The 72,089-nt window shown below is 35.9% G+C and overlaps 1 protein-coding gene across 1 annotated transcript; it reads left to right on the top strand.

Moving 5' to 3' along the window:
* The first annotated feature begins 25,306 nt into the window (after nucleotides 1-25,306).
* Nucleotides 25,307-56,525, top strand: LOC127452253 (hemicentin-1-like). Its single transcript, XM_051717599.1, has 13 exons — nucleotides 25,307-25,615; nucleotides 26,426-26,701; nucleotides 26,811-27,140; nucleotides 28,837-29,079; nucleotides 30,285-30,458; nucleotides 34,552-34,866; nucleotides 36,799-37,041; nucleotides 37,220-37,438; nucleotides 37,496-37,567; nucleotides 46,094-46,342; nucleotides 46,440-46,763; nucleotides 51,148-51,384; nucleotides 54,834-56,525. Exons 1-13 carry the CDS (start codon nucleotides 25,483-25,485, stop codon nucleotides 54,947-54,949), a joined length of 2,931 nt encoding a protein of 976 aa, XP_051573559.1. The 5' UTR covers nucleotides 25,307-25,482; the 3' UTR covers nucleotides 54,950-56,525.
* Nucleotides 56,526-72,089: the final 15,564 nt, after the last annotated feature.

Raw genomic sequence — 72,089 nt, 5'->3', positions numbered from 1 at the left:
TTTAAATACATTACATTTCAGCTTTAAATACGGGACATTTCAGCTTTAAATACGGGACATTTCAGCTTTAAATACGGGACATTTCAGCTTTAAATACATTACATTTCAGCTTTAAATACATTACATTTCAGCTTTAAATACGGGACATTTCAGCTTTAAATACGGGACATTTCAGCTTTAAATACATTACATTTCAGCTTTAAATACGGGACATTTCAGCTTTAAATACAGTTACATTTCAGCTTTAAATACGGGACATTTCAGCTTTAAATACATTACATTTCAGCTTTAAATACGGGACATTTCAGCTTTAAATACGGGACATTTCAGCTTTAAATACATTACATTTCAGCTTTAAATACATTACATTTCAGCTTTAAATACGGGACATTTCAGCTTTAAATACATTACATTTCAGCTTTAAATACGGGACATTTCAGCTTTAAATACGGGACATTTCAGCTTTAAATACATTACATTTCAGCTTTAAATACGGGACATTTCAGCTTTAAATACATGTGGACATTTCAGCTTTAAATACGGGACATTTCAGCTTTAAATACGGGACATTTCAGCTTTAAATACGGGACATTTCAGCTTTAAATACATTACATTTCAGCTTTAAATACGGGACATTTCAGCTTTAAATACGGGACATTTCAGCTTTAAATACGGGACATTTCAGCTTTAAATACGGGACATTTCAGCTTTAAATACGGGATATTTCAGCTTTAAATACGGGACATTTCAGCTTTAAATACGGGACATTTCAGCTTTAAATACATTACATTTCAGCTTTAAATACGGGACATTTCAGCTTTAAATACGGGACATTTCAGCTTTAAATACGGGACATTTCAGCTTTAAATACATTACATTTCAGCTTTAAATACGGGACATTTCAGCTTTAAATACGGGACATTTCAGCTTTAAATACATTACATTTCAGCTTTAAATACGGGACATTTCAGCTTTAAATACAGGACATTTCAGCTTTAAATATGGGACATTTCAGCTTTAAATACGGGATATTTCAGCTTTAAATACGGGACATTTCAGCTTTAAATACGGGACATTTCAGCTTTAAATACATTACATTTCAGCTTTAAATACGGGATATTTCAGCTTTAAATACGGGACATTTCAGCTTTAAATACGGGACATTTCAGCTTTAAATACGGGACATTTCAGCTTTAAATACGGGACATTTCAGCTTTAAATACGGGACATTTCAGCTTTAAATACGGGACATTTCAGCTTTAAATACATTACATTTCAGCTTTAAATACGGGACATTTCAGCTTTAAATACGGGACATTTCAGCTTTAAATACATTACATTTCAGCTTTAAATACGGGACATTTCAGCTTTAAATACGGGACATTTCAGCTTTAAATACGGGACATTTCAGCTTTAAATACGGATTGATCATTTCAGCTTTAAATACGGGACATTTCAGCTTTAAATACATTACATTTCAGCTTTAAATACGGGACATTTCAGCTTTAAATACGGGACATTTCAGCTTTAAATACGGGACATTTCAGCTTTAAATACGGGACATTTCAGCTTTAAATACGGGACATTTCAGCTTTAAATACGGGACATTTCAGCTTTAAATACATTACATTTCAGCTTTAAATACGGGACATTTCAGCTTTAAATACGGGACATTTCAGCTTTAAATACGGGACATTTCAGCTTTAAATACGGGACATTTCAGCTTTAAATACGGGACATTTCAGCTTTAAATACATTACATTTCAGCTTTAAATACGGGACATTTCAGCTTTAAATACGGGACATTTCAGCTTTAAATACATTACATTTCAGCTTTAAATACGGGACATTTCAGCTTTAAATACATTACATTTCAGCTTTAAATACGGGACATTTCAGCTTTAAATACGGGACATTTCAGCTTTAAATACGGGACATTTCAGCTTTAAATACATTACATTTCAGCTTTAAATACGGGACATTTCAGCTTTAAATACATTGACATTTCAGCTTTAAATACGGGACATTTCAGCTTTAAATACGGGACATTTCAGCTTTAAATACATTATATTTCAGCTTTAAATACGGGACATTTCAGCTTTAAATACATTACATTTCAGCTTTAAATACGGGACATTTCAGCTTTAAATACATTACATTTCAGCTTTAAATACGGGACATTTCAGCTTTAAATACATTACATTTCAGCTTTAAATACGGAGTTACATTTCAGCTTTAAATACGGGACATTTCAGCTTTAAATACGGGACATTTCAGCTTTAAATATGGGACATTTCAGCTTTAAATACGGGATATTTCAGCTTTAAATACGGGACATTTCAGCTTTAAATACATTACATTTCAGCTTTAAATACGGGACATTTCAGCTTTAAATACATTACATTTCAGCTTTAAATACGGGATATTTCAGCTTTAAATACATGTGACATTTCAGCTTTAAATACGGGACATTTCAGCTTTAAATACGGGACATTTCAGCTTTAAATACGGGATATTTCAGCTTTAAATACGGGACATTTCAGCTTTAAATACATTACATTTCAGCTTTAAATACGGGACATTTCAGCTTTAAATACGGGACATTTCAGCTTTAAATACGGGACATTTCAGCTTTAAATACGGGACATTTCAGCTTTAAATACATTACATTTCAGCTTTAAATACGGGACATTTCAGCTTTAAATACGGGACATTTCAGCTTTAAATACGGGACATTTCAGCTTTAAATACGGGACATTTCAGCTTTAAATACGGGACATTTCAGCTTTAAATACATTACATTTCAGCTTTAAATACATTACATTTCAGCTTTAAATACGGGACATTTCAGCTTTAAATACATTACATTTCAGCTTTAAATACGGGATATTTCAGCTTTAAATACGGGACATTTCAGCTTTAAATACGGGACATTTCAGCTTTAAATACGGGATATTTCAGCTTTAAATACGGGATATTTCAGCTTTAAATACGGGACATTTCAGCTTTAAATACATTACATTTCAGCTTTAAATACGGGACATTTCAGCTTTAAATACGATGTGACATTTCAGCTTTAAATACGGGACATTTCAGCTTTAAATACGGGACATTTCAGCTTTAAATACATTACATTTCAGCTTTAAATACGGGACATTTCAGCTTTAAATACGGGACATTTCAGCTTTAAATACATTACATTTCAGCTTTAAATACATTACATTTCAGCTTTAAATACGGGACATTTCAGCTTTAAATACATTACATTTCAGCTTTAAATACATTACATTTCAGCTTTAAATACGGGACATTTCAGCTTTAAATACAGGACATTTCAGCTTTAAATACGGGACATTTCAGCTTTAAATACGGGACATTTCAGCTTTAAATACATTACATTTCAGCTTTAAATACATTACATTTCAGCTTTAAATACGGGACATTTCAGCTTTAAATACGGGACATTTCAGCTTTAAATACATTACATTTCAGCTTTAAATACGGGATATTTCAGCTTTAAATACGGGACATTTCAGCTTTAAATACGGGACATTTCAGCTTTAAATACATTACATTTCAGCTTTAAATACATTACATTTCAGCTTTAAATACGGGACATTTCAGCTTTAAATACATTACATTTCAGCTTTAAATACATTACATTTCAGCTTTAAATACGGGACATTTCAGCTTTAAATACATTACATTTCAGCTTTAAATACGGGACATTTCAGCTTTAAATACAGTTGGACATTTCAGCTTTAAATACGGGACATTTCAGCTTTAAATACGGGACATTTCAGCTTTAAATACATTACATTTCAGCTTTAAATACGGGACATTTCAGCTTTAAATACGGGATATTTCAGCTTTAAATACATTACATTTCAGCTTTAAATACGGGACATTTCAGCTTTAAATACGGGACATTTCAGCTTTAAATACATTACATTTCAGCTTTAAATACATTACATTTCAGCTTTAAATACATTACATTTCAGCTTTAAATACGGGACATTTCAGCTTTAAATACGGGACATTTCAGCTTTAAATACGGGACATTTCAGCTTTAAATACATTACATTTCAGCTTTAAATACATTACATTTCAGCTTTAAATACGGGACATTTCAGCTTTAAATACATTACATTTCAGCTTTAAATACGGGATATTTCAGCTTTAAATACGGGATATTTCAGCTTTAAATACGGGACATTTCAGCTTTAAATACATTACATTTCAGCTTTAAATACGGGACATTTCAGCTTTAAATACATTACATTTCAGCTTTAAATACGGGACATTTCAGCTTTAAATACATTACATTTCAGCTTTAAATACGGGACATTTCAGCTTTAAATACAGGACATTTCAGCTTTAAATATGGGACATTTCAGCTTTAAATACGGGATATTTCAGCTTTAAATACGGGACATTTCAGCTTTAAATACGGGACATTTCAGCTTTAAATACGGGATATTTCAGCTTTAAATACGGGATATTTCAGCTTTAAATACGGGACATTTCAGCTTTAAATACATTACATTTCAGCTTTAAATACGGGACATTTCAGCTTTAAATATGGGACATTTCAGCTTTAAATACATTACATTTCAGCTTTAAATACGGGATATTTCAGCTTTAAATACGGATATTTCAGCTTTAAATACGGGACATTTCAGCTTTAAATACGGGACATTTCAGCTTTAAATACATTACATTTCAGCTTTAAATACGGGACATTTCAGCTTTAAATACGGGACATTTCAGCTTTAAATACATTACATTTCAGCTTTAAATACGGGACATTTCAGCTTTAAATACGGGACATTTCAGCTTTAAATACGGGATATTTCAGCTTTAAATACGGGACATTTCAGCTTTAAATACGGGACATTTCAGCTTTAAATACATTACATTTCAGCTTTAAATACGGGACATTTCAGCTTTAAATACAGGACATTTCAGCTTTAAATATGGGACATTTCAGCTTTAAATACGGGATATTTCAGCTTTAAATACGGGACATTTCAGCTTTAAATACGGGACATTTCAGCTTTAAATACATTACATTTCAGCTTTAAATACGGGACATTTCAGCTTTAAATACAGGACATTTCAGCTTTAAATATGGGACATTTCAGCTTTAAATACGGGATATTTCAGCTTTAAATACGGGACATTTCAGCTTTAAATACATTACATTTCAGCTTTAAATACGGGACATTTCAGCTTTAAATACGGGACATTTCAGCTTTAAATACATTACATTTCAGCTTTAAATACGGGATATTTCAGCTTTAAATACGGATATTTCAGCTTTAAATACGGGACATTTCAGCTTTAAATACGGGACATTTCAGCTTTATATACGGGACATTTCAGCTTTAAATACGGGACATTTCAGCTTTAAATACATTACATTTCAGCTTTAAATACGGGACATTTCAGCTTTAAATACATTACATTTCAGCTTTAAATACATTATATTTCAGCTTTAAATACGGGACATTTCAGCTTTAAATACATTATATTTCAGCTTTAAATACGGGACATTTCAGCTTTAAATACATTATATTTCAGCTTTAAATACGGGACATTTCAGCTTTAAATACATTACATTTCAGCTTTAAATACGGGACATTTCAGCTTTAAATACGGGACATTTCAGCTTTAAATACGGGACATTTCAGCTTTAAATACGGGACATTTCAGCTTTAAATACATTACATTTCAGCTTTAAATACGGGACATTTCAGCTTTAAATACATTACATTTCAGCTTTAAATACGGGATATTTCAGCTTTAAATACGGATATTTCAGCTTTAAATACATTACATTTCAGCTTTAAATACGGGACATTTCAGCTTTAAATACGGGACATTTCAGCTTTAAATACGGGACATTTCAGCTTTAAATACGGGACATTTCAGCTTTAAATACGGGACATTTCAGCTTTAAATACGGGACATTTCAGCTTTAAATACGGGATATTTCAGCTTTAAATACGGGACATTTCAGCTTTAAATACGGGACATTTCAGCTTTAAATACGGGATATTTCAGCTTTAAATACATTACATTTCAGCTTTAAATACGGGACATTTCAGCTTTAAATACGGGACATTTCAGCTTTAAATACATTACATTTCAGCTTTAAATACATTACATTTCAGCTTTAAATACATTACATTTCAGCTTTAAATACGGGACATTTCAGCTTTAAATACATTACATTTCAGCTTTAAATACGGGACATTTCAGCTTTAAATACGGGACATTTCAGCTTTAAATACATTACATTTCAGCTTTAAATACGGGACATTTCAGCTTTAAATACGGGACATTTCAGCTTTAAATACATTACATTTCAGCTTTAAATACGGGACATTTCAGCTTTAAATACGGGACATTTCAGCTTTAAATACATTACATTTCAGCTTTAAATACGGGACATTTCAGCTTTAAATACGGGACATTTCAGCTTTAAATACAGGACATTTCAGCTTTAAATACATTACATTTCAGCTTTAAATACGGGACATTTCAGCTTTAAATACATTACATTTCAGCTTTAAATACGGGACATTTCAGCTTTAAATACATGTGACATTTCAGCTTTAAATACATTACATTTCAGCTTTAAATACATTACATTTCAGCTTTAAATACGGGACATTTCAGCTTTAAATACATTACATTTCAGCTTTAAATACATTACATTTCAGCTTTAAATACGGGACATTTCAGCTTTAAATACATTACATTTCAGCTTTAAATACGGGACATTTCAGCTTTAAATACATTATATTTCAGCTTTAAATACGGGACATTTCAGCTTTAAATACATTATATTTCAGCTTTAAATACGGGACATTTCAGCTTTAAATACGGGACATTTCAGCTTTAAATACATTACATTTCAGCTTTAAATACGGGACATTTCAGCTTTAAATACATTATATTTCAGCTTTAAATACGGGACATTTCAGCTTTAAATACATTACATTTCAGCTTTAAATACGGGACATTTCAGCTTTAAATACGGGATATTTCAGCTTTAAATACGGGACATTTCAGCTTTAAATACGGGACATTTCAGCTTTAAATACGGGACATTTCAGCTTTAAATACATTACATTTCAGCTTTAAATACGATGTGACATTTCAGCTTTAAATACATTACATTTCAGCTTTAAATACGGGACATTTCAGCTTTAAATACATTACATTTCAGCTTTAAATACGGGATATTTCAGCTTTAAATACGGGACATTTCAGCTTTAAATACGGGACATTTCAGCTTTAAATACGGGATATTTCAGCTTTAAATACGGGACATTTCAGCTTTAAATACATTACATTTCAGCTTTAAATACGGGACATTTCAGCTTTAAATACGGGATATTTCAGCTTTAAATACATTACATTTCAGCTTTAAATACGGGACATTTCAGCTTTAAATACGGGACATTTCAGCTTTAAATACATTACATTTCAGCTTTAAATACATTACATTTCAGCTTTAAATACAGGACATTTCAGCTTTAAATACATTACATTTCAGCTTTAAATACGGGACATTTCAGCTTTAAATACATTACATTTCAGCTTTAAATACATTACATTTCAGCTTTAAATACGGGACATTTCAGCTTTAAATACGGGACATTTCAGCTTTAAATACATTACATTTCAGCTTTAAATACGGGACATTTCAGCTTTAAATACGGGACATTTCAGCTTTAAATACGGGACATTTCAGCTTTAAATACATTACATTTCAGCTTTAAATACATTACATTTCAGCTTTAAATACAGGACATTTCAGCTTTAAATACATTATATTTCAGCTTTAAATACGGGACATTTCAGCTTTAAATACATTACATTTCAGCTTTAAATACATTATATTTCAGCTTTAAATACGGGACATTTCAGCTTTAAATACATTACATTTCAGCTTTAAATACATTACATTTCAGCTTTAAATACGGGACATTTCAGCTTTAAATACATTACATTTCAGCTTTAAATACATTATATTTCAGCTTTAAATACGGGACATTTCAGCTTTAAATACATTATATTTCAGCTTTAAATACGGGACATTTCAGCTTTAAATACATTATATTTCAGCTTTAAATACGGGACATTTCAGCTTTAAATACATTACATTTCAGCTTTAAATACGGGACATTTCAGCTTTAAATACGGGATATTTCAGCTTTAAATACGGGATATTTCAGCTTTAAATACGGGACATTTCAGCTTTAAATACATTACATTTCAGCTTTAAATACGGGACATTTCAGCTTTAAATACGGGACATTTCAGCTTTAAATACGGGACATTTCAGCTTTAAATACGGGATATTTCAGCTTTAAATACGGGACATTTCAGCTTTAAATACATTACATTTCAGCTTTAAATACGGGACATTTCAGCTTTAAATACGGGATATTTCAGCTTTAAATACATTACATTTCAGCTTTAAATACGGGACATTTCAGCTTTAAATACGGGACATTTCAGCTTTAAATACATTACATTTCAGCTTTAAATACATTACATTTCAGCTTTAAATACAGGACATTTCAGCTTTAAATACATTACATTTCAGCTTTAAATACGGGACATTTCAGCTTTAAATACATTACATTTCAGCTTTAAATACATTACATTTCAGCTTTAAATACGGGACATTTCAGCTTTAAATACGGGACATTTCAGCTTTAAATACATTACATTTCAGCTTTAAATACGGGACATTTCAGCTTTAAATACGGGACATTTCAGCTTTAAATACGGGACATTTCAGCTTTAAATACATTACATTTCAGCTTTAAATACATTACATTTCAGCTTTAAATACAGGACATTTCAGCTTTAAATACATTATATTTCAGCTTTAAATACGGGACATTTCAGCTTTAAATACATTACATTTCAGCTTTAAATACATTATATTTCAGCTTTAAATACATTACATTTCAGCTTTAAATACGGGACATTTCAGCTTTAAATACATTACATTTCAGCTTTAAATACATTATATTTCAGCTTTAAATACGGGACATTTCAGCTTTAAATACATTATATTTCAGCTTTAAATACGGGACATTTCAGCTTTAAATACATTATATTTCAGCTTTAAATACGGGACATTTCAGCTTTAAATACAGGATATTTCAGCTTTAAATACGGGACATTTCAGCTTTAAATACAGGATATTTCAGCTTTAAATACATTACATTTCAGCTTTAAATACGGGACATGCAGCTTTAAATACATTACATTTCAGCTTTAAATACATTACATTTCAGCTTTAAATACGGGATATTTCAGCTTTAAATACGGGATATTTCAGCTTTAAATACGGGACATTTCAGCTTTAAATACATTACATTTCAGCTTTAAATACGGGACATTTCAGCTTTAAATACGGGACATTTCAGCTTTAAATACGGGATATTTCAGCTTTAAATACGGGACATTTCAGCTTTAAATACGGGACATTTCAGCTTTAAATACGGGATATTTCAGCTTTAAATACATTACATTTCAGCTTTAAATACATTACATTTCAGCTTTAAATACATTACATTTCAGCTTTAAATACGGGACATGCAGCTTTAAATACATTACATTTCAGCTTTAAATACGGGACATTTCAGCTTTAAATACGGGACATTTCAGCTTTAAATACGGGACATTTCAGCTTTAAATACGGGATATTTCAGCTTTAAATACGGGACATTTCAGCTTTAAATACATTACATTTCAGCTTTAAATACGGGACATTTCAGCTTTAAATACGGGATATTTCAGCTTTAAATACATTACATTTCAGCTTTAAATACAGGACATTTCAGCTTTAAATACATTACATTTCAGCTTTAAATACATTACATTTCAGCTTTAAATACGGGACATTTCAGCTTTAAATACATTACATTTCAGCTTTAAATACGGGACATTTCAGCTTTAAATACGGGACATTTCAGCTTTAAATACATTACATTTCAGCTTTAAATACGGGACATTTCAGCTTTAAATACATTACATTTCAGCTTTAAATACATTATATTTCAGCTTTAAATACGGGACATTTCAGCTTTAAATACATTATATTTCAGCTTTAAATACGGGACATTTCAGCTTTAAATACATTATATTTCAGCTTTAAATACGGGACATTTCAGCTTTAAATACATTATATTTCAGCTTTAAATACGGGACATTTCAGCTTTAAATACATTACATTTCAGCTTTAAATACATTATATTTCAGCTTTAAATACGGGACATTTCAGCTTTAAATACGGGACATTTCAGCTTTAAATACAGGACATTTCAGCTTTAAATACATTACATTTCAGCTTTAAATACGGGACATTTCAGCTTTAAATACATTACATTTCAGCTTTAAATACATTATATTTCAGCTTTAAATACATTACATTTCAGCTTTAAATACGGGACATTTCAGCTTTAAATACGGGACATTTCAGCTTTAAATACGGGACATTTCAGCTTTAAATACATTACATTTCAGCTTTAAATACATTACATTTCAGCTTTAAATACGGGACATTTCAGCTTTAAATACGGGACATTTCAGCTTTAAATACGGGACATTTCAGCTTTAAATACGGGACATTTCAGCTTTAAATACGGGATATTTCAGCTTTAAATACGGGACATTTCAGCTTTAAATACATTACATTTCAGCTTTAAATACGGGACATTTCAGCTTTAAATACGGGATATTTCAGCTTTAAATACATTACATTTCAGCTTTAAATACGGGACATTTCAGCTTTAAATACGGGACATTTCAGCTTTAAATACATTACATTTCAGCTTTAAATACGGATGTACATTTCAGCTTTAAATACGGGACATTTCAGCTTTAAATACATTACATTTCAGCTTTAAATACGGGACATTTCAGCTTTAAATACGGGACATTTCAGCTTTAAATACATTACATTTCAGCTTTAAATACGGGACATTTCAGCTTTAAATACATTACATTTCAGCTTTAAATACATTATATTTCAGCTTTAAATACGGGACATTTCAGCTTTAAATACGGGACATTTCAGCTTTAAATACATTATATTTCAGCTTTAAATACGGGACATTTCAGCTTTAAATACATTATATTTCAGCTTTAAATACGGGACATTTCAGCTTTAAATACATTATATTTCAGCTTTAAATACGGGACATTTCAGCTTTAAATACATTACATTTCAGCTTTAAATACATTATATTTCAGCTTTAAATACGGGACATTTCAGCTTTAAATACGGGACATTTCAGCTTTAAATACAGGACATTTCAGCTTTAAATACATTACATTTCAGCTTTAAATACGGGACATTTCAGCTTTAAATACATTACATTTCAGCTTTAAATACATTATATTTCAGCTTTAAATACATTACATTTCAGCTTTAAATACGGGACATTTCAGCTTTAAATACGGGACATTTCAGCTTTAAATACATTACATTTCAGCTTTAAATACGGGACATTTCAGCTTTAAATACATTACATTTCAGCTTTAAATACAGGACATTTCAGCTTTAAATACATTACATTTCAGCTTTAAATACGGGACATTTCAGCTTTAAATACATTACATTTCAGCTTTAAATACATTATATTTCAGCTTTAAATACATTACATTTCAGCTTTAAATACGGGACATTTCAGCTTTAAATACGGGACATTTCAGCTTTAAATACATTACATTTCAGCTTTAAATACGGGACATTTCAGCTTTAAATACATTACATTTCAGCTTTAAATACATTACATTTCAGCTTTAAATACGGGACATTTCAGCTTTAAATACGGGACATTTCAGCTTTAAATACATTACATTTCAGCTTTAAATACATTACATTTCAGCTTTAAATACGGGATATTTCAGCTTTAAATACATTACATTTCAGCTTTAAATACGGGACATTTCAGCTTTATATACGGGACATTTCAGCTTTAAATACGGGACATTTCAGCTTTAAATACAGGATATTTCAGCTTTAAATACGGGACATTTCAGCTTTAAATACGGGACATTTCAGCTTTAAATACATTACATTTCAGCTTTAAATACGGGATATTTCAGCTTTAAATACGGATATTTCAGCTTTAAATACGGGACATTTCAGCTTTAAATACGGGACATTTCAGCTTTAAATACATTACATTTCAGCTTTAAATACGGGACATTTCAGCTTTAAATACGGGATATTTCAGCTTTAAATACGGGATATTTCAGCTTTAAATACGGGACATTTCAGCTTTAAATACATTACATTTCAGCTTTAAATACGGGACATTTCAGCTTTAAATACATTACATTTCAGCTTTAAATACGGGATATTTCAGCTTTAAATACGGGATATTTCAGCTTTAAATACGGGATATTTCAGCTTTAAATACGGGACATTTCAGCTTTAAATACGGGATATTTCAGCTTTAAATACGGATATTTCAGCTTTAAATACATTACATTTCAGCTTTAAATACGGGACATTTCAGCTTTAAATACGGGACATTTCAGCTTTAAATACGGGACATTTCAGCTTTAAATACGGGACATTTCAGCTTTAAATACGGGATATTTCAGCTTTAAATACATTACATTTCAGCTTTAAATACATTACATTTCAGCTTTAAATACATTACATTTCAGCTTTAAATACGGGACATGCAGCTTTAAATACATTACATTTCAGCTTTAAATACGGGACATTTCAGCTTTAAATACGGGACATTTCAGCTTTAAATACGGGACATTTCAGCTTTAAATACGGGATATTTCAGCTTTAAATACGGGACATTTCAGCTTTAAATACATTACATTTCAGCTTTAAATACGGGACATTTCAGCTTTAAATACGGGATATTTCAGCTTTAAATACATTACATTTCAGCTTTAAATACGGGACATTTCAGCTTTAAATACGGGACATTTCAGCTTTAAATACATTACATTTCAGCTTTAAATACATTACATTTCAGCTTTAAATACAGGACATTTCAGCTTTAAATACATTACATTTCAGCTTTAAATACGGGACATTTCAGCTTTAAATACATTACATTTCAGCTTTAAATACATTACATTTCAGCTTTAAATACGGGACATTTCAGCTTTAAATACGGGACATTTCAGCTTTAAATACATTACATTTCAGCTTTAAATACGGGACATTTCAGCTTTAAATACGGGACATTTCAGCTTTAAATACATTACATTTCAGCTTTAAATACATTACATTTCAGCTTTAAATACGGGACATTTCAGCTTTAAATACGGGACATTTCAGCTTTAAATACAGGATATTTCAGCTTTAAATACGGGACATTTCAGCTTTAAATACATTACATTTCAGCTTTAAATACGGGATATTTCAGCTTTAAATACGGATATTTCAGCTTTAAATACGGGACATTTCAGCTTTAAATACGGGACATTTCAGCTTTAAATACATTACATTTCAGCTTTAAATACGGGACATTTCAGCTTTAAATACGGGATATTTCAGCTTTAAATACGGGATATTTCAGCTTTAAATACGGGACATTTCAGCTTTAAATACATTACATTTCAGCTTTAAATACGGGACATTTCAGCTTTAAATACGGGACATTTCAGCTTTAAATACATTACATTTCAGCTTTAAATACGGGACATTTCAGCTTTAAATACATTACATTTCAGCTTTAAATACGGGACATTTCAGCTTTAAATACGGGATATTTCAGCTTTAAATACGGGATATTTCAGCTTTAAATACGGGACATTTCAGCTTTAAATACATTACATTTCAGCTTTAAATACGGGACATTTCAGCTTTAAATACATTACATTTCAGCTTTAAATACGGGACATTTCAGCTTTAAATACGGGATATTTCAGCTTTAAATACGGGACATTTCAGCTTTAAATACATTACATTTCAGCTTTAAATACGGGACATTTCAGCTTTAAATACGGGACATTTCAGCTTTAAATACATTACATTTCAGCTTTAAATACGGGACATTTCAGCTTTAAATACATTACATTTCAGCTTTAAATACGGGACATTTCAGCTTTAAATACGGGACATTTCAGCTTTAAATACATTACATTTCAGCTTTAAATACGGGACATTTCAGCTTTAAATACATTACATTTCAGCTTTAAATACGGGACATTTCAGCTTTAAATACGGGATATTTCAGCTTTAAATACGGGACATTTCATGTTGCTCCGACATGAGACGCTGCACAACGTTTAAAGATGGCAGATTTTACCTCTAACTTTAAATATGTTCTTTGATCATGACCAGCCGTTTTGGAAATTTAATTATTTGATTCAAGTAGATAAGAGCTGTACATTTGTGCCGCTTGTTTACAAAGAAAAAGCTGCCCAGCCTGCCCAAGAACGTTCCATAGATGACCGCCAAGTGGACTGACTTGCCTTGAAAGAAACTTTTATATATTAACCAATCACGACCAAGTACGCTGATAAAAAAAGTGCAAGTGACTGCCTGCCTTTAGGAACCTAAAAGCGGCCAATGTGAAAGCCCAAACGCGACGCGTTGCTCACGTTTCACTCACGCCCTGCTCACTGAGTATGCCGTGAGAGCTGGCAACCCTAGGGCTGTTCGTTTCCAGAAATTTGGGAATCGACACCGATTCCTGGTTTTGGAGTCGATTCCAAACTCATATTTTCGATTCTTTTCATTTCTAAATTAAATTAGGGCCTATACACACATACCAAAGCGCGATGCTTCAATCCTATAAGACAAATTTGAGGGAAGTTTGAGTAGATGCTTCTGTATTTCCAAGAACTACCGCAAATAATCTTAAAAGCACCATTTAACCTACACTTAAATTGTTTCCACTCATGAGTTCTTGTTTAGAAAGAGGTTTAAATTATAATATAACACTACTCTTTGTACACTGAATAAAATGTCCAAACAATACACTTCAGTTTCATTTAAAAATCCAGGTTGCTGTACTGGTGTATTTCCAACACCTGAGCAAGCACCACTAAGTCCACATTACATGATTGTTTTTATTTTATTGTTACACTCTGAATGTTTAAGCCTAATTACACTGAGAATGCTAAAGCTAGTAAATTAATATTATTTTAAGAATTAGTTCTATAATTTACATATCCTTTACATATACTGGAGCGTTTCCAGTAAGATGGTCACTTCAGGCTAGCTTCCTACAGACTTCTGCTGTACAAAGTCTTCACTTGAGATAATGATAATGATAATGAATCAGGAATGTTAATGTTTAACTTGAACCACTAGGTGACTCCCTTCACTGCTGAATAAAAAGTCAAGGCTTTAGCTGTTTTGTTGTTGGTGGCGGTGCTGTTGTTGTTGTCCCCAGCAGGGTTGTAGCCTACTCCATATTTGTGTCATCGGCAGTAAACTGTAGGCTATTTGTTACCATTCACTTTCATTGTCCGGAAAACAAAAGCATCATCCACATTCTCTAAAAAATTCTCCTCTTATGTTCCACAGAAGAAAGAAAGTACTTACAGGTTTAAAGGTGATTAAATGGGTGAATCCCTTTCAGGATGCAATTTAAAGGTAAACCCATTTCAAAACCATTGTTCTCTTAATCAATAGTCCTACACTTGCCAAAAGGGGTGTGAGGAAAACACAATGCTGTAATATTATTATGTACGTCAAAGAATATCATGTTGTTTATTGACATGTGCCATGGACATACCATAGTATTCTTTGAAGTTCCCTGGAGAACCATATAAATTCCATAGTAGGCTAAATGATTTGAATATGGTAATCATACAGTATCAGGGTTTAGCACCATATTTTTTACAATCTGATATCTTTAACAATCAATGTTCCATGATACCATCACAGTATTTTTTGGTATGGGGAACGAGATAATGCTTTAATGCACAGAAGACTTAAGCTAAAGCACATTTGTTTCACTTTGTGTAAGAACATCTGCTAACTGACTTAAACATAAATGTATAAGTGATTTTGATCAGAAACATTTTTTTTTTTTTTTTTTAAACAGTCGCTAGAAAATTGGCCATTCTTATCGCTGTATGATAAATTAATGAATAAATAAATGGCCCACCCTATCGTGTCCAAATAATACAAAAATTTAGAATGGGAATCATATGTTCTGCAAAAATTAGTTACTACAGAATAAAACTATACTTCATTTTAATGTGATCTCATTCCACAGTGAAGTTTGGACACAGACCTTTGCCTGACTTTAAGTTAGCATTGTTCTTTCAATAGGGTGGTGAAAAGCTTTTCCTTTCATTTGAGGAAGTGAATTTCCTTACAGAACAGAAATGTGCTTATATGGCGGAAAGGAAAATATCATGACATTTTTTTTAATTTTTTAATTTTTTATTCACTAACAGAGTTTGAGTCACTGCATCAGAAGAGGTCAATAAATCACATTACTAATGGGGATTTTTGTCAGATGGGGGTGCTGCTCTTCATTGGAAGTTTCCCAACAGAGCTTGGGTTCATACCAGAAATCACATGACTTCTCTTTAGATGCTTTTTTGTGCATGGCCAAGCTTCTCCTTAACACTTTAAAAGAAGAAGTAGATAAGGGGATAGGGTAGAACCAAACGCCCCCTAAATCAAAACTATGCTCTTCAGAGCCTAAGGAATGAAAAAGAAAATTGCTTTTTAAACTACTGTAGTATTACACTTTGACATTCACTATGTGGAAACATGGAAACATCATATCTCCTTAGTTACAAAATAATCGCATCCGGTCCATCTTTCCAGCATGTTGGCTGCCTTCATCCTTTTCCCAACAGAATTTAATGAGTGTTGCACAACGCAAAAACTCAGTTTTTAAGCGATAATCTTTGAAGAAATAATTTTGTCTGAGCCTATCAATAAAGCAACTTGTCTCCATTCTCTAGCAGTAGTGTAGTTGTACATTAATTACTCTTAAAGGGATAGTTCACCCCAAAATGAAAATTGTACAGAAAAAAGAAACACATTGAAGTGAATCGTCATTGAGACTGTCAGTTCCTGACGTTCTGCCTAACATCACCTTTTGTGTTCCATGGAAGTCATAAAGTCAGACTGGTTTGGGATAACATGAGAGTGGGTAAATTATGACAAATTTGTACTTTACTCAACATTTCCAATGCCAAAAATATACTTTTAACTCCTTACATTCTCATTTATAGAGTACCTCTAAAATACAAAGTACACCTTTTCCAGGTCATCATTACCTAAATCATTCCTCTTTTGTCCATTGTTTTGAGCTTTAAAGCCAATTTTATGACACTCCCAGCTGAACCTTTATAGTATACAGTTTTTACAGTTAGTTTGACACAGCTATGATCATTCGTCCTTGTGATGAGATGCATTTTCATTTGCAACAACACAGTCTTTGACCTAAAGCAATGTGTTATTTGTAGCACCCGTTGCTAAAAATGGAAAAACTTGACTCAAGTGTGAACACGACTGACTCACAATTGAGTCAAGTTTGTACATATTAGTCTTTACTCAAGTGTCTGACAAATATAAAATTAACTGCTGCTGAATTTAAAGTTTAACCATTTCAAGGAACAGGTTTCAGAATTTATTTCAGTTTAACATCTGATGTGCCCTACAGCCTTAGTCAGGACATATTTACATTTAAATATTTAAGTACAATTAAATATTAAACAACTGGCTACATGTTTTGACTTTTAATTGATTAAAAGTTTGACACAGTATTCATACTTTCACTTTAGTATAATTTCATACTTCTTTTTACAGCTGTGACCAAAAGTGCTGCTCTGTTCAAGGCATAATGTAAAAAAAGCATTCCTGTTTAAGTAAATAAATCTGCTTACAGGAACTACATGGAGGCTGGACATTCCTAAGGACATGTTGGAGTGGGAAATAGGGCTTTTCCTGGAAGAGATCTACAATGCTGCACTGGCCAAATGAGCAATGCCTCAGTGTGAGTCTGGAGAGAACACAAAATATGTATTATAGCTTCTTGAAGGTATCTAGTAATCGCCCATCTCTCTATTTTACTCTACCCCCAGTACAAAACACATTGAACGACTTTGAGCAAATGTTATTTCTTACATGCATCAGTTATTAAAACTAGATTTTTACATTTTGTAAAGAACATATGAGAGGTGCTTTCCCATGTAAAAGTACAACATGTTTACAAATGTGTTCTATGTACATTGCGTGTTGATACATGGTTCCTAGGGTGTTCTGGGTGGTTACTATGGTGTTGCTAGGTGGTAGCTAATCTCTAACATATTTGTAAGTCTGATCACTTTGAAAAGTAACAAGTAGCACAGCTCTTCTCAAAAAAACTATTATAATATAATTTGTTAAGGGTAGGTCGAAAGTTCATCAGTTAAAATCAGTCTGTGCTTACCGAAATTCGAATCACTGCCCCCAGTGGCCAAAGCTAGAACTGTTTGTGAATGTATGGGCACATGTATGCTCCAGTTTCCGGGGGTGAAATGTTCACAGAGTGGTGCCAAAAGCGAGTGGATTTTAGTTGTAAATAATGTTATACAGTCAACAAGAATGCATATTTATATACCATATGCCCTATGTTACGTCCTGCTTGTGTTTTTGTGGTATTTGCGCTGTCTTGTGTTTTGCCTGTTCCTTTTCTTTTACTTTCTCTCTCCCTTTGCATGTGCGTTCCTGTTTGCCCACTACTAAGAATAGGATTGGCAGATCAGTCGGTGCATGCTTTTAAAAAGGCTGCTTCACAGGTTGATGGGGAGCTTGCTTCAGATTTGGGTTGCATTTCTGAGAGCTCCATGGATTCTCCCTCCAGTCAGCAGGCCAAATGTGTTTCTGTATCAAATCAATTTTTGATACTTTGATGCAGGGGCGAAACTACCCATTTTTGAGGATGTATGCAATACCTATAGTGGTGGTCCCCTTTTTTCGGTTACCCCTGTTTTTGCCTTCCCGGAGGGGAAGCGTGGTGGCTGAAATTTTCAGACAGTAGCTAAATGTGGACTTTTCACCCGGAAACTGGAGCTCACACATAGTTACATTAAAAAAACACTTCCCGCTTTGGCCACTGGGGGCAGTGCTTTGAATTTCGGTAAGCACAGACTGAGTTTAGCTCAAGAAAAATCAACCTACCGAATTCACTGTGAGATCAGTCTGAGGAAGTAGCAAATCACTATATGTCTTCCATATGTCCCGTCCACACTTCCTGTTTTAGTAGGAAATACATCAACACAGAAAAGAAAACTGCATTCCTCAAGCCATTTAATGGTGTCTTTAGCAGCATGAGAAATCTGATTTCAGTCAGATATCGAACAGATTGTGCAAGTTCCATTTATTTGTGTTCATTGAGAGGGCTCACAGGAGAGAGGAGACTGGAATGTGTTTAGATAAAAAGCACAGATCAAGAGTGGATTCTTTCTCAGTTTCTCATCACAACACTAAAGTTTTATGTGCCTGCCTAATGAAACACTAAAGTAGACTAATTATTTTGCCCCTTTAAGCTGTTTGAAGGACATTCTATGAGAACGTGGAACTGATAAAAATCACTGATACAATGTGCTCTCAGTCTCTAACAGCCACCATCAGTTTCAGCATTTTGTTTCCCACAGCTTTGTATGCCTCTGTTCTGTTCTGTTCCTACATTTATACATTTCAACTTTATAAACTGTTTAATTTGTTATGTTTAGGAATTAAAGATAACACCAAAAAAAATAAAAATAAAAAAACTGATTTTGGAACAACAAAAATATTTTTTGGGATTTCCAGTATATTTTTCTTCTTTGATGCCTTCTAATCCAAAATAATATATATTTTATCTCTGACCCCGTTTCCACTTGGTATTAAGATGCATTTCAGGTGATCCAATCACATGTGGTCAGCCCTACATACAGGTACAAACGGGGTCTAAAACGTTTTGTGATCGGATCACAATAACAGGAATGTGGTCAAAAACATCACATTTGACGTGTAAACGCTAAACCGTCCTGCAGCAATGAAGCACTGTCCCTCACCTGTCAATCAACTGCTGCACTAAAACAAGAGAAAACAAGAGAAAACAAAAACTTTGCTGGTTACGAGCAGCTTTAAAAAGAAAAAGAAAAACGTAAAAAAGCGGATACATACACAGTTACGGGAGATCTTCTTTATTGTGTCTGATATCAACACAGATGACAAGCACGAACACCTGAAGCTCCTTTAATACAGGTAATACACTAAAATAACGGATCATTCTGCTTGACATGTTGCGTTTGTGCTTAGATTAAATTACAACCGCACCTGGGAGAAACAGCGAGCCATTTTTTCCACGCTTTCTTTGTCTTTTCTGAATTTGTTGCGTTTTATTATCATGCAGTAACACACTGACATAGTGATTGATGTATGTTGTCATGAAACAGAGACCCTCCCCTTCAAATCCGAACACAAGTGGTCACAGGAGACACATTAAATGACCAGGTGTAAACAGCAATGTGTCTCACCTGACCACATGTGATCGGATCACGGGGTCTCTAGGTTGTTGGTTAAAAGTTAACATGAATGACGGATTCAAACACTGCAAATGGTGGCAAGCATAGCAAGATTTTATCATGGCTGTGAAGTTAAGGATCATTTCAAATCTTGTTATGAAATAAAATTGAATGACTGAAAAAAAAGTCTCTCTGTAATCGCTCATAATCAAGGTTAGGGAATTCAGCACACTGGGACATTCTCATTGCATTAGACATGGACTTAAAGACAGAAAACATTTTGATTTCATGGAGTCTTTAAAGGGGTTATGACATGAGGAATCAAAATGTTCTTGATCTTTTGACAAATAAGAGGTCATTGTACTATAAAAACATACTGTAAGTTTCAGAACTGAAAACTTCCTCCTTAATAGAAAAAGAGCATTTATTTAAACCAAGCTGCAAAATAGGCTCGTTTGGAAATTGTAGAACTTGTGACATCACAGGGATCAAATACACCTGCATATGCAATGCCTATTTTTCCATCCGCCCACTGGTGCTCAGTCAGTCCCACAGGTGAAGAGGAGAGAGATGGGCCTGTCATGGGAGATTCTACACCAAAGTGGACTGACACAGGACACCTTCTGGATTTAAATGTTTTTCTACATAAACATGCACAAGATGAACTGCTTTGACCGTTATCATGCATATCGTGCCACTTTTAAAAGACACAATGTCAAGTTATAACTCTAAAATGGAGACCCCATTCTGTTTCATTCTGCTGCGCTGTGTTGGATGTGCATTATATGTTAATCCATAAATTTACTTTTATATATGTTGTGGTCTTGTTGAGTTTGTTTATTTCTTCAGACTGAGTTTCATGGTTATATTGGAAGATTTTGAGATTAACAAAATTCTTTAAACATGGCAATCAAAACACAGAGAAGATGTAATGCAGTAAAAACCTTCATTTCAATCGACAGCTTGGACAGTGAAGCTTGTAAGGTTTCAAAGGTGCCCCACTCCACTGGATTTAGACAAAAAAAGCTCTGTTCTCCTTCCCTAAAATCTCAGATGGTATAGTGTTTCCTGAATTCCTCTTATCTGGATCCAGCCAACCTTTCTCCCTTTCGGATTCTTGAGTGACACAAATTTATTTTCATTATTAATCCACAGAATGTCTTTATAACTTGCTCGAACATGTTTGATAGTTCTTTCATCCCTTTATTACGTATTCTTAATAAGTTTTCTTTATCACAGGTACACAGTGGATCAGCTAACAATTCTGCAATTGCACGTCTGGCCAGCGTTGATTAGCCATTAACAAAGAACGAACATCGCACTTGGGGAAATATGTGTGTAGCTTGGGTAAACCATATAGTTGTAACACTTTTTTCTTTTTTCTATACTGCACAAATACTGACTACACTGTAAAAAACTGCTGTAAATTTACGGCCAAATTCCTACAGCAACCTACTGTGATTCTTAAATACAGTAGTTTGCTGTTAAAAATGTTGCATTCTGGGAGATCAAGAGCAGGCTCTCTGTTGAGTGACTAGTTTGACGGTAAATAGCTGTTCCGTGCAAGGCATTAGGGGAAAATGAACATTTAATATCATGATATCATCTTGGTGAAAGCTATAGTGACATTTTGAAATGTATATTTTACCCCACCCCCATGAAGATATTAGTTTGTGGCACATGGTTAGTGTTCATGATGTTTCTGACAAACACCTTTATTCTTTATCATCTCACATCAGCCTTCACTTGTCTGTCTAATGAGAAGTCAAATAAAAATAAACCTTAGAAGCAATGTACATATTAAATGTACAATTTTGCCAGGATTGAACAGTGTATTTTTTAATAAAAAAATAAAAAATAAAAAAAAGACAACAACAATCTGTACACAGTAAAATAACAGTATAGCACTGCATTGTGGGTTATAATAGTGAAATACCCATAAGCCTTTGTGCTTGAATAAGTATGTGTGCTTTGGCAATGCATTGGGGCTACAAAAAAAAAAAAAAAACACATAAAAAATATTTTATTCAGACTTAATAGAAGTCTTAGTTTAATTAGTGTTGTTGTTTTGTTATCAATAGTTTTGTTTTGATTGAAGTCACCATTATGGTGATTAGTGATCTCTTGATCTGGCACCTTGGACCTTCTTTATTATTATATTATGTTCTTCCAACCAGTCAGTTTGTTTAAGTAAAATGTTTAAGTAAAACACAAGTTGTTGCACTGTGTTACTTGGAAGACAAAACCTAAGGTCAGCCTGAATGTCTGTTCATACCTTGCAAATGGCACTATATGTGTCAATAGTGGTGCATTACACATAAAAGCAAAAACAGTAAAGGATATTTTAGCAAAATTATCACAAATTGAGTATTTGATGTTTTTGACAAACTTACAGCATAAATCAAGTTATTATCAAGACACACAGATATCAACTCTCGGCTTACAAAACGCAACAATGATGACAATTAACAAACATACTTTTACGTAAATAAGTAAGAGCTGAACATTAAAATCCAAGTAACAGACTACAACAAAAACAACGTCAAAATAAGTAATTTCTTAATGCCGCAGTGCATGCTGGGAACATAGCTGTTAATTTCAACAACAGCAGATAGTATGTAATTTGACAGCTATATACTGCTAAATTACAGTTGTATACTGTAGCTGTAAACAGGATCTAGCTGTTAATTTCAGCAACAGCAAGACACCGTTAATTTTACAGTAACATGCTGGCAACCCTGCTGTCAGTTCTTTACTGTTTTTTGATGAGAAAATCTTTAAGAGTAGAATAAACATGCAATTTTTTCACATGAAGTGCCTTAATCTTAATCTGTATACAAAATAATAATAATAATAATAATAATAATAATAAATTAAAAATAAATCATAAACCAGCACACATAGTTCCTGTTTTTCCCAATATGTGTGTGAAAACAAGGAGTGGATTTGTTACATGAAGTTGAAACACTTTTTTGTAAGTGTTTTCGTTTCACATTTTCGTTTGTAATGTGCATAAGGCATTATGCCTAAATTAAGTAAAATATACTGACACATTTTTATACTCTGTGATTTTGTTCATATGTTTCTAAAGCTTGCATATGTATCAGTTTGATCTATCTATCTATCTATCCACCCACCCATCTATCTATCTATCTATCTATCTATTCATCCACCCGCCCGTCTATCTATCTATCTATCTATCTATTCATTCACCCGCCCGTCTATCTATCTATCTATCTATCTATTCATTCACCCGCCCGTCTATCTATCTATCTATCTATCTATCTATCTATCTATCCACCCACCCACCCATCCATCCATCATCTATCTATCTATCTATCTATCTATCTATCTATCTATCTATCCACCCACCCATCTATCTATCTATCTATCTATCCACCCACCCATCTATCTATCTATCTATCTATCTATCTATCTATCTATCTATCCACCCACCCATCTATCTATCTATCTATCTATTCATCCACCCGCCCGTCTATCTATCTATCTATCTATCTATTCATTCACCCGCCCATCTATCTATCTATCTATCTATCTATCTATCTATCTATCTATCTATCCACCACCCACCTATCTATCTATCCATCCATCCATCCACCCACCCACCCATCTATCTATCTATCTATCTATCTATCTATCTATCTATCTATCCACCCGCCCATCTATCTATCTATCCGTCCATCCGTCCGTCCGACACAATAACCTAGTTATTGTGTCAGTAATTTGGCCAATGCCACCAAAATGAAAAGGTTTTTGTTTGGTCAAAATGTTTAGATGTTTTTCACCATGGCAGTCAACCCTGGAAATGTTTGTTATATACAAATTAAAAAAATTTTTTGACACTGATTGCTTACTGTACTATACAAGAATGTTTGTTTTGTCTAGCTGAATGCTATTGTGTATCACACTGAGCTTTTTAGATACCGATTTCAACAGTAGGTAAAAGTTTACTGGGAAAAGTTAATAATGTACAATACTGTTGTACACAGAAAAAGGATATGCACATTTGTATGTATACAGTACATTTATTTTTGGAGCAATGTGTTTCATGTAAACAGTAAATTCACATTTGCATGTCCATTTTTACACATTTCTTACATGTAAAGTCATATATAGTGAATAGAAAAATTGCCACAAAATGACATACATGTAAGAAAAAAAAAATGTAAAAAAGAAAAGAAAAAAAAGAAAGAAAAAAACGTAACAATGAAAAACCTTCCATGTCATAGATATTTATTGAATATACATGTATGTCTGACAGATTTTGATAAATGAATGGAAAATTTTGCATGTGATGGCTCACATGATGAAAGAATGTTTAGAAGTTGTGAAGAGTATGACAGTTTCACTGAGAATCAACTAATCAGCAAGCCATGTGCATTTAGTTATTGTGCAAACTGTAGACAACTGTACTTACTCTTTTGCACACATGTGCCAAAACACATGCAGTTTGCTTAAATGAATAAGAAATTCAAATCTGGTGTGAACAAGAAATTAACTGTTCAGAGATTTCAACTTAATGTTTTGAAAAAAAAAAAAAAACTAATAATAATTCTCATTCGAGAACTGAGCCAAAGCGACTGAGAAAAACTGTAATTTGTCTTGCTTAATTATCTAAACTTACTTTTTCTAAGCTTTCAGTCTGATAAAGAAAATGCCCACCTATTATTCGTTTGTGTAAATAACCAATACAAAAACTCAAGGTAAATTCCAGTATGACACAGTCAGTGCGTGTGCAACATAACTGAAAGTGAAGTAATGGCAAATGTGAAGGAGAGATATATAAGCGTCCTAAATTAAGCGGGACATTCCAGTGAGCTGCACATCAGGATTGGGAGGGGGTTCCGCTAAACAAACACTTTTGTTACTCTCACTTCACAATCTCCCACACAGCGAAACAAACATTAGGCAGACCAGGACACAGAGAGGAGACAACGTTTCTAGGGACCGCACCTGGCGCTTTAACATTGTTTTAAAATGCAGAAACGAGCACTGTTTCTCACCACAACATTTCGGATTTTCGAGAGAAGAAAGAAAACGTTTGAATCAAGGCTGTTTCGATGTTTTAGGAGTTTTCTGTGCTTCTCACTGCTATGGCTAGTCGCAGCTGGTAAGTATTTAATTGTTTTTCCCATATTTGTTTTTATTTTCTCTCTCTATTTGAGATTAGTTAACGAACAAGATTATGGAAATATAGCTTCTTTGTTCTCATCTAGTAATAACAAATCATAGTAACATATGGGCAAAACATGGGCACAGCAAACACAAAACGTTACCCTAACGTTAGTAAATTATTTCCATTCGGCTCTTTTTCTTCTTCTTTATTTTCTTTATTTATTTGTATTTGGCAACCTACTCCTAACTTGAAAACCAAAAATGGCTAGTTTTGAGTTCATATTAAAAGTATCGGGACAGTATCATGATAGAATGATGGGATCAGATTTGTTCTTTAATACACAATGGTAGCCTACTGAAATATTGCCATATTCGTACTATATTGTTTACATGCTACTCAAATAATACAATGGTAGTCCTAAAAAAACATGATAGTACTTTTTTTTTTTTTTTTTTTTTTTTGTGAAAAGATACCAAACCATTTTTAATCCTTAACAACTAATAGTAGGTGATTTCAGCTTGTCCAGGAACATAAAACCGTTGCTCTACTCTGTCTTGTCTTTACCATTAGCATTTAGTACCGTCCAGTTTGAAGTATAGGTCTCTGCAGAACAGTAATGGGTGTTTTCATATCTGTGGAGGATGGGCGTTTCTAAACTATCCAATGAAAGTAGGGAATCTCAATTGTTTGAAAACGTCCACTGATTGGGAAAAGCCCATTTTTGTCCTGGCAGTCTCTTGTAAATACGGGAAGGGTGCGCACTATCGTTTTAAATCACAGCCTACTCTTCAATGTATTTAACAGGTACAGACCTGAAGCCATGCCACTCTTCTGAACTCAGTCTCAACCCACCGAGAGTTGTCAGAAAGTACAACAGTTCTGTTTCAGTTAACTGTAGCACTACTGTCCCTCATGGTGAGATGGGATGGGAAGCCACTGAGGGAAGTGTACCCATGACCAATGACAGTCTGATCACCTGGAACATACAACACCTGAGACAATGGGACATAGAGCCAATCTGCTACATCAACTATAATAATGGATCACAATGTGAATCACGTCTCCCAATCACTATTTACAGTGAGTTTTTATGCATTATAGGTTTTCTGTCTTTCTTTTCTCTGAAATTATTAAAAGAATATACTTTCATTCATGTAGAGAATCAGGTTGTTTAAATCTTCCTTCACAGAGACTCCAGACAGTGTGTCCATCAGCACAGTGGATCACACAGGACCAGTGATTGAGGGCAAACAGTATAAGCTCCAGTGTGACATTCAGAATGTGGCTCCGGTTAATAATCTCACTGTGAAATGGTTCAAAGGAGAGACTCTGGTGGATCTCACCACCTTCAGTGACAAAACCAAGACTCCAGTGAGTGAATCTGCAACACTCTTGATCACTGCAAACAGAACTGATGATGGAGTTCAGTACAGGTGTGAAGCAGAACTGGAACTGGGACCAGACGGACCTCAACCTCCTCCTACAGTGACATCAGAACCTTTCAACATTACTGTGCACTGTAAGTCTATTTAAAGATTCAGCTTTAAAGATTTTTCTTTAAACATCTTTTGACATGCAGAGGACTAAATTGTTAGTGCAGACATATAATGCATTACAGTGACCATGAAACCGGGAATATATATAGTATAAAAATACATTTATCTTACTAGGGAACTAAATTATAAACCTGAATTTTGATTTAGGATTCACATTCAACATTCAACAAATGTTTACTTCTTTCAACAATGATATTGGATAAACATAACTTTTTTATGTTATTTTATTTATTTTTTAACTTTTTTTGTGTTATGCTTGCTTGTAATGGCCAGTGCTTTGTTGCGTTTTGTGGCCCCCACACTGTAGGACTCAAAACTATATTTATAGCATCTCTGTCATTAGTTGTTCATCATTTCTATCAGCCCCATTAATGCCACACTACATAACTTTGTGCTCTCTAGCAACATCTGTGGTTAAAACTTAAAATTGCAAGTAATTTGAGGAAGAACACATTACGTGAGTCGTGTTTTGGCACTGCTTTTCTGGCAGATGAATCTCATGACTTGAGCTTTCCTAGACTCCTAGATCGGTGTGTGTGATCGTGAATGGGAGATAATAAGAACCGGAGTAATAACGTGCTATTTTCATGTTGATATTATGTTATACAATTAAACATTTAAAACTGAAGGATCACTTGCTTTGATGAAGAGAAATAACATTCTTTATTTACATATTTTGAATGAATAAATTTTACACTTATAACACTTTTCTGACACTACACTCAAAACACTTTTACATAGAGAACAGAGGAGTCAATCACCTCAGTCATTAGTTACCAGTATATTTTAATAGGATTTTTCAAGTGTATCTACTATTAATGTTTGTATTGTACTACACTTATCAATTTACAAAGTGAAACTTATTTTTATATTATATTGTACAGCTTCAGTTGATAATGCAAGTGAACCATAATACTAAAATAGTATATCTATGCAATACACACAATAACACAATAAACTAATAACAAAAAACGAGGATTCAATAATGATGGGGATAAAATATGCTTATTTTATATTCTTAAATATGCAATATAACAATTGCAAGAAGTCAATTTCAGAAGTCATAAATATTAGCAAACGTCACAGTAACTTCCCCCGACAACGTAGATACATTGTGATCGGTCTAAGCACGAGTAATGTTCGATTCGTACAAGCATGCCAAGCAATATTAGCTTCAACAACCTACCAGACAACATATCCAAGCATTATAGCAGGTAAACAACTTCGCCAAACGGATAACAGATAAACATCCATCTAGACTGCAGCGATGCTGTTCTGAACTGTGTGAGTGTGACTTACTGAACTGAACTTAGTTTCTGCAGCTGGAACATGAGACAGCCAGTACTTCTTTCTTGTGTTTAAGGACATGACGTATTGACGCAAGGATGTACGTCATAAGCCAGCGATTTGGCGGCAAATCCGACCCGACAGCTTAAAATACAAATCATTTTTATCGGCTTACCATAGTGAAATGGGGTAAGGAAAGGACATTGTTGTGAACACCGATTGTTTATGTACTCAATAATGGCAATTTTAACCCAAAAATCTTACATAGTGCAGCTTTAATGTGACAACTGTTTTTTTCATGAAATAATTGGATGCATTTGTTTATCCAGATACAACACCTCTTAATGCTGTCTCTTTTCTTTCTTCCTGAAGTTAAACCGATCATCAATGATATCAAGTTGCCCTACCAAGTGTCTGTATTTCGAGGCTATCCAGTGGTGCTTGTTTGTGAAGCAGAGGGACACCCAAAACCAACAATCAGCTGGAAACACACCAACAGTTTTGGTGGAAATCTTACTATACCAGAAGCAACATATGAGACTAATGGTATTTACTACTGCACTGCTTCAAATTATGTTGGCACCATCGTCAGACCTGTAACAGTGGTTGTACGAGGTAACTATACATTTTTTAAATGATTTTCCTTCTGCAACATGATTTCCAACATATTTTAGTTTGCTTTAGTACTACTGAAAGACAGAAGTGCTTCAAATTCTGTGTAATTGCAAACATTCAGAATTAAATTGTGGTTGTTTCAAAACAGCACACGTTTGAATAGGACAAATATTGTTTACGTTAAACTAATGACACATTATATTTAACAGATTAAACTGCTGTAGTTTGAAGCATAGTTTGGTTAGATTAAATTAGCAAATATAATGAAAATGTCAGAAAACACAATTAAGCCTAAAATGCATTTGATTTTTCTCTTTGCTTCAGTGCAATGTGCCTTTGACAAATTTCACTTGTCCTTCTTCAAACAATTTGCAAACACCTTTCAGCTTCTTTGCGATCATAGTACTCTGGCCTTTCAAAAATTAGTTGCATTTTTGGATTGTGTTGTTTAGCTTATTTGTCTAGTAATGCTCCATTTGCAGACTTTATGTCAGAAGATGTGTAACAAGAAGAATATTTAAAGTGATAGTTCACCCAAAATTAAAAATTCTCTCATATTTTACTCACCCTCATGCCATCCCAGATGTGTATGACTTCTGCTGATGAACACAAAATTTTTTAGATGAATATCTCAGCTCTGTAGGTCCATACAATGCAAGTGAATGGTAATAAACACTTTGAAGCTCCAAAAAGCAGATAAATGCAGCATAAAAGTAATCTATAAGACTCAGTGATACATTGATTAAATCCATGTCTTCAGAAGCGATCCAATCGATTTTGGGTGAGAACAGGCCAAAATATAACCCCTTTTACACTGTACATCTTGCCATTGCAGTCTCTAGACACAATCATGATTTCAAGCTTGATTACACTTCCTAGTGCTTGACGTATGTGCAGAGGGCTTTTGGGTTGATCCAAATTGTTGCAACATGTTTGCATGGATTTGATCATTTTACCAGTTAGATTTCAACCATTTGCTCTTTTTGCTTGTGATGCAGTAAAGTGTAAAGCAGGATACAGCAGGATAAAGCAGATGCCTTTCTATGCAAAAGTAGTTCTTATGGTAGAGAAGGCAAACAAATAGAAAGCGTTTTGCTTGCTTGCTTGGATATGTAGCAACTGTTGCAATCAGGTTCCAAGTGTTCCTTAGAGTTGCTGAACCATTTTGACTGATTTACTTGTATGTTTTGTTTCTTTTGACACAGAGAATTACTGGCACATAATTGTAGCAGTTATTGTTACCATAGTGGCGGTCATCTCAGTCCTCCTCTGCATCTACTTCATCTACAATAAAAATGCTAAGAAGGGCTATTTTAGCCCAAGGAGTGCTCAGCCCAATGCACAAAATGGACACAGAGCACAGCCAGCTCAAATCCCCTGAAGGAACTCTCTCAGATAATTCAGTTTCTCGTCTTTGGTTATGATTTCCTGAGTTTGCTTTATCTACTGAGCTGCACAATTTCAGTCAGAGCATCTAGTGAGAGGATATATGCAGCAGTATTATTATTATCTCAGTCGCCAACTTGAATGTATCTGCATTATTTTATTTTATTTTTTATTAAAAAAAAATATTTTCTCCCCATTTGGAATACCCAATTCCCAATGTGCTTTAAGTCCTAATGGTGGCGTAGTGACTTGCTTCAATCTGGTGGCGGAGGATGAATCTCAGTTGCCTCCGCATCTGAGACCGTCAATCTGTGCATCTTATCACGTGGCTTGTTGAGTGCATTACCGCAGAGACGTAGCGTGTGTGGAGGCTTCACGCTATTCTCCGCGGCATCCACGCACAACTCACCATGCGCCCCACCAAGAGTGAGAACCACATTATAATGACCACGAGGAGGTTACTCCTTGTGACTCTACCCACCCTAGCAACCGGGCCAATTTGGTTGCTTAGGAGACCTGGCTGGAGTCACTCAGCATGCCCTGGATTCCAGCTCGTAACTCCAGGGGTGGTAGTCAGCGTTTTTACTCACTGAGCAACCCAGGCCCCTCTGAATCTGCATTATTGTTATCTTTTTCAAGATCTGCTGTTAATTGGGCTTGTTTCCTGGAGTGCACATATTCCTTTCATGAGGAATTTAGGCAGGAGCAGCTTGATCAACTACTGTAAATGCTTGAGTTGCACACTATTTAGGTTTGCTTTCTTGGATATTGTATTAAGAAAATATATTTGTATATGTATCAGGCACATTGATCATTCTGGATATTTATTAGTTTTGTCGAATGCTTTATGTTGAGAAAGACACTGAAGTTCAGTCTTATATGTCATTAAACACATTCTTGGTAAATTAATCTTTTCGATTGATGTTGGTTTATTTATTACTCTGGAGAATTGGCAGTACAGAGGCTATACTTTGATAACGTAATATATATATATATATATATTTTTTTTTTTTTAAACATAGGCTATGAAGGTTTAGGGATAAATTCTCTAACCTGAGGGATCACTTTTTGTGATCATTTAATGTAAATTGTTTTAGGCCTCCCTGTCTATAAAGAGAACAGGGTGAACATGAATTTAAAGGGATAGTTCACCCAAAAAAGATTTTTTTTTTTAATCATTCAGAAGACATTTATGTAAACCACTGGAATCATATGGATTACTTTTATGCTGCCTTTATGTGGTTTTTGGAGCTTAAAAGTTTCTGGTCACCATTCACTTGTATTGAATGGATCTACAGAGCTGAAACATTCTTCTAAAAATCTTCATTTGTGTTCAGCAGAAGAAAGTCATACACATCTGGGATGGCACGAGGGTGAGTAAATGATAAGAGAATTTACGTTAATGGGTGAACTATCCCTTTAATCTGCCAGTTGAATGACTCAAGTAGTGTGCTGTAAATCTAGTCATTGAATCTCAGTTTCTGCATTGAACTTAATCTTCCCCAGACTCCTCCATTCTATCTGTAGAATTCACATGATATGCATCATCATATGGAGCACTTCTTATTTTTTAACACGTGGAATTTTGTAAATGTATTATACTGACCAGTCTTGTCAAATATAAACTTACAGAATTTAAAATTTTGGTCAACTATTCCTATAAGAAAGTAAATATGGTCAGTTTCATGTTGACCCTCAAACTACTTAAAGAGACCTGATATTGTGTCTATAAGTGTGAGGCAACATTTAGATCCAATGTTTGAGATGGACCGGTAGAATCATGTTCCGTGTGGGAAGACACAGTAGCTACAATAATACTGTGTCTTTGCAACAGACCCTCCCATGTATGTGTCTTATCTACAGGATGTTTGGATGACAATGAGGGGGAAATGAGATGAAGTGAAACGTCCTGATAGAGTTGAGAACAGGGAATGGCTTCTCAAAGGTGATCCGTGGGGGAGGGTTGTTAAACTGCAACTGCCAGCTATGCGAGGGCAGACTGGGCAGTGCTTCCCTGTGATAAATGAACGGCCCGAAACGGTCGGTGTGTGTTACCTCTAGAGCTGGTCGACATAAGAATTAAACACGGTTAGCTTGTGGAAAAATAGTGTCGATAAAGCGCAGCTACCATTAAAATGACGGTGCGGCACGATCGGATACTCGTCACTTGTCTAATTTTGGATCTGCTGTCGCTGCGGTATGCGTTGGATGGTAGGACATTTATATGTTTTATTTCCCAGCAACGAAGCAAATGATTTCGTTTCAGAAGCGTTTTCGGATTTGAACTTGAAATGGAATGTTAAGGACGTTATAAAATGATCAAAAAGCACCAGCATTCCATTTCGTTGAGTAACATTGTATGTATCTAGCGATAGAATAACATTGTCAAATAAGATATACATTGTCTTTGTTAACATTCACCACCTGCCTTGAGCCATCATTGTTTTCTGTGATTTGTGGTTGAGACAGCAAAAACAGTTTTGTTTGATTTGTAATATAGAGGAAATGACCCCGTGACGTGCACATCTGCACAACACATTTACTGGACATTCCTCAACAACACAAATGAGAGGAAAGGCCTGTGTGCTGTGGCATATCATTTGGAATTGACATTAAAGGGTTGACAAATAATATCCATTAACATTTTTTAAATCAATATTTTAGGCATGGGGCACACGCAGGGTAAAAAGCACTTTTAATTTTATATTTTCCCAAAACATAGCAACAAAAACTACCACAGCACTTTAACCATGTGTTTGTCTCTATGCAGTGCAAAAAAAAAAAAAAAAAAATAAAAATAAAAACCTTCCAGATTCACAAGGTCATCACTACAATGTCTAAAGTCTGATTTCGTGGTAATTTGATCTAACATTTAATATTTTTTTAAATGGTGTGAATTTATGTAGCTAATGAGAATCCCTTAAATGACCAGATTTATTTGGAGACAAAATACTTATTTTTCATATTCAGTTTCATTCAGTGTTAGTAAATAAAGAAAAATTAAATAACTGTCCAATAAGTGAAATGATAGTAGGCTATTTGGGGTCAAAAGCCCCCTTGTTGCAGGCCCCCATAAAACACATGGTTATTTAAGTGGGGTGAATAGATTTGCTATAAAGATCAAAGTAGGCTCACATTGACTGATCCAATCACAATGGAGATTCATTTGTTTATAGAATACTTGAGATGTTATGAATTGCCAAATGTGATTAGAAATGGTGCACCCTTTCCAGACGTGGTTATTTTGAATAAGCATGAAGTATCTTAATTTGATACTCAAAAAAGCTTCTCAGACAGCATATATTGACATATTTTGCACTATAACTATTGCTCTACACTACATCACTATTACCCCTCGGGGCCTTTTACCCCAAGGCCCTCTCCCCAGCTTTAACAAAACAAAACAAAACGAAAAGATTTTAGGATAATTAAAAAAACCTTCTATTATTATTTCTTTTTACACAAATTGTGTTGCTCCATCAATATTCAATAGTCATCTTTTTTTTTTCGACCAAAAAAAGCTAATTTTACTTAAGGGGTGCCTTTAGCCCTGTTGTACCCTACATTTATATGATACGTATAATTGGAAAATGTTATATTTTAGGTGCTCTGACTGCATGGTCATAATTTCTCTCAAGTTTTGCACATTTTTTAATCACCTCCTTGCCTTCGCTAATTCATTTTAAATGGTCCTGTGGTATGACAAGTGGATTTCTGTTCAAATATTCCATGTATTCTCTCGATAAATAGTTTTAGATGAAGTATAGCACATCAGCACACTGCAGGACAAATGTTTTATGTAGTCTGTCTATGGCACATCACATTTTAACTAAATCTGCATGGGCAATCATCACTAAAATATCCACAGTATTAAAGTATCATTTGGCTTGTGCACACAACATATAAAAAAACAAATAAACAAAAATCAATTCACACATTGAATTTCAAATTCTGCTGAATATGATGAATGTGTCAGATAGTTTATGAGTTGTAAGTGGTTGTTCTGTAAATGCAATTAATTTAGGGTGCACTTTTGAGATGTGTTCCAGCATTTTGAACTATTACATTTATGCTTATGTCTTCCAGATATTTCCATCAAAATTGTAAATCACATAGGACCAATGATTGAGGGCAAACAGTATAAGCTCCAGTGTGACATTCAGGACATGGCTTCTGTTAAAAGTCTAATTGTGAAATGGTTCAAAGGAGAGACTCTGGTGAATCTCACCACCTTCAATGACAACACCAAGACTCCAGTGAGTGAATCTGCAACACTCTTGATCACTGCAAACAGAACTGATGATGGAGTTCAGTACAGGTGTGAAGCAGAAATGGAACTGGTAGCAGAAGGACCTCAACATTCTAGAGGGACATCAAAACCTCTTAACATTACAGTTCATGGTAAGTATATGGATTGGTCAGCTTTAAACTTTTGTTGTCAGGCAGAAGAGTACATTTAACAGGCATTATATTGGTTCTAGTTTTTGCCATATGAAATAAGGTATGTGATAAAGACATGTGTGGAGTCTTACACTGTGCCTACTACTTTAACATTTGGAAATGTGTAACTTTTGCGATGTTAAAATACTTTTTACAGTATTATGGTGTAAGTCGGCCATTTGTTGGCTGATTTCTCAAAAACTGTAAACTTTGTGTCTCGATGGCGCTATAAAATTTGCCGTTTGTTTGAGCAGCCCGTCCAGCCTCACACAGCATCATTGACTCAATCAATGGGAGGCTGTTGTTTGGGGGGCGGGACTATCTGTTTGTTCAATCAAGGTTTATTTTTGCAGTTCTGTTTGGTGACGCTAGCGCAGAAATGACAGATTTCAGATTTAAAGCCAGCTTGTGATGTTTCTGGTCTCAGGCATCTTTTGTTTTTAACCATTAACATCTGTTATTATAAACTAACTCATGTATAGTCAATTTTCGGAATGGTGGATTTGTGTTGAAAGGTCAGAAGTTATTTAAATGTATAAAAAAATAAAAATACACAAGCAATCAATTCACACATGATATTTGTAAATACAATAATTTTATTTCAGAAGAGCATAGTAGCTGTGCACTGGGACAAAAATGAAAAGTGGTATCTGTGAACTAAAGACACATCGTGACGAAACGTCCACTTCCAGTGTTGGCAGCTTTATTGATTATAATGGCAGAGATTAGTTTGAACACGTTGCAACAATGTAGACACAGTGTTAAAAAGTCTATTTGTGTGGTTATAAGTAAGGGTCTGATGAGGCTGTTAGGATATCTGTTTATTAACTGTTCCTCTTTTTGAAGTTATGGTTTCTAAATAAGACATTTCACTACACAACCACTGTAGAAAACTAACTGGGGAACAACTATCTATATCATTATCCTGGCTTTTGATTTAAGACTAATATTTAACATGCATTTGGAAAAAACTTACATTTTACTGCTTGTTTAAGAAAATGTGGCAGCTGTAGACAATCTCAGATTTTGCAACACACACATAGCACAATGCAATTTTTTAGCTCCATTAAAGGGATAGTTCACACAAAAATGAAAATTCTCTCATCATTTACTCACCCTCATGCCATCCCAGATGTGTTTGACTTTCTTCTGCTCAACACAAATGAAGATTTTTAGAAGAATATTTCAGCTCTGTAGGTCCATACAATGCAAGTGAATGGTGACCAGAACTTTGAAGGTCCAAAAAGCATATGAAGGCATCATAAAAGTAATCAATATGACTCCAGTAGTTTAATCCATGTTTTATGAAGTGATATGATAGTGTGGGTGACAAACAGATTAATATTTATGTCCTTGTTTTACTATAAATCTCCACTTTCACATTGTTCTTCTTTTGTTTTTGGTGATTCGAATCTTTGTGCATATCGCCACCTAGTGGACGGGGAGGAGAATTTCTAGTAAAAACTGACTTTAATATGGATCTTTTTCTCACCCACATCTATCATTTCGTTCTGAAGACACTGATTTAACCTCTGGAGTTGTTTGGATTACTTTTATGCTGCCTTTATGTGTTTTTGGATCTTCAAAGTTCTGGCCATCATTCACTTGTATTGTATGGACCTGCAGAGCTTCATTATTTCATTTGTGTTCAGCAGAAGAATGAAGTCATATACATCTGGGATGGCATGAGGGTGAGTAAATGTTGAGAGAATTTGCATGTTTGGATGAACTTTTCCTTTAATTCAAACCAAAAACACACTTATTAATGTGGCCACTGACTTTTTCATAGTTTTCTGTTTCAATTAACATGGTGTGATTAAGAAGCTGTAGTTTATGCTGATGCACCTCTTATGCTCTTTTCCCCTACCTGTGTTTTTCTACTTCTTCCTGAAGTTAAACCGATCATCAATGAGACAAAACTGGCTCCCAAAGTGCCTGTGTTTCGAGGCTATCTAACGGTGCTTGTATGTGAAGCAGAGGGATACCCAAAACCAACAATCAGCTGGGGCAGCATCACTAATGTTATAGCTGATGGTGGAAATCTTACTATAACAGAAGAAACACCTGAGAATATTTATTGCATTGCAAGCAATTCCGCCGGCACCACAACCAGAAATGTAACAGTGGTCTTAAAAGGTAACGGTTTCAGTTTGCTTTAGTAATACTAACAGTAGTACTTCCATTTCTGTGTAATTACATTGCAATTATTAATTGTATTGAATCCGGAACATTCCTTTAATAACTGTTTTAAATGTTTATTCGTTTTCTTTGATTGTGTCTGATTTTATGGTATCTTTTATTTCTTTTGACACAGAGGATCACCTGCCTTTAATAGCAGGTCTTGTTGCAATCACAGTGGCATTCATTTCAGTCATCTTCATCTTCATCTACTCAATCTACTACAAAAAAGCCAAGATGGGCCAATATAGCCTGAAGGATGCCAAACCTAGTGCACAAAATGGAAATATAGCACAGAATGGCAAAGACAACACTATCCCCATGAAGAAACTCTCTCAGAGCAAAATACCTATTTAGGTGATGAATCACTGCGTTTCTCTCTGCTGAGCCCCATTATCCACCATCTCCTCAGACAGATCATCTGGAGAGCAGCTTGTGAGAGGATCTGAGATCACACTGGAAGTCTCTGGACCACTGCTTAGTGGCTAGTTTCTTCAATTTGTACATTATTTTTATTTAAGGACCATTGTTCCATTCACTTCATTTTATATCAACTGCTAATTAAATTGCAATGCAATTTCTTTTAGTATCTTTAACAAGATCTGCTGTTCAAGTCAAGACAAGTCAAGTGAAGTCAATGGACCTGCAGAATATATTTGACAGAACAAATGTTGCATTGGTGACTAAGAAGTGCTGAATAAATGTGTAGCCACAGTTTATAACTATGGGCCTGTTTCCTGGAATGGACATTTTTCCATTTTTTCCAGCTTTTTTCAGGAATCTTGATGTAAGAGAATGTTCATCAACCACAACATAATATTACTTGGTTGAGTAATATTTGCTTTGCTCACAGATTTAAGGGAATGAAGTGCAACAGTGCCCACCTACTTTTTAAGCCATCTTAGTTACAGAGGTATTTTTCCCATTCATTTTTTTCCATAGGGGTTTCATGAAATCCTTAATCAAAGAGTTTTAAGCCATGAACCAAACCAACAGAGGTGAATCACAAAATTACAAACTTTGTTTTAAAGCAAAAAAGTTTCAAAAAATCAGACAAAAGACAAAGGTACAAGACTGTGTACTTACCGTCTTTCATGAGGGCACGGACTGTAATCCCATGAAGCATTGGGAATGATGTAATCAAATTAAAAACAATGGAAAAATATAAAACATTTGACCTAAAGTTGTTGATTGTAAGTATAGAATAAATATAAATCTTTGACTTCTATATATAATATAAATCTGACTCGACTTCATCTCTTGTTTGGTGCGCTCTGTTGGTCGCAATTTTCTGATTGGTGGAACATTTCTCATTAGGATCATGGGTAGTGTGGTTCTTCACCAGGAATTCTGCTATTAAACACGATTTCTAAAAAATTACATTGAAATAACATGGACTGATGGCTTAAACAGGAGCATATACCATCGATTAAACCTCGGAGATCACAGTAGTTCTGTCTTTAAAGATTTATTTTACCTTTAATAGTCAATTTCCCTAAGGAAAAATGTATGGGATTTTTACTTCTGGAACCAGAATGTTGAGCTCTATTGCATGCTTTTAAGCTTTTGTTAGATTCTTGTATATTGTGCAACAAAACTATTATTTTGTGTATGTCTCAGGCACATTATTTTTAATCATTTTTAATATTTATGTTTTTTCAAATGCTATATATATATATATTGAGAAAGACACTATGGTTGAGCCTGTTACATCTTTAAACAAATCAGTATTTTAAAGTTTTAATTAGAAGTCTGAATCCTCTGGAGAAATTGGCACTTCAGAGGATGGAAATATAGCACAGACAAAACTTGGAAATGAGGTCTCTGCTGAACCTGTGGGATCATATTGTGATGAGTTTCTGGAAGTTGTCTCAGGCCTCAGTGTCTGAGGAGGAGCTGGATGTAAAGTTTCTGTGCCAGTTTTATGGCTCAAGCTGTGTAATATTGTTAATTCTCTCATTGAATCTCTATTTTTTTTATGTAGAATGTAATCTTCCTCACTAACCTCGTGGGGATTAAAATGTATTCACCATCTGTCCTTATAAACACGTAACAGATGGGTTTTATATTTGTAAATGCATTTGCAAACATAAAAAAACATTAATATTTGAGAAAATTCTTGAATAAAAGTATTTTACGTCTTTACTGACCAAGCTTATCTTGCAAAATAAATGAAGAGTTTCTGTTGAATTTAAACTATTGTCTGCATTTGGTTAAGGCATTTCATCTGCAAACTACTAGAGAGATGCAGTGTGAATAATATAGTATATTTTTATATATTATAGTATATTTTATATATCAAACATAGAAAAAGTGTTATATAGAACAGTTTGAGCATTATATTAATCCAGGAAAATAAGGATGAGACTGTAAGGTCTTCGTGACCTTGCTGAGAGAAATCTGGGCACTAAGCCATGACAGAAAAATACTAGGGGGAGAATACTCTTCAAAGCACTGAATGGCACAGACAATGGTTAAAGTTATTGTACAGTGCATCCGGAAAGTATTCACAGCGCTTCTCTTTTTCCACGTTTTGTTATGTTACAGCCTTATTCCAAAATGGATTAAATTCATTATTTTCCTCAAAATTCTACAAACAATACCCCATAATGACAACGTGAAAGAAGTTTCTTTGAAATCTTTGCAAATTTATAAAACAATAAATAAATAAATAAATAAAATGATTTAAATCACATGTACATAAGTATTCACAGCCTTTGCTCAGTACTTTGTTGAAGCACCTTTGGTACCAATTACAGCCTCAAGTCTTTTTGAGTATGATGCTACAAGCTTGGCACACCTATTTTTGGGCAGTTTCTCCCATTCTTCTTTGCAGGACCTCTCAAGCTCCATCAGGTTGGATGGGGAGCGTCGGTGCACAGCATTTTCAGATCTCTCCAGAGATGTTCAATCGGGTTCAAGTCTGGGCTCTGGCTGGGTCACTCAAGGACATTCACAGAGTTGTCCCGGAGCAACTCCTTTGTTATCTTGGCTGTGTGCTTAGGGTCGTTGTCCTGTTGGAAGATGAACCTTCGCCCCAGTCTGAGGTCCAGAGTGCTCTGGAGCAGGTTTTCATCAAGGATGTCTCTGTACATTGCTGCATTCATCTTTCCCTCGATCCTGACTAGTCTCCCAGTTCCTGCCACTGAAAAACATCCCCACAGCATGATGCCGCCACAAACCATGCTTCACTGTAGGGATGGTATTGGCCAGGTGATGAGCGGTGCCTGGTTTCCTCCAGACATGACGCTTGCCATTCAGGCCAAAGAGTTCAATCTTTGTTTCTCATGGTCTGAGAGTCCTTCAGGCGGGCTGTCATGTGCCTTTTACTGAGGAGTGGCTTCCGTCTGGCCACTCTACCATACAGGCCTGATTGGTGGAGTGCTGCAGAGATGGTTGTTCTTCTGGAGTTTCTGTTGAATTTAAACTATTGTCTGCATTTGGTTAAGGCATTTCATCTGCAAACTACTAGAGAGATGCAGTGTGAATAATATAGTATATTTTTATATATTATAGTATATTTTATATATCAAACATAGAAAAAGTGTTATATAGAACAGTTTGAGCATTATATTAATCCAGGAAAATAAGGATGAGACTGTAAGGTCTTCGTGACCTTGCTGAGAGAAATCTGGGCACTAAGCCATGACAGAAAAATACTAGGGGGAGAATACTCTTCAAAGCACTGAAAAACATCCCCACAGCATGATGCTGCCACCACCATGCTTCACTGTAGGGATGGTACTGGCCAGGTGATGAGCGGTGCCTGGTTTCCTCCAGACATGACGCTTGCCATTCAGGCCAAAGAGTTCAATCTTTGTTTCTCATGGTCTGAGAGTCCTTCAGGTGCCTTTTGGCAAACTCCAGGCGGGCTGTCATGTGCCTTTTACTGAGGAGTGGCTTCCGTCTGGCCACTCTACCATACAGGCCTGATTGGTGGAGTGCTGCAGAGATGGTTGTTCTTCTGGAAGGTTCTCCTCTCTCCACAGAGAAATGCTGGAGCTTTGTCAGAGTGACCATCGGGTTCTTGGTCACCTCCCTGACTAAGGCCCTTCTCCCCCGATCGCTCAGTTTGGCTGGGTGGCCAGCTCTAGGAAGAGTCCTGGTGGTTCCAAACTTCTTCCATTTACAGATGATGGAGGCCACTGTGCTCATTGGGACCTTCAACGCTGCAGAAATTTTTCTGTACCCTTCCCCAGATCTGTGCCTTGATACAATCTTGTCTCGGAGGTCTACAGACAGTTCCTTGGACTTCATGGCTTGGTTTGTGCTCTGACATGCACTGTTAACTGTGGGACCTTATATAGACAGGTGTGTGCCTTTCCAAATCACGTCCAATCAACTGAATTTACCACAGGTGGACTCCAATCAAGTTGTAGAAACATCTCAAGGATGATCAGTTGAAACAGGATGCACCTGAGCTCAATTTTGAATGTCATGGCAAAGGCTGTGAATACTTATGTACATGTGATTTTTTTTTTCCGTTTTTTATTTTTAATAAATTTGCAAAGATTTCAAACAAACTTCTTTCATGTTGTCATTATGGGGTATTGTTTGTAGAATTTTGAGGAAAATAATGAATTTAATCCATTTTGTAATAAGGCTGTAACATAACAAAATGTGGAAAAAGTGAAGCGCTGTGAATACTTTCCGGATACACTGTGTACTTTCATAATAAATGAATTTAAAAGGTTATTTTTAAAAATAGACTAACTGCCAGAATTCCACCATTAAAAAGAAGTCAGAGAGTCTGTGAAATAATGGTGGCGAACAAGGAGGGTTGAGAAGCACGCTTATTGGTTAAGATAACAGGATGGGTGTACGTATGAGGTAATGTGTGATAAGAGAAGTGTATAAACAAGTAAGCTTTGAATGAGAGTATCAGACGATACAGCTGGCGTCTCGGCTTTGTTGTTTTTCTCAAAGACATCTGGAACCCCTGACTTCAAGAGTTTTCTTACTGAGAGAGAAAAAGAGTCTTCAATATTCCACGACAAAAACTAAACAATAATGCTACTTTAACTCACCTCAACTGTCTTCATTTTGGGCATTTTATTGTTTGCTACGTGTCACGGGTATATTTATTTTTCACAACATGTAAACAAATTTCATGTCAGGTTTTGCATAAACTTGTAAGGGATATATCAATACATTTCACTCAAGTTGTCATGCTTATAATTTGTAATTAAACATTTTGTATTTCATTAGCAAAGAAATGCCAAATTAAGTATATTCACTAGTGGTCTCAGACCTTTGGACCACACTGTAAGTAACAAAGTAACAAAACTAATTAAAAAATGGTCTTAGACATCATATTGCTACTAGTGCATTTCTGAAGTTGTAAATTCAGTACTGTAAAAGCAATTCAATGCAACCGCACTGAACACAAATAGGCCTTCTATTATTTGCCTTGTATTTTCAAGAGTGGAAATTTGTGACCTGTTCCATCATTTTGAGTCACTTTGTCTCGGAACATATTTGAAGTTTTATGGATTAAAATGTAAAGTAAAGCATTTGAATGATTATCAGCCAACATTTAATTGATTAGGCTATATATCGACAACAGTTTTGAGTAGAAACATAATAATTATGTTGTTAAAAGCTTAGACTTTCCTTTTTATTTAAATGCATAATTAGCATAATAATTAGTTACTGTATTCCAATTCATTTTGTTTTTGTAAAAAAAAAAAAAAAAAAAAAAAATATATATATATATATATATATATATATATATATATATAGTGTAATACATTACATTTTACATTCTTGTAATCAGATTACAGTTACTGAATTGCAATGAATTTAATTGTAAGTACATTATAGGGTTGTGCCTATTTCTAATATATTATTTATGTAGAATACATGAATTATGGCCCAATAATGAGTCATTGTGAAGGAGAAATGTGAGGTGCTGAGTGTACGTATGACTTGTGTGTAACTATTAACAAGAAAGAAATATAGACATTGTTTTGAATTTGTTGTGGAAAAGTGTTTTAGAAAGTAATTTAAAAGTATGTAATTAGTTATGTGATTACTTTTTCAATTAAGTAATTAGTAAAGTTATCTGATTACAATTCAAAGGTGCACTCAGTAACTTTTGTCTTTGTGTCATCTTAGACTTACACTGACACCTAGCGGCATCATTTAAAATAAACAGTTTTCAGTTTCAGATGCCATTGTAGAAATGTAATATTCACAGTCAGCCATTAATACTTTAATCAATGAGTGAAAGTGTCAAATAACAGGATGGTTACTGAGATTAAGCGAGTAGATGTTTGGCTGGTCATGTGATTCTAACATGGCAGCCCCCATGTGTGGACCCTCTCCATGTAGAATAAAACAGCTTTTATAAGGTTTCTGATATGACTGGAGTCTTCATTTTAATGTGTGTGATTTCCTTCAAACAGTATATTGCGAAATTACAATTAATGTATTTAGAAGTTAAACTTTTTTAATGAGGAAAAAAATTACTGAGTGAACCTTGAATAGAAATAATTAGTCATTATGACTATTTTTAAGAAACTTATCCAACACTGTTTAGAACTTCTCAAAATGATGGAGCAGGTCACATTTGAGAAAAACAAGTTGTTCAAAGTCTTTGCTCCGACACAAGTAGGCCTATTGATGAAAAGGTAACACTTTAAAATAAGGTTCCATTTGTTCACATTAGGTATCATGAACTAACAATATCATTAATATGAACAATATGGGCTTTATTTTTGTGAGTGCGCAAAGTGCAGCACAATGCGCTATGACCATGTGCAACATCTTATCCAAATTTCGTGAGAGCACAAAGCGCAAATGGGGGTGGGTGAGAGTGTTTGAGCTACTGTGGGTGTGTTGTATGTAAATTAATTGACGCAAAGCGCAATTCGCTATTTTCCAAAGAATTTGGTCGTTGTGCTAAGACATTTCACTACCAAACTCAGCGCAAAGTCTAAACTCAGTTCCAGCATTTGCAATTCGTAATTTCACCAGCAGGTGGTAATAAAGTTTTTGTCCAAATTCTGAAAGTATAGAACATCAAATAATGTCCCTGAAAATCGCTGTTTGTTGAATCAAAAACTTATGAGATTGGTGCTACATTGTCTAGAGGTCATGGTTTATTTTTTCAATTATTATTATTATTATTTTATTGTTATGTTTAAGTCACTGCAAAAGGGCCAGTGGAAGAAGGAGAGAGTAAAATGTTTGGATTTGGTATGTTTTTTTTGTTTTTTTTTAATTTATTTTTTTCTTGTTACCAATTCGTTATTTTGATTATATTTTCTTTTCGTTTGAAATGTAATTTGAATTTAGTTTAATTGGTTTAATTTTTTCGTTTTCAAAAATCGTTTTTCGTATCACAATCCCCTGTTACTGGGATGGTGAGGTTAATGTATATTGTGTATATAATATATACAATGTATGAAAATAGGTAAACAAATTAGTCAGGGTGACTTGGTTTCATTAGTTTGATTATTTATAAATGAATACTGCATTTAACATTTCTGGGAGTTTAATACGAGGTTCAATGAGACATAGTGAATTTTATTTGTATTTTTGCAACTGCGCTGGGAGTATATAAAGCTGAATAGTTTCTCGTGATACGGCGGGTGAGGACTCTCGTTTATGTTAATGAGACTGGAGCTGAAGAAGAAATCACACCAGGCGCTCTGCATGCGAGTATATAAACTCAAGAGACTACAGCCTGAGTAGCCGAATCAGTTGGGAAACGATGATAAATAATTTCTGTGTACATTATATTGTGACTCGTTGGAAAACAGGCCATACAGAAGAGGTAAGAAGCGTTATTCGAGGCAAAATGTATACTAAAGCCGTAGCGGAAGTAGATTTACCCTGCGTGCGGTGACGTAGTTTTCAAGTCGTGTGAAAAAGGCTGGTTGGTTTCGACTAAAAAGACGCTTGTCTCATGCATGGCTGTAGTTATGAGTCAGTCAACTAGTCTAGTTTTATTTTCAGTGAAATAACGACCTGATAGTGAATGTTGATTTAACATCGAAATTGACGACTCATTCATCATCTCGCTTATAAACATCTCGCTCCTTTAATTATGTTAGTAAAAACAATGTTAGATCCCCTTTTTATTGCCTCAGATTTTTGAAGTGAAACTCATAAAGGCGATTCATTCTTTGCCTGTCACTGTCTGGCTTCTCTCATTCAACACGTCCTGTGTTTGGGAGCCTCCCATTTGAAATGACAGTGGGATCTGCTTTAATTTGGGTGGGGTGTTTTACGATTCATTTGTTCGCGGAACCGCACACCGTTTCTTGTCCGGTCGACACTTTTTTTCTTTGAACCAACAATATGCTTCAGGGTTTTCTTGGACTTGTTTATCTCTCAGCAGTTGTACAGAGTCTCTCAGGTTTGTATGTTGACCTAATTCCCGTTTCCATTCGTCAGATACACGAAGCGCAAACATTCTGGTATGAGCCGAAATATGCTTTACACTTTAACTTTGTCAAATGATGTCATATGAATGAGAGTTGCTGTTGTTTTCTGGCCTGCATTTTGCTGTGAGCAGGATTTGAATAATTCATTACTGTATGAAGCATTAATGTACACTCAAGAGTCATCCTTATGGTTATGTGTTGTTATGATCATTAAGAATGTGGTCTTATATAAGTACACCATATTTTCTTTTAGGGTTGGTCCATTCAAGGCTTCAGCAGTGTGTGTAACATGCATTCACTTTCCCAAATGTCATCATTCTGTATCAGAAAAGCTTTTTAGTTTGATGCCGAGATAAGAAAATATAGGATTACAAACTGTCATAGACTGATGTTCTTTTACAACAACCAAAAAACAACCTTTTCTTGTGCGTTTTGTCTGCAGTTGGTCAAACTTTACAAGTTACTTCATTCTGACCAGGAATCCAGACTCATGTGTGCTTGTGATAGCTTGTTTTATCTGTTTGTTTTTTCGGTCAAGTAAATGGTACTAGAATGCCGATATTCAACATACTTGTTTTTAAGTCATGGTCCACTCTTCAATGTGTTTACACATGCAGAATGCCCTGTTCAGCTCAACCCACCGAGAGCTGTTGCGAGGTACGCCAGTTCTGTTTCAGTTAACTGTAGCACTAATGTCCCTCATGGTGAGATGGGATGGGAAGCCACTGAGGGAAGTGTACCCATGACCAATGACAGTCTGATCACCTGGAATGTACAAAACCTGAGACAATGGGACATAGAGCCAATCTGCTACATCAACTATAATGGAACACAATGTGAATCACGTCTCCCAGTCACTATTTACAGTGAGTTTTTTTTTATATTTTTACCTATCTGAAAAATCAACTGTTAATGTATACAGTAATTACTGTGGATTTCAGAGTCTTTATATCTCCCCCACAGAGACTCCAGACAGTGTGAAGATCAAGAGTCACATAGGACCATTTACTGAAGGCACAGAAATTTTACTCTTATGTGACATTCAGAATGTGGCTCCGGTTAATAATCTCACTGTGAAATGGTTCAAAGGAGAGACTCTGGTGGATCTCGCCACCTTCAGTGACAAAACCAAGACTCCAGTGAGTGAATCTGCAACACTCTTGATCACTGCAAACAGAACTGATGATGGAGTTCAGTACAGGTGTGAAGCAGAACTGAAACTGGGACCAGACGGACCTCAACCTCCTCCTAGAGTGACATCAGAACCTCTCAAAATGACAGTTCATTGTAAGTCTATTTATTGCTAAACTAGAAACATTTGCAAGAAAAGCTTGCTGTCTAGAGAGAGTCTGGAGAGTTTAAACTAATACTAAAGGCTGATTTATACTTCTGTGTCGAACCTACGGCATAGGTTCTGCGTAGTGGCCAGCGCGTTGGTTTGCATTTATAGTTTTGCGTCGTTCTGTGATTACACAGCCAAAATGCTAATTATACATTCATAAAGTATTTATTAAAAGTATTGTAGCATTAAAAATGAGTTTAAAGTATGTGAACATGTTGAAATATAGGCACATACATATTATTTATTATACATGTTATGTGCACTGCAGGGAGCAAATAAATGAGAAAAATACTCTATGCTTGCTCTTGAGTCGCTTAAATAATAATAAATAAGTATTTTGGCATACTTTTGACATTCCGTGCTGAAAGCGAAATCATCAAATTAATAAATAACTATTTGCTTGGTGAACACTAAAGACTTTACAATGAATATATAGTCAATATAACCAACTCATACCAGGTGCTTTTTAATTAGCTGACAAATGAGAACTTATCAAATATGATTATTTACTGTACACAATATTGTCAAACATACGGTCAAATCATCATGCAAATCGGAAAGTTGGCGAATAGAATACAACACGTGTTATTTCACTCACATATCAAATTAATATCAAGTAAAAGCCCTGAAAAAAAAAAGGCTTTTAGAGTTTATAAGCTGTAAACATATGTCTTTTGTTGCGTTTCGCTTGTAACTTCATGAAACACAAACAGAACATAAAAACAGAAGATGCTCCCAATTGAGACAATTACTTTAATGGTTCCGAGTCCAAATACAATGTGATATAATGCATAGATATTAAAATAATCTAGGTTAATTGCGATGCTACCTCAGATAACTTTATTATCCTGGGGGAAGTCTCTGGTTACAAAGCGGACCAATCACAGCTGTTGTGGTCTGCGTCGACATGACATGCAGTTACATTTTTGAAGAGGCGCACTTCAGGCTATGGCATAACCTACGCCGCAGCCTGACGCATTGTAGCTACTCCGTAGGTTCGACGCAGAAGTATAAATCGTCTTTAACATTACCACCAATTTTGAGCTAAAGTGATTTAAAAATGGGCAGCTGTCAAACTGCATACCACATGCAGTGGTTCACATATTGACTTCAGAAAGAAAATTCTGTCATCATTTAGTCAACCTCATGTTGTCTCAAACACATGTCACTTTTTTTCTTCAGTGGAACACAAAGGTAAATGCTAGGCAGAATGATAGCATCAGTCACCATTCACTTTCATTGTACAGAGAAAAAAATTGCAATGAAACAGAATTTTCTTTTTTGGGTAAACTATCCCTTTAAGAGTTGTATGTAACCACAACTTTTAAATGGATAGTTCACTCAAAACTGATACACTCTAATAGCAGCTGTTTTTAATACATATATATTAAAAACAGCTGCTAATAGAGCGAATCAGTCTAGTGCCGGAAGTAAAAATACCATTCATTTTCGCCTAATTGATTTTTAATGATAACTTAAAAACTTTATAGACAGACCGTGAGCTCAGAGGTTGTTAATCAATGGTATATGCATTTGTTGAAGCCATCAGTCCACGTTATTTCTTCTTCATTTAAAAAAAACCAAACATGTTTAATAGCAGAATTTCTGATTAAGAACTACATTACATGTCAGGGGTCGGCAACCTTTTTGACATGGAGTGCCATTATTTTATTTTCCTGGTCAATGGCTGTGCCAAGCCCCTAATTCTATTTAGCATTTTTCTAATTTAATTGTTTATTTTTAATTACAAATGATATTATCAGCAGAAATATTTGTGCAAAACCTGATTATTATGATATAATAATAATCCTGCAAGTGAATTTTTACAGAGCATCTTGTGAAAGTGCTTTAATGAAAGAAAACCTGTCTTTTTGTACAAAATGACAACATATGTCACAAATTTGCTTATTTGATTACTGATCACGAAATTGTGTGGAATCTTAAATATTTCTTATTATGTCATGCATTTGTCAAAATCACGCAGAGCTGCTCACTAGCACACAAGCAACAGCGAGAAAAGAGCAGACTATTTTATTTATGTGACGTTTTTCGCACCTGCAATACAATCTTGATGTAATTCTTCCTCATGAATGGGAAGCTAATCACTTTTAAAGTATGACGAGACTCACGCTGCGTGTGCAAGCCATTCGCGCATCACAAGCCGATCAACTATTTAGACCTATTTGGTGAAACGCACCTGCAAAATCCTAAAACTTTATTTCCAGGTTTAATTTATATTTTGAATAGACCACAATGTGGGTTTATGTTTTCTCTTATAATCGTTTAATGTAATTTTGAGTGTGTCCATGGTTTAAGGAGGGTGTACCTGCATGCGAAATCACAAGGATTAATAGTGGTGTTTTCCTTATGACATGACAAGTTGTTCTGAAAGCAAAAAGAAACAAATGAAAGACATAATGTAGGCTGTCATCAATGCAGCCTGACTGAAGCAAAGCGGGTGTGTTTACTCGCGCGATTAACTGAAAGTGAAGCGCTGCCGGCTCGTGATGCGCGAATGGTTTGCGTGCACTGTACGAGTCTGTTGGGTGTACTGCACTTCATCACATTTTATCCTTTTGTTTAGCCTCCCATTCAGCTCATGAAAACACGTTGCTGCATGATCATGAGGAAGAATTACATCAAGATGTAGATTGGAATGCAGGTGCGGAATTTATTTAAATAAAATAGCCTACTCCTCTCTCGCCGTTGCTGGTGTGCCAGTGATTACCCCTCTGCGTGCCAATGCTGGCACCCCTGCTACATGTGAATCCTGAAAAGAAAAGATCAACCAATAAAAGAATCACGGCAAACAAAAGACGTGAAAACACTCTATGACTGGCCAATCCCATGTCCCACTGTGAATGAAACAATAGAATTGGTCTCCCTACACTCTCAAACTACTTAAAAGTATACATCTAAATCCCGCTGTAGTAATAGCAATAATACATTTTATTTTTATAGCATCATTCAAACATAAAATGCAGCTCAAAGTGCTTTACAGTTGGAAGTATAAAAAACATAGAATTCAACATTTCAGTTAAAGTAAAAGGAATCATGGCTATTAAAATGAAACAGTACAAAGATAAATTATTAAAATTAAAAGAAATGTAGGGAAAACAAAAGTAAAAAGATACAAATGTACTCCCGATTTACAATTTCTCCCGATAAACTCACGATCAAGTCAGGTCAAGTCATTTTTATTTGTATAGCCCCTTTCACAACACACATCGTTTCAAAGCAGATTTACAGAAGATCATGCATTAACAGAAAATGATACCGTAATATCTATAAAGTCTTCGAGTCATCATTGTGTAGTTTGATTAAACTATGGATTTTGTTTTATTAAAAAACAGATGGTTCAATATAAATGTTCAATAAGTGTACACAATAAGTGTGTATTGTTACACAGATCCAACAATGTATGAATACTATCACTGAGTCAAAGTGCTGGTGAAGAAAAAAAGAATATATAAAGTAAATAAAAATAAATAAAAACAAAACCTTAAAAATACATAAACCTTAAAAATAAACCAACACAGATGTATACATAAATAAGATAAATAATCAAAGAAATAAAAACAATTATTTGTATTATAATAATAATAATAATAATAATAGTCATGGGTTAGGAAAGTTCTTAGCATATAATTAAGCATATATACTTTTTATTATTAATAACTCAAAAAGCATTTATTGATAAAACTGTGAAGGATGTGTTAAGGGACTATCTGAATACAGTTCTTGGTATTATTCAACTTCAGTGTAGTATTACTGACCGATACTGCTGCTCCCTATATGTATATTACACAGTCTGCGTTGTGCGCCTACTCCCTACGGGGGCACCATCCTACCTACATACGAACCCCCCCAAAATAAAAAATAAAATCTACCTATTTTTCACAATCTGATGTTGCCAGGTATGATCTGAATACTATGCAATAAGCTTAAGATGTATTGAAAATAAATAAACAATTTCAATCATTTTAATTTGTGTCATTCACAATGCTTCATGGGATTGTAGTTCATTTCTCCCATGAAAGATGGTAAGTACACAGTTTTTTTTACCTTTTGTCTTTTTGTCTGATGTTGAATGCTTTTTGCTTCAAATCAAAGTTTGTAATCTTGTTATTCACCTCAGAGATGGTTGGTTTGGTTCTTGGCTTTTAACTTTTTTTTTATGAAGAATTTTATGAAATCCCTATGGAAATTATGAATGGAAAAATACTTAGAGTTGGCTAAGATGGGTAAAAATGTTAAATAACATTAATAACATTATTAAATAACATGGCCATACTTTTGTTCTGAGAAGTGTGTCTCCTCTGCCTTCAGATAAACCAAAGCACTCCAGTTCATTGGAGATTATCAAAGAAAAAGATGGAACGTTCACTCTAAATTGTACAGTGGTGGCAAACCCGGCTCCTACGTACACTTGGCAGTCCACATATTTGCAAGAGAAGAAAACCTCCTCAGTGCTCTCATCCTCCACACTTACTCCAGGCAACTACACGTGCACTGCCACAAACTTTCTAGGAGAATCCAGCAAAGTGTTCATTATCGAACCTACAGGTAAATTACGTTAGAATAACAGACTAATCTGTGTTTACTTTCTTCTTAGGTAGTTAATTTGTATGTATTACATACTGTATACATACAGTTGAAGTCAGAAGTTTACATACACCTTAGCCAAATACATTTAAACTCAGTTTTTCACAATTCCTGACATTTAATCATAGAAAACATTCCCTGTCATAGGTCAGTTAGGATCACTACTTTATTTCAAGAATGTGAAATGTCAGAATAATAGTAGAGAGAATGATTATTTCAGCTTTTATTCCTTTCATCCCATTCCCAGTGGGTCAGAAGTTTACATACACTTTGTTAGTATTTGGTAGCATTGCCTTTAAATTGTTTAACTTGGGTCAAATGTTTTGGGTAGCCTTCCACAAGCTTCTTACAATAAGTTGCTGGAATTTTGGCCCATTCCTCCAGACAGAACTGGTGTAACAGAGTCAGATTTGTAGGCCTCCTTCCTCGCAGTTGCTTTTTCAGTTCTACCCACAAATTTTCTATCGGATTGAGGTCAGGGCTTTGTGATGGCCACTCAAATACCTTGACTTTGTTGTCCTTAAGCCATTTTGCCACAACTTTGGAGGTATGCTTGGGGTCATTGTCCATTTGGAAGACCCATTTGTGACCAAGCTTTAACTTCCTGGCTAATGTCTTGAGATGTTACTTCAATATATCCACATAATTTTCCTTCCTCATGATGCCAGCTATTTTGTGAAGTGCACCAGTCCCTCCTGCAGCAAAGCACCCCACAGCATGATGCTGCCACCCCAATGCTTCACGGTTGGGATGGTGTTCTTTGGATTGCAAGCCTCACCCTTTTTCCTCCAAACATAACAATGGTCATTATGGCCAAACAGTTCAATTTTTTTAATTAGACCAGAGGACATTTCTTTCAAAAAGTAAGATCTTTGTCCCCATGTGCACTTGCAAACTGTAGTCTGGCTTTTTTTATGGCGGTTTTGGAGCAGTGGCTTCTTCCTTGCTGAACAGCCTTTCAGGTTATGTTGATATAGGGCTCGCTTTACTGTGGATATAGATACTTGTCTACCTGTTTTCTCCAGCATCTTCACAAGGTCCTTTGCTGTGTGGTCCCATGGTGTTTATACTTGCGTACTATCGTTTGTACAGATGAACGTGGTACCTTCAGGCATTTGGAAATTGCTCCCAAGGATGAACCAGACTTGTGGAGGTTCACAATTTTTTTTCTGAGGTCTTGGCTGATTTATTTTGATTTTCCCATGGTGTCAAGCAAAGAGGCACTGAGTTTGAAGGTAGGACTTAAAATACATCCACAGGTACACCTCCAATTAAGTACACCTCCTATCATTTTCTGGAATTTTTCCAAGCTGCTTAAATGCACAGTTAACTTAGTGAATGTGAACTTCTGACCCAGTTGAATTGTGATATAGTCAATTAAAAGTGAATCTGTCTGTAAACAATTGTTGGAAAAATTAAGTAGATGTCCTAAATGACTTGCCAAAACTATAGGTTGCTAAAATGAAATCTGTGGAGTGGTTAAAAAATTAGTTTTAATGACTTCAACCTAAGTGTATGTAAACTTCTGACTTCAACTGTACATTGATCAACCACAACATTAAAACCACCTGCCTAATATTGTGAAGGTCCCCCTCGTGCCTCCAAAACAGCACCAACCCATATCTCAGAATAGCATTCTGAGATGATATTCTTCTTACCACAGTGGTACAGAGTGGTTATCTGAGTTAACATAGACTTTATCAGCTCGAAACAGTCTGGCCATTCTCTGTTGACCTCTCTCCTCAACAAGGCATTTATGTCCACAGAACTGCTGCTCACTGGATGTTTTTTGTTTTTGGCACCATTCAGAGTATTCTAGAGACTGTTGTGTTTGTGAAAATCCCAGGAGATCAGCAATTACAGAAATACTCAAACCAGCTTGTCTATTTAATCAGCCAATTGTGTGGCAGCAGTGCATAAAATCATGCAGATATGGGTCAGGAGCTTCAGTTATTGTTCACATCAACCATCAGAATGGGGAAAATGTGATCTTATTGATTTGGAGCGTGGCATGATTGTTGGTGTCAGATGGGCTGGTTTGAGTATTTCTGTAACTGCTGATCTCCTGGAATTTTCACACACAACAGTCTAGAGAATTTACTCTGACTGGTGCCAGAAACAAAAAACATCCAGTGAGCGACAGTTCTGTGGACGGAAATGCCTTGTTGATGAGTGAGATCACCGGAGAATGGCTGGACTGTTTCGAACTGACAAAGTCTACGGTAACTCAGATAACCACTCTGTACAATTGTGGTGAAAAGAATAGCATCTCAGAATGCTATTCTGAGATGCGGGTTGGCTCTGTTTTGGTGGCACGAGGGGATCCCACAGTCTACCTTGCGAGCATGGCGTACGACACCCAGAGGAATTAATTGAAAACACCTGCTCAGCTCCGTTCACCATGCGCCAGTGGATACATATTAGTGTTAAGGTTCGGGAATGCTCTTTCTGCATTCCAAGTTCTCTTGTGCATGGTCAAGTGCTCAGCCTTTTAAAGGATTCTCTTTTTACCATGAGCAAATAACTATGACTTTTTTCATAATGAAATTGGCGTCACGCAAACTGTGCGTGTTTCAAACAGTTACACGGACAAACTAAGTATACTTTGGCCATTAGTGGGTTGGCAAAATAGTGTGCGCAAAGCATAAATGGGTTTGGTCAAGTGCAATTTAATTCGGAGGTTCTTCTCTGGTTATTGCCTTGTCTGCATCCTAATATGTATTCCATTCCCTGTCAAGCAACATCAATATAAATGAAGACAGTACGTTCAAAAGAATTTGGTGGTGTAAATGGGCTGCATGCAAGACACAGAAGAAGAATAGAAATATGGACCATTTGTCTTACATTCTTTTGCGCTTTACTTTGTCCCTGTTGAATGTCAGAGAAGGATGTGGCTGCAAAAAAGGGCAGGTGCTCCAAACTGCCAGCAAAGATATACAGAGCCCCTAACCTAATTATTTCCCTAACCCTGTGTGGAAGTGCTGCCCCCTTTTTGAGTTGGCCCAACCCCCTTCTGGAGTTACCCCACCCCATTTTGAAGATCCCTGTGCTGCAGTTGTATCTACTTGGGATGTCAGACATATTTTTATGACAATGTGGTGTTCGTCAGGACTAATTGGATGTAGGCTGCATTAAATTTATAAAGAATGTAAGTTTGCTATTTTGCAAACAAGTTTGCATCAATCAAATTTGCATTTAATCATGAGGCAGCAACAATAGTCTTGTATTGAAGTTCCTACCAGGCAGTCCCAGGACTGCTGCTGGCATTCTAATAACAGTTCTGTGTTTTATTTTTGTGGTGTAAAAGCAGCTGAGTCACACTTGTGTAGCTGAGGCTTTAGAGACAGAAATTCAGCATTGAAGAACTCTTCCTTTTGTAAAATAATTAATGCCACTTTTTTCCCCCACAGGTCGCACCACATTCTGGGTTATTCTTTCAGTCGGCCTGGGGTTAGGTGCAGTATTAACATTATTGGTGTCTTATTCAATATATAAGAGTATGTCTTCCCAGAATTATGTCATTTGATTGACTTGCAAGAGGTGCATCTCAAAGAGGGACTTTCTACTCAGGGAGTCCATGAAAAACTTGATTATTACGGATTGTTCTTTAAATTCCTGGCTTGATATGCATGGCTTTAAATATCTGATCCAGGCGTGATACAGATGTGGAAAGAAGAGCTTTGGGGTACTAACACTTTGCTACAAGACACCACTGATTTCATTATCTTCGACATGATTGTATTAATTTTAAAGGTTAGCTTTTTAATTTTATATAGCTGCATGATATTTAGCTTCTTAAAGTTAGTATGAATGAATGGGGCCAGTCACTAGTAAATGCCATAATCTGAAACTTCAAACTTGATATTTGTGTGTGCGCATGTGTTTTCCTGATTACTTATAACACAAAATGATGCCTTGTTGTACTCTATATAAGAACTCTAATGGTACTTCCACATAAAAAAAATGGTTACAATAAGGCATAATTTTATATTATACACACACAGTGGATATAAAAAGTCTACACACCCCTGTTAAAACAACAGGTTTTTGTGATGTAAAAAATTAAAGATAAATCATATCAGATTTTTTTCTGACATCACTACAAGAGCCATGGGCCACAAAGAGCTTACAAAGCATCAGTGGGATCTCATAGTTGAAAGGTATCACTCAGGTGAGGGCTACAAAACAATTTCCAAGGCATTAAATATACCATGGAACACAGTGAAGACAGTCATCAACAAGTGGAGAAAGTATGGCACAACAGTGACATTATCAAGAACAGGATGTCCCTCCAAAATTGATGAGAAGACAAAGAGAAAACTGGTCAGGGAGGCTGTCAAGAGGCCTACAGCAATATTAAAGGAGCTGCAGCTCTTTCTGGCAAGTACTGGTTGCTTCCTACATGTGACAACTATCTCCCGTATTCTTCATCTGTCTGGGCTATGGGGCAGGGTGGCAAGATGCAAGCTTTTTCTGACGAAAAAAACAAAACACCCAAGTGAAGAGATCTTTCAGCATGACAGTGATCCAAAGCACACATCCAAATCAACAAAAGAATGGCTTCAGCAAAAAAAGATTAATGTTTTGGAATGGCCTAGCCAGAGCCAGACCTGAATCCTATAGAAAATCTGTGGGGGGACCTGAAGAGGGCCATACACAGGAGATGCACTCGCAATTTGACATATCTGGAACGTTTTTGCAGAGAAGAGTGGGAAAATATTCCCAAGTCAAAATGTGCCAAGCTAATAGACTCTTATCCAAACAGACTGAGTGCTGTAATAAAATCAAAGGGTGCTTCAACTAAGGGATCAGTGTGTTCAGGGAAGTGCACACTTATGCAGTTAGGTTATTCTAAGTTTTTTATTTTATTTTTCTCTGAAATGTGTCACTTTGGTTTTCAGTGGCATTGCATAGGTTGTAATTTTTGCATTAAAGGTGCAAAAAATTCTGATATGATTTCTTTAATTTTTTTTACGTCATAAAAACCTGCTGTTTTAATGGGTGTTTAGACTTTTTATATCGTGTGTGTGTGTGTGTGTGTGTGTGTGTGTGTGTGTGTGTGTGTGTGAGAGAGAGAGAGAGAGAGAGAGAGAGAGATAGATGCCACCATCTTTAAAAATTCCCAAAGTGAAAATGCATAAGTGAAATCCTATTGTAGCACTGAGCTGTCATATGGCAACATCAGGGACGTATTATGACTTGCAAAGGCCCCGGGGCCAATTATCTCCAAGGGCCCCCTCCACTCCCACCATTGTTGATGGGAATCGCCAAACTGGATGCGCAACCTTAAATCCCAGGGCCCCCCCGGGTAGTCAAGGGCCCCTGGGCACTGGCCCCATTGGCCCGGTAGGTAATCCATCCCTGGGCAACATAGCAATTTTTCCATTGTGGTACATCATTGCCATACGGCAACGCTCATTTTCTCAATATTGTGTAAAAAAAGTTTATCAGTTAACATAAACATCAAATTAGCTTATCAAAGGTGCAGCAAAGAATGCTGAAATGTGTTTAATGGAGCAAGTTGTGGAGTGCTCCTGGATGTTTTTTGCCTGGATGTATATTGTAGTATTTTAATTTTGAAAAAGCATTTATCTATTTCTCTGTGCTCATAATTTGCATTGGTGTCTAGTACAGTTAGGTAGCTAGTAATTACACTAATTATACAATTAGGTACTAATTAATGATTGTAAACAGCGTGTAGGTAATTAGTGAGTATTTTGTGGTACTGTGTAAAATGAAACATTACTGTTATTTTTTTATTTTTTATTATTTATGTGTTATATCTAATATCAGTTACTGTAACATATATTTTTGTTTACGAAGTGTGTGATCAGGAAGACCTCCGTTCCCACTCACAAACAATGCTGTCGTAAACGTACTTATGTTTCACAATCATTTAACTGAGGTGGAGCGGTTCTTTCATCTGTAAGCTTGTCCAACATGTTTATTTCTCATCTGTATGTATTTGTATAAAACATCAAACATTGATACAAAATTGTCCTTTTGTGGAGTGAGGTGTATTTGTATTGTAACACCTCAACCTTTATCAGTAGAAAAATAGCTTGTGGGTTCTGTTGCTTGTTTGCTGGCTAAGTTAACTGGATAAATAGCTACAGAGAATGGAGAAGATAAAACAGCAAACAGAACTGAAAAATTGAACATTGATGTCGATAGGCAATAACTTTATCACAGAGATTGCACTGAATGTCAAAAATCTGAAAATGGGATGTTAACTGAACTTATAGGTACTAATAACGAGTGAAAAAACAGTGTTCTATACATGTTTTCTAGACTGACATATACTGTATGTGTTTATTCAAATACTTAAAAGATTCGTTTTTTTTTTTTTTTTTTTTTTTTTTACCATGACTTCATCATGTATTTTACTGACAATTTTGCCACTAATAAAGCTTTATCATTAAATATCAATTAATATTATTAGTTATGTAATATTGAATAGAATAGTAATATTTTTAGTGTGCGCCATTTCCAATCAAGCTACAATTTGGTCAAATTATGTAAACATTTTGAAAATATTTAATTCTGTGTAAGATGCATAAAATGCTAGTATAGAGGACACCTTCACTGCCACCACAAAATGTTATCTAACAAAAGACATAATTTCAGATGTGGTGGAAATTACATTTGTTAGTTCAGAGAAAAATAAAGACAGAATTCGTATACGTGCAAGGGCGCAGATTTGGCTTGAACATTGCGGTGTGCATAGCTTGTGTTCACTACATAGACTGAGCGCTCAACAGTAAAGGAAACAGTAAAGAGCACGCTGCTCTTAAAGGAGCAGTACCAAATTCTACCTGTTACAAGGGGGTTGTACTTGCTTGTTTTGATTATTTGGGGGAGTATATACCTCCCCCCATCCCCCAGGAATATACGCCCCTGTATGCACGCATATTCAAAGTTGAACATTATTAAATAAAATCACTTGAAATGTGTTTTATCACTTGAAAAGAGTTTATTTTCTAAAAGTCCACAGGGCAAAGAGAAACAATTCACAGTTCTTTTAAAAGACTGAAAGTAATGTTCATTTCCCTTCCACTATTTCCTGCCTTGATGAGTTCTTGGCATTCACTCTTGATGAATATTTGTACACAAAGTTTTTAAGGGGAAAACACTGGTGGAGTTAATGACCAAGATTTACTCCAGTCAATTAAACATCAGTTTTAAAACTTTATTTACTTCTCAACGTATAATTCTATACGCTATATGGAAATTTGCATGGCTTATTTGTCATTGAAATAAGCTTGACATCATGTCACTTTTTATTTTTTATCAGGCTTTTGAAGTTTGTTCAGGTAAATGAGTGCCCTTGGCTGGTACTAATTGTAACTATGACAACTGCGGTGGTGTTTCCAAAAACATAGCACACACAAAGTGTTAGTATGTGCAGAAAAATGTGTTAATCACATCTAGCTTTTATCACTCTGCACCCAATCAAGCTGTGATGTCATTTCCTTAGTGTACCTCTTTGTGAATGTGGTCAATCTCACTTCATGTATTTCATAAAATGGAAGTTTAAATGTTCTGTTTTCGCATTTAAGTTTGTCTTGTGTTTTAGAAATGTCCCAGCTGTAGTGTCCATATAAATACAGAATTATTGAGTAATTATCAATAATGGAAAGGAACAAGAAATCAGAAAACAGAAACAGTACCAAGTCGCTCCCTAGATGGGTCTTTCTTAAACTTCAGGCAATTTCATGACCCAGGGGTTAATTTTTATGAAAATGAACAGATTTAAACTTTTTTCTTTTTTATTACATGGTCACATTAAAACTGTATTTTTACCATGCCTTTATCATTTATTTTTGTTAGTTTTCAAGTGCCTTTTATGTATAGATTTGACCGTTTTAGCCTTGTTCCAGACCCAGACTTTCAATATGAAACAAAAAAATCCATAAAAAATTATACTACAAGTTTAAAGGGATAGTTTACCCAAAAATGAAACTTCACTCATCATTTACTTACAATCATGCCATCCCAGCGTATGACTTTTTTACTTCTGCAGAACAAAAATGAAGATTTTTCATCTAGCATTCTGTGCATGTGTCAGTCGAGCTCAATCAGTCAGTGTAATCGATCTTGAAATCATGATCGTGCCTAGAGATTGAGATGGCAAAATGTACAGTGAAAAAGGAGTTAGATTCTGGTATGTTTTTTGTTTTTTTTACCCAAAACCAACTGGATCACTTCAGAAGACATTGATTAAACCACTGGAGTTGTATGGATTACTTTTTGCAGCTATTTGAGTTCTGGTCACCATTCACTTGCATTGTATGGATCTACAGATCTGAGATATTTTTCCAAAAATCTTTGTTTGTGTTCAGAAGAAGAAAGAAAGTCATACACATCTGGGATAGCTTGAGGGTGAGTAATAATTCATTTTTTGGGTGAACTATCCCTTTAAACCTATGATCATCTAAATAAAGAGTGAACTAAACCTAAATTTCAATGTTTGAATATCATTTCTATCCATTTTTCAAAAATTACAACCATCCCACAGTTAAGTGTAATTTCTATGATCCATCACACCAAACCACACATGGGTTCACTAGTAAAGTTTTCGCAAAAGCCTCCCAGACCTGAAAATACCCCAATTGGCTCCATTTGCTTTTCCACATTAAAGTCTAATAACTATAAAATTAGATCTTTATTTCTAAAAGAAAATATCTCTACTCCCTCTGTTATTTTTTACTGGAACAATCTCTTTAATAATATAAACTGGACTCGAGTTTGGTCTCTGCCCAAAAAAATTCCTCCTTACAAATAAGGTTAAAGAAATGTCATACAAAATAATTCAGTGATATTGAAATAAAAGACTCTTTTTGTGAAAGTTCCCCGGAAACGAGTTTTTGGAAAGATGTCGAGGTTTTTATTGTCGCCAGAATTAAAAAATATATATTATAATAATTCTTATCCTACAAGCATGTGATTTTAGGTTATTATATTAAGGATCATTACTCAAATGATGCTGGTTTCATTATACATTTTATTTGATTTTTATGTAAATTCTATATTCACAAATGCAAATGGCCAAACGCCAAGCCTCTTTTTACAGTGTTTGAGGAGGTAAAAATGGGTATAGATGTAATGTCAAAATCCAAAAACAGGAAAGCAAACAAAACTGTTGCAATATGCTCTTCTTTTAACATTCTTATATAAAAAGAGTGCTTAATGGCACTTATGTACCCTCACATGTATATTTTTCTATAGTACAATTATATAATGCACCCTCACATTAATATCTTTCTATAAAACAATTATAGAATATGTAATTGATTATGTACCCTCTTTATTTTTCTTGCCTATGTAGTTATTTTATTTATTTTTGTCTTATTCTTTGCTTTTATGTTGTAATATATATGAAACGTCCTCTAGTTGTGATATATTGTATGTCATTCGTTGATAATAAAGCATATAAAAAATTACGTTTTCTCAAAAGTTAGTGTACTTGTTAACCAGGTTGACAAAATTGTCAGCGAAGAGCATGAGTTGAAGAAACTATAGAACACTATATTATAACTATATATTCCCTATATAGGGAATTGCCTATGGGTATCAGGTATCAGCCATTTTGTAGTGTTGTTAGCCAGGTTGGACTTTATTGACATTTTCATTCACTTCTTCCCCTAATGGACTATGTGGCCAGAACCCTTCTACATATGGAGCCTACAAGCTTAGAATAAAATAGCACAACGCTGCGGTATGAGCGGTACACTGACTACGAGACAAGACGCCGTTCTTTTTGAATGGATCTCTGTGGAGGAGATGCGATGTGCTGAATAAACTGCTTTTGTGAGGAAATAGTTCATCACTTAATGAATTGTTCGCCTGCCCGCTAATCATCAACATGTTTTACACTAAACAATCCTTTTGGAGTGAACTATGTTTGGAGTTTACTACGATAAAATTGCTGTTATATAAGAGAAGACGCGGACAATTTTGCGACAGGTAGGTGTCAGTTTACGGCTCTTCCAATTCATTTGTATAGTGTCCGCAAACGGTGACTTACTATCGTAGTCTCTCTCCTATGATAGAGCGCGTTATTTTTCCCCAACCAGTATTCCAGCAACTTCCGCTATTGATATATTTAGGCGTCAAATGATTGGACGAAAGTTGTCTATACGTCACCAGCTTGACGACGCCTTCTGATTGGGTGGTTATCTTATCCACCTTCTGACACTGCCCTTCTGACAGTAGAAAAACTGTTTGTGTTTTCCATTTTATTAATAGTAAATGGCTGAAAAAATGTAGTGGAAAGAACATAATTAGTTTTATGTGACATCACGTTGTCCTGAACAATAATGAGTGATATGTATACGATTTTTATTTTTTATGATAACCCAGTTTGGCCTGGCTCCCACATTTATGGTTTCATTGTATGCCAATAAGAATATACAAAAATATCATGATAATCATCACTTCCCATGAGAGAATATGTATTTTTTTTGTAATTAACTATTTCAGACTTTTCTGAGAATGCTGTGGAAAAGAAATTGATCAGATAAGCACATAGACACCGTTAGAATTGAAAATATTGTAAGGTGATTTAATTTATCAAATCAATTAACTTGAACTGATTGAATAATATATGGAGTCAGATGCATTATTATAATTTTAAGACAGCAAGGTTGGAAAACAACATTTTTAATTCACAGTTTACAGTGTATTTCTCACTTTTCTGTAAGTCAAAAATATAAAATCTTCAATTATTTCTTACCATATTCCTAGAAACAGATAAATATTGAAGTCCTTTTTCAACCGTAAATCTAAACATTGACTTTCACTTGAGTAAAAAAGGACTTAATTACTGATCTGTTTCTCACCCACACCTATCATATCGCTTCATTAAACCACTTCTATTCTAAACTTATAGATAAGAAGTGACAAATAATGTTACATATCGTATATTGAGCTGTATGAATATACTGTATAGTAAATAGGTCTATCAGTTGTATAGGACAGAAAACAGTAAAAACACGCATTCATATACTGGAAGCTTGGGCGTAGATTTCAGGGGGGATGGGGGGGAGGTAACCACAATGTTCAAGCCAAATCTACCCCCTTGCATCACCCTTGTTATAATAATAATCGACAAAGCTTTAAACAACTTGTTTAAATGCATGTGATAGTTTTGTCTTGTCTAATGTTAACCATTTAAAATTCGCACTGAACTTTGAAATTAGTGGTTGTTTGTTTTTCTGCATCTTATAAGATATGATGTCCCTCTGTTTATGGTTACTAAGGCGATATGAATGACTTCTCAAATGCCCAATCACAGACCGCTTGTAAGTAGCTCTTAGTAGCCGATCTGAATGCAGGAGGCGGGACTTGCCAGAATACCTGTGAGGAAAAAAATAACGCTGATAGCTGCCGTGGGCTGTGCATTTTAAGTCTAGGCCTTCAGTGCGATTCATGCCATTAATCAGAATCAGAATCAGCTTTATTGCCAAGTATGCTTACACATACAAGGAATTTGTCTTGGTGACAGGAGCTTCCAGTGTACAACAATACAAAAACAATACAGAAACAGCAGCAAGACACAGATAATAATAAAAAATAAAACAATTATTATACACATACGTACATACACACAGACACATACTTAGTGCAAATCTAATACAAATCTGTTATCTGTTATGTACAGTGCAAATACAATCTGTTATGCACATTGCAAATGTTTTTTTTTTCTCTCTCTCTCTCTCTGAGGAATGAAATAGCAGAAGAGTTTGGATGTGTTGGATAAATATAAAAAGACTAAACTGTGTATTGCACATAGTTATTGCTCAATGGGGCAATTTAACTGTTCATGAGAGGGATAGCCTGAGGGAAAAAACTGTTCCTGTGCCTGACGGTTCTGGTGTTCAGAGCTCTGAAGCTCTGAAGTGGAGGCAGGGGGCAACCAATAATCCTCTCAGCAGTCCGAACTGTCCTTTATAGTCTTCTGATGTCTGATTTCGTAGCTGAACCAAACCAGACAGATATTGAAGTGCAGAGGACAGACTCAATGACTGCTGAGTAGAACTGTATCAGCAGCGCCTTTGGCAGGTTGAAGTTCCTCAGCTGGCGAAGGAAGTACAACCTCTGCTGGGTTTTTTTCACAATGGAGTCGATGTGGGTCTCCCACTTCAGGTCCTGTGAGATGGTAGTGCCCAGGAACCTGAATGACTCCACTGCTGCCACAGTGCTTTTTAGAATACTGAGGGGGGTTAGTGTTGGGGTGTTCCTCCTAAAGTCCACAATCATCTCCACTGTTCTGAGCGTGTTCAGCTCAAGATTGTTTTGACTGCACCAGACAGCCAGCTGTTCAACCTCTCTTCTGTATGCAGACCCATCGTCATCTCGGATGAGGCCGATGACAGTGGTGTCATCTGCAAACTTCAGGAGCTTGACAGAGGGGTCCTTGGCGATGCAGTCATTGGTGTAGAGGGAGAAGAGTAGTGGGGAGAACACACATCCCTGGGGGGCACCAGTGCTGATTGTACAGGTGCTGGAAGTGAGTTTCCCCTGTCTCACAAGCTGCTGCCTGTCCGTCAGAAAGCTGGTAATCCACTGACAGATAGACATGGGAACAGAGAGTTGGTGTAATTTATTCTGGAGTATAGCTGGGATGATGGTGTTGAAAGCCGAACTGAAGTCCACAAAAAGGATTCTTGCATATGTCCCTGGTTTGTCCAGATGTTGCAGGATATGATGCAATCCTATGTTGACTGCATCATCCACAGACCTGTTTGCTCGATAAGCAAATTGAAGGGGATCTAGAATGGGTCCAGTGATGTTCTTCAGGTGGGCCAACAGCAGTCTCTCAAATTATTTCATGACCATAGACTTCAGGTCTGTAGTCATTAAGTCCTGTGATTTTTGGTTTCTTTGGGACAGGAATAATGATTGAGTGTTTCAAACAGCATGGGACTTCACACTGCTCCAGAGATCTATTGAATATCTGTGTGAAGATGGGGGCCAGCTGGTTAGCACAGGATCGAAGACACGCTGGTGAGATGCCATCTGGGCCTGAAGCTTTCCTCATTTTTTATTTCTGAAAGAACCGGCTCACATCATCTTCACAGATCTTAAGTGCAGGTTGAGTAGCGGGAGGGGGGAGGAGGGGGGGTTGCAGGAGGTGTTGGTGTTTGTGTGAAGTGAAGGTCAGAGTGGGTGTGGGTTGTGAGATTGGGCCTTTCAAATCTGCAGTAGAACACATTCAGGTCATCAGCCAGTTGTTGGTCCACCACAGGGTTGGGGGTAGGAGTCCTGTAATTTGTGAGTTGTTTCATGTCACTCCACACTGATGCAGGGTCGTTAGCTGAAAACTTTTTTTTCAGCTCCTCAGTGTATCTTCTTTTAGCCACTCTGATTACCTTGTTCAGTGTGTTCCTGGCCTGATTCCACCCTAAGCATCCTCTTTGGCCTGACGAAGCTGCCTGAGCTCTGCTGTAAACCACGGTTTGCCGTTGTTGAACTTTAAATAAGTCCTAGTAGGAATGCACATATCCTCACAGAAACTGGTATATGATGTAACAGTATCTGTGAGCTCATCCAGATTGGTGTCTGCAGCCTCAAAAACACTCCAATCCGTGCAATCGAAGCAGGTTTGTAGTTCCTGCTCTGCTTCATTGGTCCATCTCTTTACAGTCCTTACTACTGGCTTGGTTGATTTTAATTTCTGCCTGTAGGTTGGAAGAAGATGTACCAGACAGTGATCAGAGAGTCCCAAAGCTGCTCTAGGGACAGAGAGATATGCATCCTTTATTGTTGTGTAGCAATGATCCAGTATGTTCCTGTCTCTGGTGGGGTATGTAATGTGCTGTTTGTATTTGGACAGTTCACGTGAGATTTTCTTTGTTAAAATCCCCAAGAATAATAATAACTGAGTCCGGGTATTGTTGTTCTGTGTCTGTGATTTGATCAGTCAGCTGTTGCAGCGCTGTGTTCACACACGCGTTTGGAGCGATATACACACCAGAATAAACTAGGAAAACTCCCACGGCGAGTAGAACGGCTAACAGTTAATAAAGAGCGCTTCCAAATTAGGACAGCACATACTCTTTACCGTTGTTACATCTGTACACCAACTTTCACTGATGTACAAGCATGTTCCACCGTCTCTCGTTTTCCCCGTTAACTCCGCGATGCGATCCTCTCTGAACAGCTGAAAGCCCGGCAGATGTAACGCGCTGTCCGGAATGGCTTCACTCAGCCAGGTTTCTGTGAAACACAAGGCAGCAGAGTTTGAAAAGTCCTTGTTTGTACAGGTGAGGAGATGTAGTTCATCCATTTGAACACAGCGCTGCAACAGCTGGCTGATCAAATCACAGACATGGAACAACAATACCCGGACTCAGTTATTATTATTCTTGGGGATTTTAAAGCAAATCTCACACGTGAACTGCCCAAATTCAAACAGCACATCACATGCCCCACCAGAGACAGGAACATACTGGATCATTGTTACACAACAATAAAGGATGCATATCTCTCTGTTCCTAGAGCAGCTTTAGGACTCTTAGATCACTGTCTGGTTCATCTTCTTCCAACCTACAGTCAGAAATTAAAATCAACCAAACCAGTAGTAAGGACTGTAAAGAGATGGACCAATGAACCAGAGCAGGAACTACAAGCCTGCTTCGATTGCACGGATTGGAGTGTTTTTGAGGCTGCAGACCTGGACGAGCTCACAGATACTGTTACATCATATATCAGTTTCTGTGAGGATATGTGCATTCCTACTAGGACTTATTTAAAGTTCAACAATGACAAACTGTGGTTTACAGCAGAGCTCAGGCAGCTTTGTCAGGCCAAAGAGGATGCTTACAGAGGTATAATCAGGCCAGGAACACACTGAACAGGGAAATCAGAGTGGCTAAAAGAAGATACTCTGAGAAGTTGAAAAAAAGTTTTCAGCTAATGACCCTGCATCAGTGTGGAGTGGCATGAAACAACTCACAAATTACAGGACTCCTACCCTCAACCCTGTAGGGAACCAACAACTGGCTGACGACCTGAATGTGTTCTACTGCAGATTTGAAAGGCCCAATCTCACACCCCACACCCACTCTGAACTTCACTTCACACAAAGACCAACACCTCCTGCAACCCCCCTCCTCCCCCCTCCTGTTACTCAATCTGCACTTAAGATCTGTGAAGATGATGTGAGCCACGTCTTTCGGAAACAAAAGACGAGGAAGGCTTCAGGACCAGATGGTGTCTCACCAGCGTGTCTTCAATCCTGTGCTAACCAGCTGGCCCCCATCTTCACACAGATCTTCAATAGATCACTGAAGCAGTGTGAAGTCCCATGCTGCTTCAAATGCTCAATCATTATTCCTGTCCCAAAGAAACCAAAAATCACAGGACTTTATGAATACAGGCCTGTCACCCTGACGTCTGTGGTCATGAAATCATTTGAGAGACTGCTGTTGGCCCACCTGAAGAACATCACTGGACCCTTTCTAGATCCCCTTCAATTTTCTTATTGAGCAAACAGATCTGTGGATGATGCAGTCAACATAGGATTGCATCATATCCTGCAACATCTGGACAGACCAGGGACCCTTTTTGTGGATTTCAGTTCGGCTTTCAACACCATCATCCCAGCTATACTCCAGAATAAATTACATCAACTCTCTGTTCCCATGTCTATCTGTCAGTGGATTACCAGATTTCTGATGGACAGGCAGCAGCTTGTGAGACAGGGGAAACTCACTTCTAGCACCTGTACAATCAGCACTGGTGCCCCCCAGGGATGTGTGCTCTCCTCACTACTCTTCTCCCTCTACACCAATGACTGCATCGTCAAGGACACCTCTGTCAAGCTCCTGAAGTTTGCAGACGACATCACTGTCATCGGCCTCATCCGAGATGATGACGGGTCTGCATACAGAAGGGAGGTTGTACAGCTGGCTGTCTGGTGCAGTCAAAACAATCTTGAGCTGAACACGCTCATAACGGTGGAGATCATTGTGGACTTTAGGAGGAACACCCCAACATTGACCCCCCTCACCATTCTAAACAGCACTGTGGCAGCAGTGGAGTCATTCAGGTTCCTGGGCACTACCATCTCACAGGACCTGAAGTGGGAGACCCACATTGACTCCATTGTGAAAAAGGCCCATCAGAGGATGTACTTCCTTCACCAGCTGAGGAAATTCAACCTGCCACAGGCTCTGCTGATACAGTTCTACTCAGCAGTCATTGAGTCTGTCATCTGCACTTCAATAACTGTCTGGTTTGGTTCAGCTACGAAATCAGACATCAGAAGATTACAAAGGACAGTTCGGACTGCTGAGAAGATTATTGGTTACCCCCTGCCCCCCCTTCAAGAACTATACACTTCCAGAGTGAGGAAAAAGGCTGGAAAAATCACTCTGGACCCCACTCACCCTGCCCATTACCTTTTTGAACTTTTGCCTTCTGGCCGACACTTCAGAGCACTGAGCACCAGCACTGTCAGGCACAGGAACAGTTTTTCCCTCAGGCTATCCCTCTCATGAACAGTTAAATTGCCCCATTGAGCAATAACTATGTGCAATACACAGTTTAGTCTTTCTTATATTTATCCAACACACCCAACCTCTTCTGCCATTTCATTCCTCTGGAAGAAAAAAAAAAAAAAAAAAAATTTTGCACTGTACATAACAGATTTGTATTTACACTGTAAATAACAGATTGTATTAGATTTGCACTACCGATGTATATGTATGTATGTATGTATGTACAGTATGTGTGTGTCTGTACGTATGTGTATAATTAGTTTTATTTTTTATTTTTTTATTATCTATGTCTTGCTGCTGTTTTTGTATTGTTTTTGTATTGTTGTTCACTGGAAGCTCCTGTCACCAAGACAAATTCCTTGTATGTGTAAGCATACTTGGCAATAAAGCTGATTCTGATTCTGATTCTGAATGTTCAGCAGTTCATCCCTGGTAAAACTGGCTGGAAAAATATTACTAAACACAGGACAAACAAACAAAAACAACAAAAGAACCGAAGAGCTACACACTGAGGCGGCCATCCCGCGTTTTATCAGAAAACACAGTTTCACAATGAATAAGACAACGTATGCCTATCATACATTATGTGGCAGTCAACTAATAATACCAATTGACATTTTAAAAACACGTCCATGCATGAAAGCCAGAACCAAGGAGGTCTAATACCAAGAAAAAAGCTCTCCAATAATATTTGCGATTTAAATTTTGCTTGCAATACATTTTGTTTTCGTCAGGGTACACAGATACTTTACAAAACTTGATCCGACACTGAATGCTCAAGCAGCCTAATTTACACTTAGAAAACTCCTGATGTTGCTATAACAATGCAAAAAGCACTCACCAATTTGCTTGAAGTGAAAATCAGCCCTCCTTTCCTGTTTAATTAATCAATGGCACAATCATGCAGACCATCTCAGGTGTTTAAATCCATAAGGATCTCTTTCTCAACGGCAATACCAGCAGTGATGACAGTCGACTCGTCAGCAAGATCTTGTGCTCTTCGCTTTCAAATTATATCACTTAAAGCATGATTGTGTCACTCAAGGCCAGCTAGAAGACCTGGACTGGGACACATCCTAAAGACCACACCCACCAAGAACAAATAAATCAATCTGATTGGCTGATGAATCTGACAGTCTGACTTTAGTTGCTCATTCATTTGCACTGTTAAGGGATTCTGAAGAAATTCTGAAGGCCTGATGGGGTGGAGCTCAGACTCATGCGCTGCTTTGGCTAACGAGCTCTTTGTAAGCATCGAGGAATAAATTCTGATTGGATAAACTTTTTGTTTTTTGCTATTCGTTTGTAGATGAATTAGGAGTGGAAAGTGATTGAAAATACATAGGCAAAAAGGTCAATGAGAATGAAAGGATGAAAAAATATTTATTTATTAGGTATGTTAGGCCAGCAGAAAAGGCTTTGCTGGCCCTGAGAAATCGCCACTGGCTGATAGAGCCGTGAAAGTTGTTATTTAAAGGGATAGTTCAGACAAAAATTACAATTCAATCATTTTTTACTCACCCCTGTGTTGTTATAACCCCATATGACTTTCTTTCTTTTTCTTAACACAAGACATTTTTTGTGAAAAATTTGTGCTCAGTGATGTCATACAATGGCAGTTTAAGGTGACCACCTCTTCAAGCTTCAAAAGAATGCAAATGTATAATTCAGAAGGCTAATAAATTATTCGATGAGACTCATGATGGTGAGAAACAAACCAAAATCTAATGTATTATTTAGTAAAAATGTTCACTGACTGTCAGGGGCGGACTTAGCACTAGGCAAAGGTAGGCATCTGCCTAGGGCCCCCAGAAGCCAAGGGCGCCCTAAAAATACAAATAATATGCTTTGTTATTATCATTAATGCTAATGTGCTAAACATGTAAATATCACTGTAACAACACCGATATGATTGATATTGCTGTTATTTTCAGCACCATCAATGCAAGCAACCCCTGTCCCCCTCAGATCAGGCTGTAATGAAATATTCCAAGGTTTTTTTGTATCTACACAAGTTTGTAAATAGGTGAAAGTTAGCCCAACTGATTTGTGTGATTTCACCATATACTCTGTTGCAAGTTACTAGTTAAGCTACATTGTTGCTAGTTCAGTTTGGTTTGAATTTGTGGAGAGAAAAAAATTAAACAGAATTGAGACTTTCCAGACTTCTGCACAGCCTGCACCGCCACCCGCCGCTGCTCCCACTCCCACAACCCCTTCTGAGTGGGTTTCCATCCAACAATTTTTATGCACATTTTGAAATTGCACATAAGAAATCCTGAATGGAAACGCTTGATATGCGAATAATCTCTCAAAATTGGCATAAAATGTAATGTGCTAGGAGGAGGTGGATTTTCTAGAGTTTCACATTAGTTTAAATGCGCATTAAGGTGATGGAAACAGTTTATTCAGAAAACTATGACGTGTTTTAACCATTCATGCACGTATTATGATACGATAGCTTGATGTGACTGGCCCAACGAAAGGAGAGAGCTTGGAAGTTGGCACACAATTCTATGAAAAAAGCCCTTGACATTTGGAAGTGTCTAACCTCTAGCTGGTCTTTAAAGTGGATCCTCACTATCCGCCAGGTCTATCCTGGCAGTGTTTACTGTACAATTGCCCCAAGCAAGGATCATTCAGCTGCTCCATGATGATAAGGCTCCCTGAAGATAATGCGCATGACGTAGTAGTGGATGGGAATGTGCAACGATTCGTATTTCCTTTAGTCTAATTTTTAGAAATGCGCATAAAAAAATGCTAAACATTTTGATGGAAACCCAGAGGTGTTTTCGCCTAATTTAGCCATGTAAATCTAGCAAATGTTTTTATGTTTTCAAATTTAAAAGTTGAGCAAAGCCTTCTAGAAAAATGCAAAGTCAAGTTTTAGTCTAATAATTTGGATATAGTTAATTCAAGGTCAAGTTGATGGAGGAAAAGTGCATTATGAAAGAGGGAGACTGAGAAAGAAAAAAGGGATTGTAGTAGTATATATTGTAGTTCATAGTAGCCAGATTGGGTTTTTTATATAATGTGTTGTCAGACATTATTATTCAATCCTTTTTAGAAAGTTGGCACAACCAGGGGGAAAGACACAACCACAGACACATTTTTGTTTGCTGTTTGCACAGTCTAGTGCTGTCACAGAGACTGATGAGGTATCACAGGACACTTACTGTATTTCAGTGATATCTTTTCAGGATGTTGGAATATTTTCTCCATACCATTCCATAAATAATAATAATAATAATAATAATAATATAAAGGCTTACAGCACATATAAGAGACAATCGACGTAAATGTGTATCATTAAAGAGGGCCCCATTCCTGTAATTTGCCTAGGGCCCCCAAATCACTAAATCCGCCCCTGCTGACTGTTGATCTCCTGTGCATGTTCATTAGAGGGCACGAGAGCAACAGTTCACGCAGCCTCCTCGCAACATTGGGGCATTCAAGAAAAACTCAATGGTTTATCTAAAAACAGGTCTGCCACAGTGATAATGACAACAGAACAGAACACAGCTGCACACAAAACAGAGAACAAAACTTACTAAACATTTCTGAAGAGTTTGAAGTCGAAGAATTGATGCATTTCTATGCCCAGCCTTATTTGTTTTAAACGGAGTATTCGGAAATCAAACAGTAACATAGAGGAGGCTACAGGCAGCCGCAGTCACACTGTATCCTAAACTGACGGCAAACAACATGCGATAAAAGGTATCTTTTCTATGTTAATTAGAGTTTTTGTCCAATCCAGCAGTGACGAGTGACGGTAAATTCTATCGATCGCTTGTTTTCTATTTTTGGCATCACACGGGTAACTTCATCTGCTGTGAACTGGCACCGGTCCAACAACATTCTCATAACAATATATTAAAGCCAGCATCTCATGAGCCGGTTAAAAATGACTTGATTTTGGCCGAGAATATTACACCTACCAAATGTTTTTGTGGAGGTCTCACTCTCTTCAGGTCTGTCACAAAAACTCACCAGTTCAGAATGGAGAAGAGGTGACAGACAGTCCTGCCTACTCCATCTCACTGTTGCCTCTATGCTTAGTAAGTTCTGTTCTCTGGTTTGTGTGCAGCTGTGTTGTGTTTTCTGTTGTTTATATCACTGGTGGGCCTGTTGAAGCAAAACAAATCAAAGTTTTCGCTTGAA

This window comes from Myxocyprinus asiaticus, chromosome 14 (assembly GCF_019703515.2).
Source record: "Myxocyprinus asiaticus isolate MX2 ecotype Aquarium Trade chromosome 14, UBuf_Myxa_2, whole genome shotgun sequence".
Taxonomy (NCBI): Eukaryota; Metazoa; Chordata; class Actinopteri; order Cypriniformes; family Catostomidae; genus Myxocyprinus; species Myxocyprinus asiaticus.
This window is presented reverse-complemented; position numbering and strand designations above follow the sequence as displayed.

What these genes read in the sequence shown, in the direction of transcription:
- LOC127452253 (XM_051717599.1), top strand. Translation starts at nt 25,483, where the DNA reads ATGCAGAAACGAGCACTGTTTCTCACCACAACATTTCGGATTTTCGAG. An exon ending in GCTATGGCTAGTCGCAGCTG is followed by an intron (nt 25,616 to 26,425) that starts GTAAGTATTTAA and finishes TGTATTTAACAG; the next exon opens with GTACAGACCTGAAGCCATGC. An exon ending in GTTCATTATCGAACCTACAG is followed by an intron (nt 51,385 to 54,833) that starts GTAAATTACGTT and finishes TTTCCCCCACAG; the next exon opens with GTCGCACCACATTCTGGGTT.